The sequence below is a fragment of the Bos javanicus genome, chromosome 5 (genome assembly GCF_032452875.1).
Source record: "Bos javanicus breed banteng chromosome 5, ARS-OSU_banteng_1.0, whole genome shotgun sequence".
Lineage (NCBI taxonomy): Eukaryota > Metazoa > Chordata > Mammalia > Artiodactyla > Bovidae > Bos > Bos javanicus.
Window position 1 is genome coordinate 32,764,062 of NC_083872.1, and position 68,420 is coordinate 32,832,481.

At 53.1% G+C, this 68,420-nt stretch overlaps 2 protein-coding genes across 6 annotated transcripts; one reads left to right on the forward strand and one right to left on the reverse strand.

The window, feature by feature from the left end:
- Positions 1 to 3,939: 3,939 nt before the first annotated feature.
- COL2A1 (collagen type II alpha 1 chain) lies at positions 3,940 to 34,081 on the forward strand. Of its 2 annotated transcripts, XM_061416321.1 has the most exons (54): positions 3,940 to 4,189; positions 8,300 to 8,506; positions 9,981 to 9,997; positions 10,207 to 10,239; positions 10,341 to 10,373; positions 10,474 to 10,527; positions 10,672 to 10,773; positions 11,741 to 11,818; positions 12,450 to 12,494; positions 12,600 to 12,653; positions 13,077 to 13,130; positions 13,870 to 13,923; positions 14,326 to 14,379; positions 14,514 to 14,567; positions 14,855 to 14,899; positions 15,447 to 15,500; positions 17,932 to 17,976; positions 18,459 to 18,512; positions 19,925 to 20,023; positions 20,301 to 20,345; positions 20,439 to 20,537; positions 20,712 to 20,765; positions 21,077 to 21,184; positions 21,748 to 21,801; positions 21,882 to 21,980; positions 22,102 to 22,155; positions 22,583 to 22,681; positions 23,071 to 23,124; positions 23,487 to 23,540; positions 23,846 to 23,899; positions 24,084 to 24,137; positions 24,338 to 24,382; positions 24,578 to 24,676; positions 24,857 to 24,964; positions 25,266 to 25,319; positions 25,619 to 25,672; positions 26,073 to 26,126; positions 26,450 to 26,503; positions 26,750 to 26,857; positions 27,330 to 27,383; positions 27,730 to 27,783; positions 28,417 to 28,578; positions 28,821 to 28,928; positions 29,120 to 29,227; positions 29,457 to 29,510; positions 29,637 to 29,744; positions 29,964 to 30,017; positions 30,180 to 30,287; positions 30,572 to 30,625; positions 31,074 to 31,181; positions 31,542 to 31,830; positions 32,264 to 32,451; positions 32,788 to 33,030; positions 33,501 to 34,081. In XM_061416321.1, exons 1-54 carry the CDS (start codon positions 4,105 to 4,107, stop codon positions 33,645 to 33,647), a joined length of 4,464 nt encoding a protein of 1,487 aa, XP_061272305.1. In that variant the 5' UTR covers positions 3,940 to 4,104; the 3' UTR covers positions 33,648 to 34,081. The 2 variants fall into 2 exon arrangements, with proteins under 2 accessions (XP_061272305.1, XP_061272306.1); XM_061416322.1 differs by lacking the exon at positions 8,300 to 8,506.
- Positions 34,082 to 39,216: 5,135 nt separating this feature from the next.
- Positions 39,217 to 44,751, reverse strand: TMEM106C (transmembrane protein 106C). 4 transcript variants are annotated; one of them, XM_061416326.1, is made up of 8 exons: positions 44,660 to 44,751; positions 43,880 to 44,091; positions 42,710 to 42,773; positions 42,049 to 42,208; positions 41,819 to 41,959; positions 41,336 to 41,385; positions 40,822 to 40,875; positions 39,217 to 39,954 (listed from the first exon to the last, which is right to left on the reverse strand). In XM_061416326.1, exons 2-8 carry the CDS (start codon positions 44,061 to 44,063, stop codon positions 39,858 to 39,860), a joined length of 750 nt encoding a protein of 249 aa, XP_061272310.1. In that variant the 5' UTR covers positions 44,064 to 44,091; positions 44,660 to 44,751; the 3' UTR covers positions 39,217 to 39,857. The 4 variants fall into 4 exon arrangements, with proteins under 4 accessions (XP_061272310.1, XP_061272308.1, XP_061272307.1 ...); XM_061416324.1 differs by having other exon boundaries at positions 44,656 to 44,721; XM_061416323.1 differs by having other exon boundaries at positions 44,581 to 44,669.
- Positions 44,752 to 68,420: the final 23,669 nt, after the last annotated feature.

A 68,420-nucleotide genomic window follows, 5' to 3' on the forward strand; every position in this document is an offset into this window, starting at 1 on the left:
GTCCACTATAGGTCTAAATTTAATATTGCCATAAAAGAGAGAAAAACAGTGAAATGGTTATTTTGTCTACACAACAGAAAATGAGGGGTTGAATCCACCTGCCTCACTGAATGGATGTAATTTGGGGCAGATACACTGATGGTGTCTGTTTAATTTCTAACTGTTCTAATATTAGGCCTGCCCTACTCAAAGATGTAAGTGGACAATGATTGCCACGTGGGACCTTCATTCTTAGCCATCCATGCCCTTCTTCCACTAAGTGGAGGAAACAGCAGCTCTTTGATTCCAACTCTACAGTTATAGACACTTCAGTGCTTCTCATCTATCTAACACTGCCAGGATATAAGATTTTTCACATTAAACGAACAAAGACTTATTTTCATTATGTTTAATGGAGACTTTTCTAAAATGGAATATAGATTTCCCTTTCTCCCCAAAGAGACCATAATAAGCTTGAGTTAACATTTTGTCGGACATTTAAGTTTATTATTATGAACCACAGGGACAGCAGCAGAGGCTGTGAGCCAGGACACTCCCTGGAATCATTAAGGACTAGAGCCCTTAATGGGCTGTTTACCCCTACCCTATCAGGTTGTTTTTTTTTTTTTAATTGGCTCCTTTTCTTTTTTTTCTTGGCATGGGCAAAATTGCACTTTATTTTAAAAAAAAATTTTATTGGAGTATAGCTGCTTTACAGTGTTGTGTTAGTATCTGCTGTACAGCAAAGTGAATCAGCTATATATATATATATATCTCATCTCTTTGAATTTCCTTCCCATTTAGGTCACCAGAGTATGAGTAGAGGTCCCTGTGCTATACAGTAGGTTCTCATTAGTTATCTATTTTATTGGTTCTTTTTCTATCTCCTGTCTTATTGTCCCTTCTTGCTATCTTACTGTGTTTCGTCAACTGCCCTCCTATCTGCCCTCATTTTTTCTGCATCTAATTGGTGAGGTCAGATGACTATCTGTTAACACAATATCTAAACTATGAATAAATACGGACAGAATAAGAGGGACTCTACTACACATAAAAGGCATAAGCTTTCGCACAAAACAAATTCTGGCTGCCCAGAATTCTGCCTGCTGCTTCTCCCCCAGCTCACAGGTTTATTTCTCTTCCTTTTCAGTTTCTTGGCTATGTTCTGGATATTGAGATTACTAAGTAAGTGACCTCCAAATCAATGATTTTTTTTCTCCCCACATAAAGATTCAGTCCCAGTCTGAGTCACAGATTAGAGGTTTTTAAATTGTAGTTGGATTCATGGGTGGGTAGAATATTGGTATTGGTGTTTAGTTGACTTTAGAATTTAAATAATTTCCATAGTCTATTTTGGTTTTGACAATTTAATTTTATTTTGCTTTTGTCAGTTCTCATCTCTGATGAGAAAACCTTTTTCTTTTTTTCTCATGAGGAGCAGAGAACTAAATTTTGTATTCACAAATGAACCATTAATACTGGACAGACTCCAGAGCTCTTATATGTAGATACAGTTTACTGCAAAGATGAATCACACACACAGTTAGAGTATGAAATCAAAAGCAACTAACCAAGAGAAATATGTATCACTTTGTTGCCCACTGAACTAGATCACTTTGAAACAGGCTTCAATTTTTTCATCTATTTGAGTGTCTTCACCCAAACTTTTGTTGTTGTTGTTGTTGTTGTTGAATTTTTATGGCAGATTTTTTAAAAAATCAGTTGTGTAAATGCCTTGCTTTATAGCTAAGGATTGCTTGTATCAGAATATAAATCAGATTTTACATCTAAATGCATTCATCCAGAGGGGTTTACTTAAATACTCCTACATGCTAAAATTGTGCTAGGCAATCTTCTTGTCCCCAAGGAGCATCTAGACTCATCGTTAATATGAGACCAATGAATATGGGGTGGGTGGGAGGGAATGAAAACCACATAAAAAACATATGTAGTTTAGAATATAGGATGTGGATACAGGCTATACCTGCTAGATGGATTCAAAAAGGCAGGGAGCCTTTTCATTCTAGAGTTATCAGAAAAGACTCTCAGAGGGGCTTAAACATAGGGGGTCTTGAGAAATGTGTGAAATTTGGTCTTTCTACCTTCCAGATGGAGAAGATAGAAGCCATGGTTCCAAGGAGGGCATGGGACATATCAGGGGGTAAGACTGGCTTTCTCTGGCCAGAGGCTGGGGCTGGGGAAAGGCTCAGAGCTTAACGCAAGGACTTGAACAGGAAGCTTGAACAGGAAGACGGGATAGCAAGGAGGGCTTACAGCAGGTAGAGAAGTTGGAACCAGTGCTTTAAACCTTCACCCACCTCCATCCATACAAAGTATGGATGTATTTCTTTAAACAATGTAAGCCCCTTCACTTTCCAGCCAGCACACTTGCACGGAAGTTAAATTCTGCACACTTGGAATTCAGGGCTTTATTCTGAGAAGCATCAGAGCATGAGGGGGTGGAGAGAGAGGGAGAAGAAGCCCAGAGCCTCCTGTGAAGACTGAGGCCTGGGTGGGAAAAGCAGCTTCTAAGTGGCTTCAGCTTCAAGGAGGAAAGCGTTGCAGAAACCCCATCGCTGGGGAGGGGAGTACTGGTTAAGTCAAGCTCCAAATTCTGAGTTTTGTGAAAGTTTGCATTTCTGCCTAAAGTTCCTTGGGGGACCTTAAAATCCTCAGGGATAGAAAACCGTTTACTCAAGAGGAAGGAGGTCTGTTAGGGAACTTTTCCTCCCCGGTATTAATGGAGACACCTGGAGCCAAAAGACAGCACAGCTGAGCCCAGGGGAGAAGGCAGCATTTAGGCCAAGGTGAGATGAGGTGGGAAGTGAGGGCCAGGGGGCCAACTAGGAAATTCTGGCTTCTCCCCCGGCTCACAGAACTCGGTCCAGCTGGAGCGGCGTGCTTCCTCCCGGGCCAGGGCTGCAGCAGTGGCCGACCGTCCCTGGCCAGAGCTGCTCAACCCCCGCCGGCAGCGCCCACTCCCCCCAGGGACTACCGGACCCGGGCCAGGGACAGCAGACACCTAGGCTGAGCCTGGAACTAGACAGACAGCCCCCGACCTCGGCAGCGCGCACGCTGTAGTCTCGCCTCACCCCACCCGCCACCCGTCTTCTGTGTCTCCTCGCGCCTTCTCCCCAGGGTCTGCGCCGGGCCTCCACACCTTCACACAGGTCTCGGTCTGTGCTGTAACACCGGCCCCATTCCCGGCGCTCGGCTCGGGTCAACGTCTGCTGAGCTTCCAGAGGAAGCTCATTCACCGCATAGTTGGATAGGGGAGGAGTTGGGGCGGGGGCGGGGGGCTCTGTCGTTCTGAACCTCCAGGTGGGAATCCAGGGGCCAGGTGCTCCAAGAAGGGGCTAAAAAATAGATCGGGACGACCCTCTCCCCCCCCCCCCAAGCTTGGCCCTGCTTGCCAGTCTCCAAGATTTAGGACTCCTGATACTTCGTGGGCTCCCCTTGCGCCCTTCCCCTCGCCCGCAACCCAAGGACCCAATGCGATGCCCCTCTCTCCCTCCCCCTCTGCTTCTTTCTACCGCTTCCCCTCCTCCCTCCCGACTCTTTTCCGTCCACGGTCTAGCGCTCGCGGCCTGAGCCTCTGCAAACACCCCAACCCCTCCAATCCGGGCAGAACTCCGAGGGGAGGGGCCGGAGGCCCCCCTTCCCGCCTGTGGTCGGAGAGGGCAGCGCCGCAGCCCGGGATGGGTGGGGGGTAGGTAGACAGGGGCCGTCTCTGCGCCCCGCCCGATCAGGCCACTCTGCACACTTAGGGTGGGGGGCGGGAAGCAGGGCTAGCGGAGAGGGGGGCTCCGGTCCGGGCAGGTGCGGGCTCTGGCTGGGCCCAGGCGGGCTCCGGGGGCGGGGTCTCAGGTTACAACCCCGCGGGGGGCCGGGGGCGGCCCGCGGTTTGGGCGAGTTCGCCAGCCTCGAGAGGGCCGGGCGCATATAACGGGCGCCTCGGCGGGGAGAAGACGCAGAGCGCTGCTGGGCTGCCGGGTCTCCTGCCTCCTCCTCCTGCTCCGAAGGCCTCCTGCATGAGGGCGCGGTAGAGACCCGGACCCACGCCGTGCTCCTGCCGCCTCGCTGCGCTCCGCCCGGGCCCGGCTCCGCCAGGCCCCGCGGTGAGCTATGATCCGCCTCGGGGCTCCCCAGACGCTGGTGCTGCTGACGCTGCTCGTCGCCGCTGTCCTTCGGTGTCACGGCCAGGATGTCCGTAAGTCGTCCACAGCCCCCGCCTGCCACCCTTCTGTGTCGACCCTCAGTATCCTCTTCCCTGGCCCTCTCGCGCTCTGGAGCCCGCGGGTCTGGGTTAGAGGGGCTCCGGGATCAAGGCGCGCGGAGACGGGTGCAGGATGCACAGAAGCTTATCGAGTGGAATTCTGCAAGTCAGGGGCTCTGTCCTAGCGTCCTCCCTGCGGGTGGTGGTTGGAGGCATTTGCTGGTCCTTGCGTTGCGCAGGAATATTAAAGAAGCAAAGTGTCAGGTCGGAAGTTTGAGCTTAGATTCAAGCGCGCTCTTTCACCAGCTTTGATAATTAAGCGCACAAGCACACTGCTTGCCTCACCCAAGTACTCAGGGTTCAGCAAAACAGGTTGTGGCCCATAGATCTTAGGAAAAGTAGGAGAGAAACAGCACGAGCGAAGAAGCGAGCAAGCGCCAAGGGGTTGAATTCCCAGTCGTGTCCAGGGGTCGGTATCTGGGGTTCAAAGGGAAGTTGGTTAGACAAAGGAGATGCTCTGAAACTAGTAGGCTGAAACCCGAGGCCGCGATGAAGGGCTTCAGAAAGACACCCTGAGATCTTAGCGCCCCTCGTGGGTTTTCTGCCCCTCATGGCTGGCCCAGGAGCAAGGTGCAGCCAGCTTGGCATCTCGGCTTTCCCCTTGCCTCTATAAGATACAGAAACTTCCCGCAGGAGAGGCCATCTGAAAGGCGATAACATTCCAACCAGACCTTGCTTTTGAAACGTCCGGGGAAATAGCGCCCCCTCCCCGCTGTCTTCCCCCCATCCGCCCCTTCCCGCCCGCCCCCCCCCCCCCAGCCAGGTACTACAATGAGTTACTTTTATAAAAGTTTCTGGAACTAGCCGAGGCTCTGCCAGGAGTGAGTGAGCGAGTGTGTGTGTGTGTGTAGCAGAGGAGTGGGACACGGTTGGACGATTGCTATAACAATTTCAACCGTATATAGTTAGAGATGGCAGTTTTACAATCTGGTCCAAAGACAGTTCGAACCGCACCTTTCCATCATCTCCTTTGGTAAAGTCCCACTGTCTGGGATTATATTTAGGACAAATGAAGCCTGGAAAGTGTATTAAGTAGAGAAGATTTTTTTTTCCACGTGTTTGGGCACGTTTCCGACGGCTGGGATTCCAGCCCTGTCTTTGTATGTTACAGATTGTAAATCAATCGCAGGGGAAATTTGGGGGGAAGGTATGGAAATCAAAAGTCCGTCTGCCGACGATTCTGTGCAGTCTCGCCTGCCACCAGGCTCTCTCTGGAGACAGTTTAGAAGGCTGCGGGGCCAGAAGGACTTTCCGTTTGTTAGGGTGGTCGACAGGGGCAGAACTGGAGCCCGGGCGCAGCTGCAAGGAGCCTCAGGCTGAAGATTTTGGCCAGGGGGTCGGGAGGTGCACTAAGCTGGAGGCGCGCTCACGGCACTTGTTGGAATACGGTGTCTCTAAGGGGCCCCAGGTCGGATTGACTATATATTTGTCCTAAATTTGCACGTACACACTCACAAAAGCTGTCTTCTTGACTGATCTCTGCCATAGTGCGCAATGGAATTAGCTAGGTGACTCTCAAAATCCCCAAACTCTCCATCTGGTATTAGAGGCGCTCACTTAAGCGGCAGAGCGTTCTCAGCGCCGCAACTTTCCTAGGAGGGAATGAATTCCACAGCTCTTTGGGCCCAGATCTCCCAGTCGCTCCTCCCCCCAGCCCCCTCCCCAAGGGCAGAGCACTGGAGCCGCTGGCTTTGCGCCCTAGCGCACCCTGGCCGGGTAACCCACTCCCCTGGGTCAGTGGACCCAAAGACGTGACGTGGGGAAGGACGCAGTCTGCGTGGACGTCAGGAATGTCAGTAACCTAGAGCTCGGGCACGCCCCTCCTCCCCATCTTTCCACAAGTTTGAGAAGCTTATTGGCTGCTGCGTTTTTGACCCACATCTGCATTTCACAGCCCTCGTCTCTGAAAAGTGCCCCTCGGCTCGAGGGAGAGACCTCAATCCGTCTTTGTGAGGCTTGTTTGCGTTAGGAGATTGGCAGCGATGGCTTCCAGATGGGGCTGAAACGCTGCCCGTATTTATTTAAACTGATTCCTTGCGGAGACCTGTGAATCGGACTCTGTGTGTGCTCGAGAAAAGCCCCATTCATGAGAGGCAAGGTCCGGTGGGTTCTTCCGTACTCCCGGACCCCCTCTCCCACAATGCCCCCCTGTGCCCGCCCGCCGCCACCTCTCAGGCTCCAGCCCTGCGCGGAGCGGCCGCGAAGCAAAACAGTTCCCCAAAAGAGGTAACTTTTTAATTGGCCTGCTACAAAGAGTCGCTTATACGGCCCTGCGGTAATGAGGGGAACACGATCAGGCGCGCCGGGATGCTATCGGCAGCCGTTTCGAACAGCAATTATGGAGGTGCTGGGCTCCTCCGTCCACACCTAAGGGATCTGGTTACGGAGCTGGCTTCTTTCTGGGGCAGTCATTTAATCGCACTTTTCACCCTCCCAGTGTCCGTGGGCGAGCTGCGTCCAGAGCCGCAGCCACAAAGAGTCACCGTAGGGCTCTCACACCCAGCGCTGCCGGCCCCGCCCCTGCGCCCGCGCATCGCCGGACCGCCCTTCCGAGGGAAATCTGATCTGCCTCCTGGGTGAACCCCTTCGTCCAGCATTTTACTCTTTTCCCCCTACGGCCCCCCTGGCTGAGAGTGGGTTCTTCTTTAGTCCGGACCCCACCCCTCGCTTTCTGCAGCTCCACCTATTTTAGCAGTGGGTGTGGCCCAGCAATTTTGATACTCATGCTAGGATTTCCCGCCCCCCCACCCGCCACCCACCCCACCCCCCGTGATTATCTTGCCTAAAGGCTGAGTGGATTTTTTTTTTCCTAGTGGAAAAAAAAAGGGGGGGGGTATCTTTCAGAGTCTCCTTAAAGACCAGGGGGCAGGCCCGTTTCTTTCTCCGTCCACCTGGTTTGTGGCGCTTTCCTATTATTCATCCCTTGCTGCCAGTGCTTTGACGATTCTAATGAGAAAAACAGCGCTGGGCGCTCCCTAGCACGTGGTGCGGGCTCTGCCGCGCTTGGCCCTCTTCGGAGAGCTCTTGTCAGCACAGGCTTCGTTTGCAGGGTGAATTCCAGACGGCAGGGCGCTTATGGAGGGGGACTACTCCGTGCCTTTCTTTGTCTGCATTCTTGGAGGGGGCCGGGCCTAGACTGGCTACTCTTGGCCGGGACCAGGCATTCAAAGCCTCCTTCCATATCCCCTCCGTCACGTTGAGCCGTTGTCTTCAGATGGAAGCAGGGTCTCTCCAGAGGGGGCTCCAGCTGGAGGTCAGCACCCGCAGAGGGGTCTTTGGCCCTGCTTGCCTCCCAGGGCATTTTATCAGCCCTCGTGCGTTCTATCCAGGTGTATTGTTTGACTGGTCCAAACCCCCTCCCCAAATTGGTCCTAAGACTAATACTATTTAAAGAATGGGACAAGATGCTACCTCTAATAGCTCCTCCTTTCACACACCTCCACCCCCATATATCCACTTCTGGAGCCTGGCTGCTGATACAGTCTAATTTTTGTGGGTAGAATTTTCTCCACGCCTTCTGGATTTTAGCTGTCAGTTGTATTCAGCAGATCCCATAATTCCTAGAGGCAGGCAGAAGAAAGAAGGCCTCTGTCCCTGTGTTGGGGGTGGGGTGGGGTGTGGGCGTCTCTGCATTTTCCCCTCCCCTCTGTCTTTACAGTCCTGAGTACCCCAGTTCAGAGGCTCATCCTCCTGCTCCTACTCTGACTTGCCCATGACCCCCACATCATCATGTCTCCCCAATATGAGATGCATGAAGACAGTACTTCATCCTCAGTGCCCCCCCACCTTCCCTGCTGGGTCAGGATTTTCATTGGTGAATAGAGAGCAGAGTGCAAAGTGGACAATAATATTTGTTGACTACTTGGAAGAATGAATGATGCCTTAGAAAAAGTAACAAGTTCTCTATGTTGGGTGGCAGGAGTCCACACGCTTCAGCATTCGAATGATGTCAAGTTGACCTGCAACCTCTCTCTTTTTCTCTTCTGGCTCCTCATCCCCTCCTTCCCTTGGCTCTCTGCTTCCCCCGCCCCACCCTCGGTGCAGAGAAGGCTGGCAGCTGTGTGCAGGACGGGCAGAGGTATAATGATAAGGATGTGTGGAAGCCCGAGCCCTGCCGGATCTGTGTCTGTGACACTGGGACTGTCCTCTGCGACGACATAATCTGTGAAGACATGAAAGACTGCCTCAGCCCCGAGACCCCCTTCGGAGAGTGCTGCCCCATCTGCTCAGCTGACCTCCCCACTGCCAGTGGTCGTAATTTATTTATTTCCTGTTCCACATAAATAAATTACTTGCAGGGGCAGCAAATGCCCTGCCATGGATGCCAGTCATCTCTGTGAAGCAGAGGGACTGGTTATCCATGGCACCCCAGCAGCTGAGGCTGAAGGGAAAGGCGACTTCTCGCTTGCAGGATGGCACTGAGTGAGCCTGACACACCAGAGGGGTCCTTCCTCACCTGACACCTCCAGAAAATATGCTCCTGAGACCTGGAGGACAGAGGGGACTCCACACAAGCGTCCTCACTGTGAGCACCTCTGCAAAGTCCTTGAGCCACAGTGGAGATCCAGTGCTCCTTCTGGCCAAAACATGGATTCATTCCCCCTCTATTGCCCACACCTTGGCTTCTCCGTAGAAGGCCTCCAAACATATGGTCTTCAATGTGGAGCAAGCTCTGCTGGCCAACGGGGCGACAGAAAGGGCAGGACCGCTTTTGAAAAATACGGAGCATTGGTGGCAGTTTCCTTTTGGTTTTGCCTCTGTTGGTATTGACTGCCAATTAAGAAGCAAGTTCCTAGCAGAAGGAAGAGCGGGGGTCTGGGAGTTCTAGTGGTGAAGAGCGGAGCTGGGCCCGGGACAGAGCCCCAGGTGCCTACACTCTGGAGCCGGGGCTGGTGAATGTGTAGGTGTGCAGGTGACCCCTCCCCAGCTCTGGAACCCATGCCCTATCCCCCTGAAGGGGGATGGGGACACACATCTAAGCCTTTTGGGTGGCCCTAAGTATTTTCTTCCTGATCAAGCAGAGAAGACAGTTGAAAAGGAAGCGAGCAGTTGCCTTTCCTTAACACTTCACCCACCATGGAAAGCTGCTTGGGGAAGCCGCTTTGATAGCCCACTGCCCCAGATCATTTCTGAGGGGGGCCTATGTGAGTGAAGCGTTGATCACCTTTACTATTTCGCTGCTACAAATGGGGGAGGGGTTATTGATTCGGGGGGCACTGGCTCCAATGCCCTCTGTAACTTCTGTGCTCTGCTGTTTTTTTGTGCTTGCTTCATGGAGACCCAGCTTGAATGTAAGACCTTTCTAAATACCTAACTCTTCCTCTGGGGTGGGGGATGTGTTGCGGGGTGCTTGGGCTATGGGAGGGTCTCCTTACCCTCTGGGGAAGAGAAGAAACTGAACTTCTCCGTTTCTCAGTTTTGGGTGCTTTCTCTCCTGGTGGCTGATAGACCTTGAGTTCTTTGTATTCTTTTTGGCCCCTGCACGCTGATTGGCTTTCAATAACAAATTCTGGGTCATCTCTGTTCCTCTTGGGACCTCAGCAACTCCAGACCCCAGTGAAACCTAACACCCCAACAGAAGGCTTCAGTGGAGTAGCAGGAAGCTACCTCCTTGCCTGGTTGTGTCCCTTTCTATGATCCCTTCACGAAAGTTTGAATGACAAGAAGTTGTACTTATCCATTTCATGACTCTTACATTTTCCTTCTCTATTTCTTCCATTTGCAGGGCAACCAGGACCAAAGGTGAGGATTTTTGTTGTTGTTGTTTGCTTTTTTTTTTTCCCACTTTATATTTTCTTCATTAAAAGCAATGCTGTGCTCATTCAGCATGTGGTTTTTAGGCATCAACAAAAGATCTGTTTCAGTGGGCACCTTGATGCAGGGGCTACTGTTTTGTACTGGAGGCTTGGTGAGCTTGCTTGACTCAATCCTGACAATGTTTCATGTTTCAGGGACAGAAAGGAGAACCTGGAGATATCAAGGACGTGAGTACACTTTCTACTCCCATGTTGCATCGACTTTTCTAACTGGGTCATTTCCTTGAGGTCTCTTCTAACTTGCCGTTTTGTGGGTGTCTCTCTCACAGATCGTAGGACCCAAGGGACCTCCTGGACCTCAGGTAAGAAAGAGAGAAACCCCGTTTTCCGTGCTTTTCTTGAGTTATTGATCAGCAGACTCTCCCGGTCTTGCTGTTGTCTCAATATTTTCTTCATTTTCAGGGACCCGCAGGTGAACAAGGACCCAGAGGTGATCGTGGTGACAAAGGTGAAAAAGTGAGTAGAGAAACAATGCTGTGTGACCCTTGTGGACTCCCAGGTTCTCTAAGGACCCCCCAAATGCCTCAAGGGCACCACATAGACAGATGGGTCTTGTATACATGCTGCTTCACACTGGGGCCTCTTTCTCTTTCTGCCAAGGGTGCTCCTGGACCTCGTGGCAGAGATGGAGAGCCTGGGACCCCTGGAAACCCTGGCCCCCCTGGTCCTCCCGGCCCCCCCGGCCCCCCTGGCCTTGGTGGAGTAAGTATCCTTATGTCCCCTTCCTCCAGGCTGTCCCTCCAGAAATGTGGCTTCTAAATTGCTAGTCACGCTCACCTGGCTGGCTCCCAGGGCTGCCAGAAGTGTGTCCACAGCCTGTCTTGAACATGGACTTCTCCCTCAGGCCTGTAATTTAGTGGAATCACACAGTGGGCATGAGACTGTGGCGCTAAGGACTGACTTTGTTCACTCACTGGCTTTCTGTAAAGAAAGTCTTCAGTTACCTGGCTTCCTGGCATCTCTACTGTGTGGCTGGTCCTTGGGAGTGGGTGTAGGGGTTGGAGGAGAGGATGACTGGGCACTTGCGGTTCCCTGGAAGAAGAGTGACCACTGTCCTTGGAAGACATTGAAGCTTCATCTTTGCCAAGTACATTCCAAGCAACTATTTATTCTCATGAAAGAGCCCCACTGAGTAAAGGTGTGTGGCTAAAGTTGTTTTTGGAATCAGACCAGTCAACAAATTATATTATTGCCCGGTTTTTGCAAGTTTGCCATTTTGATGTTTGCTATGATTTAAATTTTTAAGCTTGAATGGCTCATAGATGCCTACTATATTCTCTGCTAAAATATTTCAAGACTGTTGATTTTAGTGTTTTTCTGGGCATTAAGGTCTTAGAAAAGAAAAAAAAAAGAACCTTTAAAAGTGATATTTTAGTTATAGTTTTCAATTTATGTGAAATAACATATTTGATATTTTAGAATTAAAACTTACAAAATGAACTGCAAGTAATGGATACTCTTCCAAGTAACACTTCATCTCCCAGGGAAATGGTTATGCCACTGTCATCTAATAAGCCATTTCCAAAACTTTTTTTAGGAATCATTAGTGTTTCTGATCAATGCTAGATTAGTCTTCAACAGTTTTTTTCTATCCAGATATAGCTTACCTAGCCATGTAGGAAAAGCATGTAGCCTCTCAAGCTTTTAATGTTGTTGGGTTTATTTGCAGAACTTTGCTGCCCAGATGGCTGGTGGATTTGATGAGAAGGCTGGTGGCGCCCAGATGGGAGTAATGCAGGGACCAATGGTAAGAAAAGGCACCAGTTCTTCGCAGCCAAAATGGCAAGAGGTGGCCCTCAGCAGAGCCAGGGACTCTGACAACTTCACTTTAGAGATAATTACTTGGAGCGGCCCTTCCCCATCAGTTACATAACCTCCCATTTAGCTAGCCCAGAGCATTTGGTTTTTAATGGCGATGGATGCCAGTTTTAATGATGCGCTGGACTGACTAAGAAGAATGAGGATGGAGAGAGGCATATAGGCTGATCTGTCAGAAGGCCAGTTGCTATTGCTCTTGGAATGAGAACTGAAGAATGCAGACAGCAGCCACTGTTCTCCAGCATCCACAAGACTTCCAGCAGGAAATCTCAGCCCCGCAGCTCCCACTTGGCACATGCTAAATGAAACTCAGACTTTAGTAAACATGGCTGCTGTCCAGGGGAAAGCAAGGCCAGCTTCTCTGTCCAAATGGTACCTATAAATAAAAATAGAATGTTGCAAGGGGAGAGGGAAATGAGAGGGAGCAGCCCCTGCCGGCCCCCTGCTCACAGAGTAACTCCTTGTCCTTTGTCTGGACTGTTGGCTGGGAGGCGGCAGCACCGTGGAGGCCGAGGGTGAAGCCTTTCCAGTAAAGCTCCTCATTTTCTGTTCCAATGCAGGGCCCCATGGGACCTCGGGGACCCCCAGGCCCTGCTGGTGCTCCCGTAAGTATTGGGTTTTTCCTTTTGGAAAGTGGGGACACAGATGCTTTCAAGCTCTCTGATGTCCGTTCTGGGGGGCCAACCTGGTGTCCTCGCTTTACTTTTTAGGGACCTCAAGGATTTCAAGGCAACCCTGGTGAACCTGGTGAACCCGGTGTTTCTGTGAGTGCTGGTGCTGGCCCTGCCCTCTTGGGGGGACCTTCCCGCGATGTGCCATTCACACCCTAGTCCTGTCGCCTTCCGGGCTCTGCCCAGTGCTTTCTACAGTGGAGGGCTCAAAGGAAGCTCAGATGTCCCGTCTTAGCTCTGGGGGAACTGACAGGGAGCCAGATGAGGCAGGAACCACCCAGGATTCTATCATGTCAGTCCTTTGCCTGGGTCACCCCTGCTGGCCTGTGCTGTCCACTGCCTCCCGCTATGATCTGCTCTGCGCCTGTGCTCTGTCTCGGCACAAACTGGGTTCCTCCATCTTTTTTTCCTTTTAGATGAACTAGCTTCCAAAAGCTATAATCCCTGGGTTTCGCCCACTGATTTGGTGTCTTCCTCCCTCCAACCATCTCTTAAGCTCGCTTATTTTGTTTGTAGGGTCCCATGGGCCCCCGTGGTCCTCCTGGCCCCCCTGGGAAACCTGGTGATGATGTGAGTACACCTGAGTCAATCAAGTGGCTGCCTCACTTGAAAGGGCCTGGAGAGAGGGGGTGCTGGGCGGTGATGGGCGGATGCACCCTCGACTGGGCCCAGGGAGCGGGGCTCGTCAGGCAGAGACTCAGACACTGCACTGTCTACATTTCCACTGCCAACTTAGCTTGCAAGTGCCTTTGGGGACAACTTTGGACCCACTGGGAAGGGAAATAATTAAAACATCATTAGCTCCAGGAAGGGAAATTGAGAAGTGAGAGAAGGGAGAGGGAAAACACAAGGGGAAAGATGCAGAGAAGGGAAAACAAAAGAGAAACACTCAACAGCCCAAGATTATCTTAATTGTAAATGAGTTGGGGAAAGCTCAGGCTGAGTCAGGATGTCTGCAAGGGACGTAAACGAAGGGGAGAGAGGAGAACTGGCGCTGAAGCTGCTCGTGAGAATCCCATTAGGCAGTGAACATCTCTGAGGTTAGGGAACACAGGCTGGTCAGCAGCGCCTGTGAGAGGAGACAGTGAGCCCACCAGGGGAGGCTGGAGGCTGTGGGGGGCAGAGGAGCTTGCCCAGGGCACAGGCAGGGAAGACATTCAGGGAAGTCTGGGACCTACAGGGGTGGGGGGAGATGAGGAAGCCAGTGGGCAAAGGCACAGCAGGCTGGGAGGAGTGATGACATGCTGGAGTGCCCCAGTGATGCTAACGTGTCTTCTGAGGAAGCTGAGGTACATCTCTCTCCCTTCAGGGTGAAGCTGGAAAGCCTGGAAAATCTGGCGAGAGAGGCCCTCCTGGCCCTCAGGTAAAACCCACCTTTCCCAGTCGCTAGTCTCGTTCCCAGCGTCTCTGTCCTTGAAACAAACGCAGTGGCCTCCCACCCAGCTCATCCAGCTCTGATAGCTCGCTCCTGAAGTTCCAGCGGTCCCCACATACATCACGCTTTCATGCTGACGACCATGTCTCTGATCCTAGCACAGGCTAGGGGCATCCGAGGGGGCTGGCAAATGTTCACACCCACTTTGCCTAAGCCGGGGTGACGCACAGAGAGGGGGATTCTGGGAGTGACCGAAAGATGTTCCTGGTGCCGGGCTTCCCCTGCTTCCTGGCCACCCAGGGACCTGGCTCCAAGGCCTCTCCCATCAGCCCAAGGCCGCCTTTACCTGGTTCTGCTCAGTGCTCTGAACATCTCTGCTTTGGATTGCAGGGTGCTCGTGGTTTCCCAGGAACCCCAGGCCTTCCTGGTGTCAAAGGTCACAGAGTAAGTATCACAGGGGGAGAGTGCTGGAAGAAAAAAGATTGACCAAGGGAGAAAAAAGTCTTGGTGGGGCGGACATGAATCATCCTCTTCAGCTTCCCCAGAAGTGTGATTGAAAGTCTTCTCTTGTTCCGTAGGGTTACCCAGGTCTAGATGGTGCTAAGGGAGAAGCTGGTGCTCCAGGTGTGAAGGTAAGGACCAAGCAGCACGTGGGCATGGGGGACGGACGATGAGGAGATGCTGCTGAGCTCAGTGGAGTTAGGACGTCTGAACAGCTTGGGTTAGGAACACCCAGCACTACAACCTAATGAATGAGCAGCAGGTCTGGAGAGCTCCGGGAATTGTCCCTCATGGAACTAAAGCTTGGAGGTGTCGGCGCTAGCTGAGATGACCAGAGCGTCCGGCTTCCTCCATGGGAATTGTCTTGCGGGCTGGCAGAGGGGGCCCTGCTCGCTGACCCTCCGCATCTTTTTTCCAGGGTGAGAGTGGTTCCCCAGGTGAGAACGGTTCTCCAGGCCCAATGGTGAGTATGAGCACCACCCCCTGGAGGGCCTCCAGACATTCTTGAGACACCTTCTAAAGCCCAGCAGATGGCGCCACTGTAGATGCCACCGCTCCCTTTGGGCAAAGTAGATACTCAGTTTTGTAGATTGATTCGATTATGAGCAAAAAGTAAAGTGTGTCAAGTGGATGGTTTGTGCAAGGGCTCACCAGCATTTCTTTGAAATAACCCTGGTAACACACTGAAGCTGTGCTTCAATTTTTACAAATTCTGTTTATTTTCAACATTTGGGGGAGTTCGTCTATTGCAAGGAACAAGATGTGCCTATAACAGGGCTCCTAATAGGTAACAATGGGAGCACCTGTGTGTCCTGCCACGGCAGAGAAACCTTTGGTGTGATAGGAGGGTCCTGAATCAGGAAGGCGGGACCAGGGGCGTCCACACCTTTGCCTCCTGGGGGCTACTGGCTCCCTCCCTTCCAGTGTCCATGAAGGGCCTGCAGGTTAAGTGATGGGGCCGAGCGGTCCTTAAACCAACTCATGCTTGTGCCTCTTGGTGTGTGTTCCAGGGTCCCCGCGGCTTGCCTGGTGAGAGAGGACGGACTGGCCCTGCCGGCGCTGCAGTGAGTAACTGACAAGACCCAGAGCTACCATTTGCCCAGCTCTTTGGAGTTCACAAGGCACTTGTATTCAGGGTTATTTCACCTGACCCTCAAAGCAACCCCACGATGTGTAGACAGTATCATCCTCCTGTGAGGATTCACTCTGAGTGTGCCCGTCACAGATCCTCAGGCTGGGTCTGCACAGTCAGAGGACTGGGGCTGGGGGGAGGCCATGGGAGAGCTGGCGTGTGAGGACAAGAGTCTCTTTAACCAGTCTCTATTATTCAGGTAATCCCTCGACAGTCTCACCCACTCCCCAGTCAATCCTGTTTGAATTTATGGACAGACTTTAGTTGGCTATAGTACTGTGTTCCTTTTAGTTCTTTCTGCTCGCTTAGATGCTGCTCTAGAAAAGTGTATCAGTCTAGGGTCAACTCACATACTTTACATTACTGCACTGTTGGTGACACTGTGATACACCAGTGGCCACCGCTTCACAGGCACATCCTCTGTTTGATACCCAGATGCATTGTCTTATCCAGCCTTCCCTCGAATCCTGCCAGGCGGATTCTGTTGTCCTCCCCCTTTTAGAGGAGAAGAAACTGAGGCACTGAATAGCTAACTAGCCTAAGACAAGCCATGATCTGCAGCCTCGGACTCTGGTGGCCTCGCGTTAATGGGGGAGTTAAGAGCATGGGGATTTGTAGCAGTGGAGGGTGTAGGTGTTTAGCTCTGATCCCTTAGCAATAGAGAGCCCTTGTGGGCGCCTGCTCAGGCGAGTGATGCGATGAAAGCTGTGTTTAAGAAAGATTATGCTCTCTGTTGATTTCACACCCCAGCCACCCAGGCTCTGAGGCCCCTCCTCGTGGGTCCTTGCAGGACCGGCCAAAGTAAATCAGCTTCCCTCCGTTGTGCTGCTGTCCAGATAATGTATCTGTTTTGGCAGCAATTTCCCTCAGAAGCAGATCAGTGAAATAGCATGCAGTCTCAACCCCCATTTGTCAGCCAAAGCAGTTGAAGTGGCTTGTCCCCAGGTCACTTTGTGTGAGGGGATTAGAGAGCCCCGGGCCTGCCAAGAAGCACCGTGATTGCTACAGATTGTCCAGACCTGGCTTGTGCCTTTTTGGCCAGGCTTGGAGTCATGGGGGCCACACTCCATGAGGGGCACAGATGCCCTGCACCCCTGTTCTCCTTCCTCCTCCCTCGGCCCCGTTTCTTACTTCTCCTTGCTGACTCCTGTCCCTGCGGTAGTCAGACTGGCAGGGTGTGCATAGGATTTGGCATGGAGGAGTGACAGCGTCACACAGCTCCCGGTGCAGGCCTGGTGTCCAGGCCTGACCAGGGGCTGGGCTGGGCTGTGGTCACGTGCCTCCCACCGTGGGCCAGATGGTGCCCACTCCCCAGTTTCCTGCAGGCAGGGGGAGCCCTTGATGCCTGTCCAACTTTGGCCTCTTGGGCAGCACCACACTCCCCTTGCTCACAAGCAGCCCAGGCCTCTCCTCTGGCTGACCCCTGGAGGGAGGGTGCTTTGCGAAGCAGCCAGCCCAGAAGGGGCTCTGGCCAGTGCTGAGGGTTTATGTTCCCTGTGACATTTTCTTCTGTTAAATCTTCTCCTGCTTCCCTGGTTAATGCCAACCGGGAGAGTCTCAGTCATGAGAAATGGACCACAGCCAGGAGAAAGACTTGAGTCTTATTTAAAACAGGAGCTCCCCCTAAAGCATCCTTCTTCAGCTTCCCAGGAGAGGCAGAGGCAGGCAGGCGGGGCTCAGCTGAGGTCTTCCAGGACCCGGTGCCCTGCCCAGCTCCACCCGGCCTAATGATTCCCGGGACCCGGAGGGGCCTCGAGAAAGAGACCCTGGAGGTGCTCACCCTCAAAGTGCATGGCCTATAGAGGAAGAGCCGGCAGCCTTGCTGTCTGTGAAAGAAGTCTCAGGACAAATTCGGTCCTCAGGCTGTGCCCGGCGCCCTGTCCCCATCGCCAAGCTTCTTCCTGGGCTGGTAGCAGATGCACTGCAGCTTCTCTGTGTTCCATGGAAGCAGGCTGTTCTGTGGGTTGGGGATGGGGACACAGATCCAAGAGTTGACCAAGGAGATTAACCGAGTCCTGAAAGAGCTTTCTGCTGCAACAGGCAGGAAGAACTGAGTCAGAATCGATGCTTGGCTGTTTCATTTTCACTGAGTCTTTCAATGATAACATGGCCTTGAATTTGGGGATATTTGGGGTCTAAGTGGAAATTTAAGAAATGATGGAGTAGCTGGAAAATTACCCAAGTTCTCTGAGGTTGAGAGCAAGCCCACTGCAGGCCCAGTTCTCAAAGCCACCACGGAGGGTCCTGGGGCTGCTTCCCCCTGCAGCGCACGCCTGCCAGCCTCCTGCTCAGCCCTGGGGCACCGTGAGAGGGACTGGACATGTGGGTGGCTCCCATAACGGCTGCTTCCTTCTCGCTCACAGGGTGCTCGAGGCAATGACGGTCAGCCAGGCCCTGCAGGGCCTCCGGTAAGTGCACTTCACCCCCGGCAGGTCTACCTGAGTCCCAGTCAGCCACCCAGCGAAGTGGCAGTGTTTACTCAGTATCCAGGCCACGTTCTGGATTCTCCCAGAAAAAGAGGAACAACTTTTCATTACTAAGGGGGTATGTTGGTAACAAGCTTTGAAGCAGTGGTTCATTTTTCTCAGCTACACTTTTGGTAGTTTTTCTGGGGATGGGTAGAGAGGGAGGTGAAAGAACGACTTGCTTCTCACCATGTATATAGTCAGAAACTATATACTGCATCAGAAATGCAGTTTCCCCAAGCCAGGCTTGGGGACACTGGCAGTGGGGACAATTTTCATCCAGGGACTTTCGGCCACAGTGGGTATAGAGCAATATCAGTACAAAGGTGGGAAGGCAGGGGAGGTGAGGGGGTGGCTTGCTTTGGAGGCTAGAGATAGTCTGCCCAGACTGGGCCTTCACCTCTGCATCTGCTTGCTTCCTCCAGGGTCCTGTGGGTCCTGCTGGCGGTCCTGGCTTTCCTGGTGCTCCTGGTGCCAAGGTGCGTGTCCTGCTTGTCGAGTCAGGACCCCCCCTTTCCCCATAACCCTTGCTGACTGCCCCCACCAGATGATCCACCTTCCCTTTGGAGGAGTGTCCCCCACCCCTTGCCCCACCCCTTGCCCCACTGCTGCTCTCCGTGGAAGCAAGGAAATAGCCAGGCATTTTGCAGAGTCACCAGCTGGAAGAGAAAGTAAGATAGAATGATAAAAAGCTGGAGATACAGCTACAGCTTCAGAGTGGGACAAGGCAGAAAAAGATGGGGGGACCCCTGAGACCTGGGAGGGGACCGAAGATCAGGAAACTGAAGAAAAAAGGCAAAGCTCAGCTGACTTAGATCCGGAAGAGAGTTGGAGGGAAGTGAGAGCAGAGATGGTTCCATCCTTCCCTCTCATCCCTGCTTCATCTTGGGGGGGCAGAGCTTGTCTCTCCCAAACCGTGTTAATAGAGTTCTTCCAAGGATTAATAGAGGCCAGTGGGAGGCCAGCCAGTTCAGGCAAAGGCCCCTGTGGCCCAGGAGGGATTCCAACACACGTGCGTCCCTGGGAATTCTCTCCTGGTGCGGCCAGGAGATGAATAAGGAGCCTCCATGTGGTCACTGGCATCAGGTTGCTTTTCCCCTTCGGGGGGTTTCCATGGCAACCAGACAGTGTCTGAGGCCCCAGGAGCTGGGTGAAGGAGACCCATTGTGAAGAGGGACAGCGGAAGGTGAGGGGGCCTGACCTTTAGAAAATAATAATTACAAAAGTAAAACAAGAATGTTCTGAGAAGAAACCTGAGGAGGCCGTGCCCTCCCTCCAGGTCAGCAGTCCTCCCCAGGGACTCCGCCGTCCAGAGAGCCCAGCTCACAGCCAGCTGTATCTTTCAGGAAAAAATGAAAGTAAAAGCAAAGGCCATTTGGGAAAAGTAGTGTTGGGGTGCTGGTCCCCCAGCTTGCCTTTTTCCCTGGCTTGCTGGCTTCCTTCAAACAGGCTTGACTCAGAGCCTGGTTCACATTAGCCAGATACAAGCCCAGTGGCGCCCCAAGCTGAGATGTTCAAGAGCCTCAATAAAAGACAAAATAGGTGGGGAAGGGGAGGTAAAGGTGCCTACCCATCTCAGCCATCTGTCCATCATCCCACAAAGCTGGACTGGCAGGCTGCCCAGCTCAGGCTTTTCTGATGAGTGCTTAGGGAACCAGCACAAAGCCCAGCCTGTAACATGAACCTGTGTGCCTGCTCGTGGTGGCCACCAAGGAGGGGGGAGATGGAGAGTAGAGTAGGGCAGGTAGAAAGTCATCAGGTCAGCGGGCCCAGCCAGGTAGCCTGCATGGGAACCCTTTTTGGAATGTGCACAGCTTGTCCTGAACTGTTGCCCACGGGGTCTGTGTCCCCCTGACCTGTCCTCACCGCATCCTTCCCTGCCTCTTTCCAGGGTGAAGCTGGCCCCACCGGTGCTCGAGGTCCCGAAGGCGCCCAGGGTCCTCGCGGTGAACCGGGTACTCCTGGGTCCCCTGGGCCAGCTGGTGCTGCTGTGAGTGTCTTTTGCCTGAAGGGTCTGGGGTCTGAGGCCTTGGCACACTTGACTCTCTGCTGAGGCCCCTGGCGCCTCAATCATCACACCTTCCTTCTGGCTCAATGCCTGCCACCCCCCACCAGTCTCTAGAGACACATCTCCCTCCATCACCCATCCTCCCTTGAAGTGTCTCGCAGGGCCCCACCTGGGACGGACCAGGGGCCTAGGAGCACGATGTGGGGTGGAGATGTATTCTTCACTGCTTATCTTATAACGACACTGTCTCCTTTTTCAGGGCAACCCTGGAACTGATGGAATCCCTGGAGCCAAGGGATCTGCTGTGAGTGCTGCCCTCGGACTCAGCTCCTCCAGGTGGGGTCAGTCCCTCCTCGCGCCCCCCTCCTAATGCCCTTCTCTCTGCTCATGCTGACAGGGTGCCCCTGGCATTGCTGGTGCTCCCGGCTTCCCTGGACCCCGTGGTCCACCCGGCCCTCAAGGTGCAACTGGTCCTCTGGGCCCAAAAGGTCAAACGGTAAGATCCAGTGAACCCCGAGTCCCACCCACAGCCCCAGAGTCAAACCTGCCACCCCTACCTCCTGTGCCCACAGAGTCCTCTAGTGGGCTGCCTTTAAGGTGGGGGTGGCGGAGGACTTCTAGGGCCGTGGGGAGAACGGAGTGTAAGAACCTGCTTTTCTCCTTTGTTAAGGGTGAGCCTGGTATTGCTGGCTTCAAAGGCGAACAAGGCCCCAAGGGAGAACCGGTGAGTACCTGGCTGCCACCCCTGGCCCACTGCCCACCTCCGCAGCAGGCGTGTCCCCTACCCTGGGCCCTCTGAGGGTGTACCCAGAGATGAGATGTGACAGAGAAGCTGATGCAGTCTCAGCTGCCATCTTCGGCTTGACCAGCTTGACTGCCACTTCTCCTCACCCAGCTGATCCTTAGTGACCTCACTTCCCCAGGTCCCCCAGCCCTGAAACAGCAGTCATAGCCACCTCCTCCTCATGTCAGGCCTGTGCTTGCTCCAGGGGCAGGCAAAGACTCACCCTGTTTCTCTGCTATGCTGGTTCTCAGGGCCCTGCTGGTCCCCAAGGAGCCCCTGGTCCTGCTGGTGAAGAAGGGAAAAGAGGTGCCCGTGGAGAACCTGGTGGTGCTGGGCCCGCCGGTCCCCCTGGAGAAAGAGTAAGTGGGCCAGGAGTCTTTCCCCACGCTCATTGGGGTGTGCCCTGGAGATACAAGTTGAGTTCCTGTGGCTCTGGGTCTTTGCCAAGTCTGTGGACCTCATGTACCTTTTCTCCACCCACCTCCACACTCCTTAGTTCCCTCACCCCTGGGTGACATGAAGCAGTGGGAGTTCCTTTCCAAAAGATGGGGGCAGGCCCAAGAAGTTAATCTCTCAGAATCTTGCGCCTGGAGCTTCCCAGGTGGCGCGAGTGGTAAAGACACGGGTTCGATCCCTGGGTCAGGAAGATCCCCTGCAGGAGGGCATGGCAACCCACTCCAGTATTCTTGCCTGGAGAATCTCCACGGACAGAGAAGCCTGGCAGGCTACAGTCCATAGGGTTGCAGAGTCAGATACGACTGAAGTGACTTAGTAGGCATGCATGCACATAGCTTCTGCTTTGCAGAGACTGCGGTAGGAGGGTTGGTGGGATGGACACCTGGATCCTGACTAGGCTCTCTGCAGCCACAATTGGGTCAAGGGCCTCTTTAACTCATTGCCTCTCCCCTCTACTTCTTCCTAGGGTGCTCCTGGAAACCGTGGTTTCCCAGGTCAGGATGGTCTGGCAGGTCCCAAGGTGAGCAGGGGAACAGGGACTGGGCCCACCCATCACCAGTCAAATGGCTTTCTGCTGACCCGCTGCCTCCTCTTGTATAGGGAGCCCCTGGAGAGCGAGGACCCAGTGGCCTCGCTGGTCCCAAAGGCGCCAACGGTGACCCTGGCCGTCCCGGAGAGCCTGGCCTTCCTGGAGCCCGGGTAGGTAGCAGGGATGCTTCTGTTTTTAGCTTCCAACTCTGAGAAGACTCCTCACGCCCTACCTGACCTGGTCTCTCCAACCCTGTGCTGACACCCATCCCCTTCTCTCTCCTAAACAAAGGGTCTCACTGGTCGCCCTGGTGATGCTGGTCCTCAAGGCAAAGTTGGTCCTTCCGTAAGTCCATCTTCTGGGGTCACTGGGAGAGGTTGGGGGGTACTCCTGGGGAGGCAGGTAGGAAGAGAGACAGGGTGGGGGCAGCCTGTGAATTTTGAGAATTGGGGAGGGGAATGGATGGGATGGTAGGCCTGTGGCCAGGTGTGGCCTATGCAGTGGCTGCAAGTTCTAAAAATGCCACCTCTGGTGCATTCGGGCCTTCTTTTGGGGAAGACAAAGCCTGATGTGCGCTTTCAGGAACAAAACTTCTAAGCTAAGCAGTGCCTTGTCACTGATGAGTCCCGTGTGTGATGTGGGCAGCCGGTTGCGACCTTGGTCAATCCTACATGCTGTTTGTCTGGCCGGTGACCTGCCCTGAGCCTGCGCTCAGTAGATGGACAAATGTGGTCTCATGTCCATGTGCTGAGAATGGTGTCCTCTCTTTCAGGGAGCCCCTGGTGAAGACGGTCGCCCTGGACCCCCAGGTCCTCAGGGGGCTCGTGGGCAGCCTGGTGTCATGGGTTTCCCTGGCCCCAAAGGTGCCAATGTAAGTAATCACCTGTCCTTCCGTTTCCTTCCACATGGTGCCGCTACCTCCCTGCCCCTGGGGAAAGGGCTGGTTCCCAGAGTTAACCCAAGGGCTGTGATGAGCGAGATCCATGGTGTTCTGGGTGGCTTGGACCTCCACACCCCAAGGAGTGCCTGTGATCAGGGGAATCCCAGGGCTCTTTAGAGCCCTCAGAACATCTCAGCCATGACACCGATCCCCGGGTCAGCGCTATCAGCTCACACCTCTGAGCATAAGAGAGGCGCTGATCCTCGACTTTAGCCTTTGCTGTCCATCAGGCAGTGGCCCCACGCCCCGATCTCCCCCCCGGCCATACCCCTACTCCCACCAAAGCCCTCCACCTCATGGCCCTGCCCTCTTTCTTCCAGGGTGAGCCTGGCAAAGCTGGTGAGAAAGGACTGCCTGGTGCTCCTGGTCTGAGAGTAAGTGCCTCCCCACTGCCCACCCCTGGGTGTTTGTTGCTCCCTGTGGGGAGGGAGCATCCCTGTGGCATGCTCCTGGGACCCCTGGTTGCAGCATGATGCCCGTGGCTGAGCCTGTGCTGCTCTGGGCCTGTGGGAGTCCACCCCAGGAGACTTTGGTGGCTGACAGCATCCAGGGAGGTAGAGAAGGCTCTTACGCTGAGGACTGAGGGAAAAGAGGGGGTGGGAAGGGAGGGTGGAGAAATGGAGTTCAGGCAGAGGATTGGCTGGAAACTCTGGGCCACGTAGTGCACCCGCCCGGTGCTGGGGTCTGCAGAACTGGAGGAGTGTATCATGATAGCGCCCCTCTCTCTCCCCACTAGGGTCTTCCTGGCAAAGATGGTGAGACAGGTGCTGCAGGCCCCCCTGGACCCGCTGTAAGTACCCGCCCAGCCTCTCCAGGTAGCCTGTGGGCAGGGGCTTGGGGCGGCGGAGGTGGGTGGGGGGTGATGGAGCTGACAGATGTGGATCTGGGCTGATCCAGCACCCCGACCCAGCCTGAGCAGAGGCAGTGTGGACCCCGCCCTGGTGGTCTGGGGTGCGGGTCACTCACTGGTGGGAGAACAGTGGGCAGTGAGGGTGGTGTTGCCTGCCGTGGGTGGCCCCCCGGCCCCTCTAACCCTGGATGTGGCATCCAGGCTCTCCAGAAGCTGGCTCAGCTCACCATTGTCTTCCTCTGCAGGGACCAGCTGGTGAACGAGGCGAGCAGGGTGCTCCTGGGCCATCTGGGTTCCAGGTAGGCGGCTGGACCAGCTTCCTATTTATTCTCTGTCCAGGTGTTCTGGGGTGGCAGCAGCGCCCCCTCAGTGGGGGCCAGGGGATGGGTCTTCCTGCACCCCAGCTTTTGCCCTGTGCTGGCCTCCCCAGAGGGTAGGGCAGCAACCTAACTCCTTTCCTAACTAAGTCACCTTGGCTTCTAGGGACTTCCTGGCCCTCCCGGCCCCCCAGGTGAAGGTGGAAAACCAGGTGACCAGGTGAGTATGGGGTCCTGTGAATCTGCAGCGTGTTTAGGTGGGAAGGTCTATTCTGATGCCCAGGAGGCAAGGGCGGGAGGGGGAACAAGGAGCTCAGTGAGGCAGAGAGTGTCTGGGTCCCGCAGCCCAGCTCGCCACAGTCTGAGCTCCGCTCCGGGGCAGAAAAACCTTGCTCTCTTACATTCTTCTTTAATCTTCAGGGTGTTCCTGGTGAAGCTGGAGCTCCCGGCCTCGTGGGTCCCAGGGTGAGTGTCCTGTTGGCCATTCCCAAGTGGCTTCTCTGAGCGGTTCTGCCTGCCTGTCCCAGCAGAACCGCAGCCCCAGGTCCTGCCCCACCACCGTGCCCCCCAAGCCAGCTCCGCTTCTATCTCCCTGCTTCTCCCTGGCTCTCTGTCCTCTTCCGGCCTCTGCCTGACTGTTCCGTGGTGTCTCCACTCCAGGGTGAACGAGGTTTCCCAGGAGAACGTGGCTCCCCCGGTTCCCAGGGCCTCCAGGGGGCCCGCGGTCTCCCCGGCACTCCTGGCACTGATGGTCCCAAAGTAAGTGAGATGGGTGTGGTCCTCTGGGTGGAAGGGGACAGGGCTTGGGGGATGAAGGTGGAAGGCGGGAGGGATGGAGGGTGAGACCCAAAGGGGTCTAGGCAGAGGAAGAAGGGGAGGAAAGGGGGCTTGGGGCGCCCAGAGGAGGAGCTGCCCATCACAGAGGCCTCTCCCCAACAGGGCGCAGCTGGCCCAGCTGGCCCCCCTGGGGCTCAGGGCCCTCCAGGTCTGCAGGGCATGCCCGGTGAGAGGGGAGCAGCTGGTATCGCCGGACCCAAGGGAGACAGGGTGAGTACCGGGCTGAGCAGGCCTCCCCGCAACTCCCTCCTGCTCCCCACAGTACCCAGTCACCCCCTTGAAGAACTTGGAGGCTCCTCTATGGCTCTCTGTTTGACCTTTAGTGACATCATCCGCTGACACATCCCTCCATCTCACTTCTCTTACTGCTCGTCACCCACCCTGAGACCACAGCAAACCCCTCTTGGCCAGGCTCTGAGCCCCGCCTGGAACCCATTCAGGGAGGACACTGTGCTGGCAAAGCGGATCTTGGAGTGCCTCCCTGAGGTGGCCCGTTTTCTGTATTCCACAGGGTGATGTTGGTGAGAAAGGCCCCGAGGGCGCCCCCGGGAAGGACGGTGGACGAGTAAGTGGATGCTGGTGGCAGGCTCCCTGGGGTTGGGATGGGGACGGATGCAGGGATCCCATGCACTCAGGGACAGAGGGGCCGTGTGTGAGCGTGGTCCCTGGCCCCATGTTCAGTTGTGTGGGTTGGGCATCTGCAGGGACTTCCCTGTCAACACTGGGACCCTGGGGTGAGAGGGCGTTCTGGGGGCCATGGAAGGATACACCAAGGGCCCCTGGATGTGGGCGCCCCAGGCTCCCTGCTGGGCACCGCGTCCCTGGCTGCCTCTCCCGGCCCCTCACTCGGCCTTCTCTTCCCAGGGTCTGACTGGCCCCATTGGCCCCCCTGGCCCAGCCGGAGCCAACGGTGAGAAGGTGAGTCATGGACCCCTTTCTTCACTCTGCCCCCATCAGATCTCCTTCTCACCTCCTACCAAAGACTGCTCTCTCTCCTCCCCTCGATCAACAGCTGTCACCCTCCTCCTCTCCAACTGCTGTAAGGAGTGAGGGTGGGGGCCTTCTTAGCAGCAGAGTCCTGGCGGTGCGCGCCATTGAGGGAAGCAGAGGGGTGGGGCACGGGTGTCTTTCTCGATGCCCTGAGGAGGATGCAGGTGTGGCTGAAGCAATGAGAAAACAGGCTTTGGGTCGCTGGGGAGACCGGAGCCCCCACCTGCCGTCAGGGCTGCTTCCTGGGTGCACTTTGCTCTGGAGGGGCCCCCTCTGAACCCACACCCCTCATCTCTGGCTTTTGTCCCCACCCCCTCCCCAACCTTAGGGAGAAGTTGGACCCCCTGGTCCTGCTGGAACTGCTGGTGCTCGAGGTGCCCCGGTGAGTATCTGCCCGGAGCCTGGCCCTGCAGGGGCGTGGCTCCCTCCCTGCAGTTCGGGCCTGGGGATGGGAGGAGAGATGAGAAAGGAAAGGGAGAAGGGACGCACCCCTGTCCATGATGTGATCATGGTGGAGGGCCTTCAGGTCCCCAGACCCTCTGGCCACAGGAGGCCTTCTGGCCTGGCTCGGTTTGTTTAGGATGGAGCTCCCTGACCCCTTTTCTCGGGGGTTACTGTGCAGTAGGCTGGGCCAGGGTGGGCTCTGGGCCCCCAGGAGGAGCTGAACGGGCAGGCAGCTGAGCCTCCGCGCCCCTTTCCTCACAGGGTGAACGTGGAGAGACAGGCCCCCCTGGACCTGCTGGATTCGCCGGTCCCCCTGTGAGTATCTCTGTCCACCTCCCTGCCACACCTTCTACTCTGGTCAGCTTGCGGGGGAGGGAGGAGAGGAGGGAGGGACAGGGCTTAAAGAGGAGGGGAATCGCTCCTTTCCCTCCACACCAGTGTGACAGTCCCAACCTCAGAGCAGGCGCTCAGACCCGGGGTGGACACACACACACACACAGTCTCCGGCCCTTTGGGAGGAGCTGTTCCCCCCACTCACTGGCTTCCTCCTTCCCGAGCCAGGGTGCTGATGGCCAGCCTGGTGCCAAAGGTGAACAAGGAGAAGCTGGCCAGAAAGGTGACGCTGGTGCCCCCGGTCCTCAGGGCCCCTCTGGAGCTCCTGGGCCTCAGGTGGGTAAAACTGAGCTCCCCTGGGAGCTGACCCCACAGGACAGGGAGGCTGGGCGCAGGGGGAGGGGCCTGGGCAGGCCAAGGGCGGCGGGGCGGCCTGGGGAGGCTGCAGGAAGGAGGAGTTTGTACTCAGGGATGAAGGTTCAAGGAGCTACGCTACCCTGGCTTTTGTTGTCACGGGTGTGGGTGCGTGGTGGGGGCTGGGGGAGGGAACGCAGGTACCGCTTGTGGCTCAGGACAGAGCAGCCAGCCTCCTGGGAGACCCTGGTTGGGCTCTGAGGACGCCTAATGGGCTTCTCCTCCCAAGGTCTACTGGAACATGAGTCTTCTATTGGTCGGGGTAGCAGGCCCGCCTGTGATAGCTTCCCAGGCTGGGATGTTCATGCTGACAAAGCTCCATCTTTGTGGTCCCGGCTCTCAGGAGTCTGTGGTCAGGACGACTGGGCCTCACTGTCTCTCTCTTCCTCCTCAGGGTCCTACTGGTGTGACCGGTCCTAAAGGAGCCCGAGGTGCTCAAGGCCCCCCGGTGAGTGAGGCAGGAGGAGCGTGGTAGCTTCTCTCACACCCATCCTGGCCTCACAGAGGCTGCACCCCACCTCCTTCCTTCTCACCCACTTTTGCCCCCACCCATCCCATAGCCATGTGGGAGAGAGGACGCCCCTAAAGTCTGAATGCCCCAGTCCAATCCTCCCCTGCAGAGGCAGCAAGAGGCAGTGGCCACACCCCAGGGGCCCTGTCTCCCTCTCTAACGCCCCTGGCTGCTCTGCAGCCCCTTGCCCTTTTCCACTCCAGCCTGTGAGACCACCCCCCCACCTTTGATTCTGGGGCCTCCTGAGGGTCCAAAGTGCTGAGTCTCCCCTCTCCTCACATAGGGAGCCACCGGATTCCCCGGAGCAGCTGGCCGCGTCGGACCCCCAGGCTCCAATGTGAGTGTCACCCCGGCTGGTTTCTACCTTACCCCTAGCAGGAGGCACAGGCAGGGGTCACAGAGTCTGGCCCAACCCCATGCACATCTTGTGCCCAGGCCCACACCTGGGAGGAGCAGTTAACTGACCGTGGAGACCTGTTCTCCGCGTGGACAGCTGGAAGCAGGGGCTGTGCCCTTTTGCTGGCCATGGGCTTCTGGCTCTGCTTCACCGTGGACACGCATTTCTTGAACACACTGTGCTTTATGAGATGGTCTGCATCTTGCCCTTGGGGAGCTCACAGCAGAGGGAGGAGAGACGATAAGTCAGCGGGCTCACCAACGCTGTCAAGTGCAGGGCGGTGGGCGCAGAGGCTTAGGGCTGGGGGGATCGAGATTGGAGCAGTTCCTTGAGGATGGGTGGCGGGAGAGAGGCCACAGGGAAGGACGCAGGAGAGTCGGAACAGGGAGAATGTGCAGCGGCTGGGGAAGCCAGGCTGGCTGTCCAGAGCTCACTCGGAGCGAAGATGAAAGAGGCGGACCAAGGGGGCCAAGCTGCCCTTACTGTGGAGGAAGCCCCCAGAGGGTCGTGGCAGCCTGGAGGGACGGGGAAGGGTGAGAGAAATTCTCACTTCCTGTGTTTTGCTTCTCCTAGGGCAACCCTGGACCCCCTGGTCCTCCTGGTCCTTCTGGAAAAGATGGTCCTAAAGGTGCTCGAGGCGACAGTGGGCCCCCTGGCCGAGCTGGTGACCCTGGCCTCCAAGGTCCTGCTGGACCCCCTGGCGAGAAGGGAGAGCCTGGAGATGATGGTCCTTCTGTAAGTCCCACCCCAGGGCCAAGGTCCCTGAGGAAGGGGTGCAAACGGCATGGGCTCCCAGAGCCTAGAGTTGGGGGGAACAGGGCTGTGGGGCTGCCGGGAGCAGGGGTGCTGCAGAAAGTGCCCTGCAGGGCAGGAGAAGCACTGACCTGACCCCCACAGTGGGCAGCTGGCCGCAGCACAGACGGGCAGCGGCTGCGTGTCACTTCTCAAGTTCTCACCTCCTTCCTCTCCCCGCTCAGGGTCCCGATGGTCCTCCAGGTCCTCAGGGTCTGGCTGGTCAGAGGGGCATCGTTGGTCTGCCTGGACAGCGTGGTGAGCGAGGATTCCCCGGCCTCCCCGGCCCCTCGGTAAGTGGGGACGCCCCTTCCTCCTGGCTAGCCGGCCCAGCCTGGCTCAGGTGGAGGGTCTTCACTGGCTGTCCTCGGTGGCCCAGCCACCTGCTCTGCACCCTTGGAACTGACCCATGGTCAGCCGTCTTCCCGGAGGGGCTGAGAGGGACCTTGGAGCGCACACTCACCCTCCTTGTCGCTGCCCCCAGGGTGAGCCTGGCAAGCAGGGAGCCCCTGGAGCATCTGGAGACCGAGGTCCCCCTGGCCCTGTGGGTCCTCCTGGCCTGACTGGTCCTGCTGGTGAGCCTGGACGTGAGGTGAGCAGTGGGTCTCACTGTGGGGACAGGGGAGCCCTGGAGGAGGCGGGTGACAGGGCAGGCCAAGCCCAAGTGCCCAGATGCGATGGGAGGGTCGTGATGGGAGAGAGAAGGCCAGGGAGACTAAGAGCTGGGTGCACGGAAGGGCGGCAGGAAGAAGCTAGCTGGGAAAGCCTTGGCTGGACAGGGGTGGGGGCAGCTCTGATGGCGTCTGCTCCCCTTTGCACAGGGAAGCCCCGGTGCTGACGGCCCCCCTGGCAGAGATGGCGCAGCTGGAGTCAAAGTGAGTGTCTCGTGCGGTGGGGTGGGAAGGACACTTCATCGGCCTGGCAGGGTCAGGGTCAGAGCCACATCCCTCCTTGCCTCCTCTGGAAATTCCTCTCTGAGCCTGGGACCTCTCTCCTGACAGGGTGACCGTGGAGAGACCGGTGCCGTGGGTGCTCCTGGAGCCCCCGGGCCCCCTGGCTCTCCTGGCCCCGCTGGCCCAATTGGCAAGCAGGGAGACCGAGGAGAAGCTGTGAGTACCTTGATTCAGTAAAAGCCATGGTGCAGGAGGGTGGCCGGGTGGGCAGGGAGCTCCTCTCCACCTCCCGCCCTCCCCTGCCCCAGGCCCTGGGAACAACCCTGGGTCTGGGTTATGAAGCAGCTGCCTCGGTGCCCAGCCCGTGGGCAGACGCAGCAGTGGGCCATCCCTGCCTCGACTGCTCTCTGACGCTGCCCGCCACTTACCCCACAGGGCGCACAAGGTCCCATGGGACCTGCAGGACCTGCTGGAGCCCGGGGAATGCCAGTGAGTATCTGAGTGCCCTGTGCTGGGTCCTGACGGGCAGGCTCGGGGGTGGGGAGGGGGTGTCCGCAGGGACCTGGGGCTCCTTGGCTCAGGTGAAGCCGGCAGAGGGCTCTTGCTCTGGGCTGAGCTGACCCAACCTGTGTCTGTGTGTCTCGTTCCCAGGGCCCTCAAGGCCCCCGAGGTGACAAAGGAGAAACTGGAGAGGCTGGCGAGAGGGGACTGAAGGGACACCGTGGCTTCACTGGTCTGCAGGGTCTGCCCGGCCCCCCTGTGAGTGCTGCTATCTGTGCTTGGCTCCCCAGGGCCTCCCTCTCTGCAGGGACCCCTTGAGTTTCCCAGGCTGCTGAAGCGACTTGGGATGATCCTAAGAAATGTCCAGGCCTGGACCGCCTCCAGGTTGGAGGGAGGAGCAAGTGGAAGGGCCATGGGGCTGGGGGTCGGGGAGCAGATACATGTCCCAGCCAGCTCCCAATGTATATACCTATTCGCGAAGGCCTCCCAGCCTGGGGCCTGTCTGTGCTGACCTCTGACCTTGGCCTCTTCCTTCCGCACAGGGTCCTTCTGGAGACCAGGGTGCTTCCGGTCCTGCAGGTCCTTCCGGCCCCAGAGTGAGTGAGAGGGAGTGAACCCTCCCTAGGGGTGGGGCCGGGGCTCTGGGCAGGTGTCTGAGGAGGAGGGGAGTGTGGCTGCTCCCGGGGAAGCCTTGGCCTCAGGGGGCCTCACTGGGCAGTGGAGGTGGGACCAGCTTGGTGAGAATGTGGCCAGAGAAGAACCTGAGGCCCCAGGATGAATATACGAGTGGCTCTCGGCTGTCAAATGGCCCCCCTGGGAACAAGGGTTTACAGAGAGGCTTGTAGAAGGGTAGGAAAGCTGTGAGGCCACCCTGCTGGCTCTTGGCCACACATGGGCCAGCGTGGGGTTCCGTGACTGAGAAGTGAGGAAAATCGGAAACAGTGCGGCTAGTGCTAGGAGGGCCCCTCCCCAACACCAGCTCCTCCCCAGCCTTCCCTTTGCTGAGGCTCTTTCCTCACCGCCTGCCTCTCTCCTGGCCTGCAGGGTCCTCCTGGTCCCGTCGGTCCCTCTGGCAAAGATGGTGCTAACGGAATCCCTGGCCCCATTGGACCTCCTGGGCCCCGTGGACGTTCCGGCGAGACTGGCCCTGCTGTGAGTGTGCAGACCCCGGCCTGCTGCGTGGGGCCTTTCCAGCACCGGGAGGCTGGAGCTTTCTGACGCTAGGGGCTTCTTTCGGGGTGTCCGCCTGCAGCTAATGTGACAGCACCCTTTATCCTGGGAGCCCCCAGAGGTTCAGAGGGTCCACGGGAAACCGAAGAGGGGCTACTGAAAGAATAAGGTGCATTCTGTGGTTTTCTTGGTCCTGTCCCATTGCACGTACACCCACATTCCCAACCTCATGGGACTGGGAAAAAGACATTCTATTGATGGTACATTCTAGAAGGTGCGGATGGACACAGGAAGGGCGGCATCCCTGTCATTCCTGGCTGATTTCTCTGTTTCCTGCTGCAGGGTCCTCCTGGAAACCCTGGACCCCCTGGCCCTCCTGGCCCCCCCGGCCCTGGCATCGACATGTCCGCCTTTGCTGGCCTTGGCCAGAGAGAGAAGGGCCCCGATCCTCTGCAGTACATGCGGGCCGACGAGGCAGCCGGCAACCTGAGACAGCATGATGCCGAGGTGGACGCCACACTCAAGTCCCTCAACAACCAGATCGAGAGCCTCCGCAGCCCCGAGGGCTCCCGCAAGAACCCAGCTCGCACCTGCCGAGACCTGAAACTCTGCCACCCTGAGTGGAAGAGCGGTGAGGACCCCCACCACAGAGAGCAGGCAGTCAGCCCCCTGGGCCCAGCCCCGCTCAGAACACAGGAGCAGAGTCAGACCTGGAAGGGTTTAGCATGGGTGTCCCCCTGCACCCCACATCTCACAGCAGAGAAACTGCAGCCTTGGCCCTGTCCTGCCGTGACCACACGGCGGAAGTGACGTCAGGGTCAAGTTCCATCCACAGGCTGGCCCTAAGCCTGCTCTTCTGCTCGCACCCCTGTTTAGCCTGGATGTTCCCCTCGCCCGCTCCCTCCTTCTCCCCTCCCTTTGGCTGCATGTGGCCCTCACACCCTGCTCCTCTCCCGCTGGGTGTCCCTATAGGCCTGTCAGTCACTCCAGGCAGGCCTGGCCCTCTCGGGGGCGTGGGTCTGTGCCTGTCTGAGCCCCGATGGGGTGTTGCCTCCCCGCTGCAGGAGACTACTGGATCGACCCCAACCAGGGCTGCACCCTGGATGCCATGAAGGTTTTCTGCAACATGGAGACTGGCGAGACCTGCGTCTACCCCAACCCGGCCAGCGTCCCCAAGAAGAACTGGTGGAGCAGCAAGAGCAAGGACAAGAAACACATCTGGTTTGGAGAAACCATCAACGGTGGCTTCCACGTGAGTCCCCCGCTTGCTCTAGGCCATGGGCGGCACCTCAGAACCTCCCTCTGCTTTCTTCTGGGGAGTTTTCAGCACCTTGCTCACATTCCCACCAGTTCTGGGTGAGGGAGGGGGCTTAAGAGGAAGGAAGGAGGAGAGAGAGGATTTTTTCCCCCTCATTTAGAGGTGGAGGTGGAGGTGGAGGAAGAGGTCCTCGGAGGCCTGCTCCATCCACTTCCTGGAAGCAAAAATGTCTTCCCAGTGACCCCTCCCCAACCACCATCAGCTGCTCCTCCCCCGTCCGCTGGCAGCCCCCATCCCCGGGCCTCATGCCACTGCTCTGCATCCTCACAGTTCAGCTATGGAGATGACAACCTGGCTCCCAACACCGCCAACGTCCAGATGACCTTCCTGCGCCTGCTGTCCACTGAGGGCTCTCAGAACATCACCTACCACTGCAAGAACAGCATTGCCTACCTGGACGAAGCTGCTGGCAACCTCAAGAAGGCTCTGCTCATCCAGGGCTCCAACGACGTGGAGATCCGGGCTGAGGGCAACAGCAGGTTCACATATACCGTTCTGAAGGATGGCTGCACGGTGAGTTCGGCGGGCTGGGCCACCAAAGAGAGAGAGAGAGACCTTTCTGGGGCCCAGGGCTCAGGCTGGAGCAGGCTGAGGGCTGGCCCACAGCGGGGTCATGGTCCTAAAGGGGCACACGTGTAAGGAGCTGTGCAGGGACGACACACCAGCGACAGCTGGGGGAGGGGAGCTTGTCGGTTCTGTCTCCTCCCCTCCCTCGGCTCAGTGTGTCCAGTGACTTGTAGGAACAGTCATGCATAGTGTGGGGGCCTCTGCCCTTGCAGGTGGGGTGCTCAGGTAGGGGATGGGAAGGAGAAGGGTGGGGGGCGGGGGAGGCCCTGCTGCTGAGAACTAGAGTCTGGAGTCGAGGTGGAGGTCAATCCAAAAGAGAACTAGAGCCCCCCAGGGTGTTCTGCGCTTGGTGTTCTGTGATGCTTGGCTTTCCTGATCACAAGGCATCCACTGACTCTCCTCTTGCTCTCCCCTAGAAACACACCGGTAAGTGGGGCAAGACTATGATCGAGTACCGGTCACAGAAGACCTCCCGTCTGCCCATCATTGACATTGCACCCATGGACATAGGAGGGCCCGAGCAGGAATTCGGTGTGGACATAGGGCCTGTCTGCTTCTTGTAAAAACCCGAACCCAGAACCAACACAATCCATTGCAAACCCAAAGGACCCAAGTACTTTCCAATCCCAGTCACTCTAGGACTCTGCACTGAATGGCTGACCTGACCTGACGCCCATTCATCCCACCCTCTCACAGTTCGGACTTTGCTCCCCTCTCTAAGAGACCTGAACTGGGCAGACTGCAAAATCAAATCTCGGTGTTCTATTTATTTATTGTCTTCCTGTAAGACCTTTGGGTCAAGGCAGAGACAGGAAACTAACTGGAGTGAGTCAAACGCCCCCTGAGTGACTACCCCCCAGCCCAGGCAAGAGGCCCCTGCAGGTGCCGGGCGCAGGGACTGTGTGTGTCCTACACAATGGTGCTATTCTGTGTCAAACACCTCTGTATTTTTTAAAACGTCAATTGATATTAAAAACAAAAAAATTATTGGAAAGTACATACTGGCTTGTGCTTTGTGCTTTATTCTTTATTTTCCACGAGTCCTGGATTCTGTGGGCAGGACAAAACGGCTGTCCTCAGGCCTTCTCTTGACTGAAGCCACACTGCCTGGTCTAGCCACCTCACACAAACTTGCCTTTTTGTAGCCCCTGGCACCGAGTGGAGCCCAGGGGTGAACAAGAAACAGAGACTCAAAGTTTGGGAAGGGAGGCCCGAGGCAGAGGTGGGGGGGCTTGTTCTTGAGCATAAACCCGGGCACACCTCCAGGGCGGATTAGTGCAAGAGGAGAGATGCGCTCTGAGCTCAGATGGGGATTGTGGGGGACGGGCTGCATCCTGCTACTGGGGAGAGATCAGAGATGCTCCATGGGAGGAGGGGGTGCACGATGTGGGGAGAGGAGTAAATCCACAGAGGCCCATGATAAGTGCACATAATCAGACAATCTTGCTGACCTACTTATCTGTCTTTCCCTAAGACTTTAGTTCAAAGAGAAGTGTTAGGGCTAAACTCTCACCCCTTATTCCTTTTTCCTGGCCCCTATTCTTCACTTCCTGGGCTGGCACTTGAAGCTTCCACAGATGTCTTAACTGTGGGCTTATGAATGGACAGCCTTCTATTTCTTGCTTTTCAGATTTGTGTATGTGGGGCAAAAAATGAGGAAGTGGACACCTTTTCCACTAGAGGGGGCTGGTGGATGACAAACTAAAAGAGTACAATACAAACAGAATTAGAAGAGCTCTCTCATAATTTAAATAACACTTCTAAATACCAAAAGAGCTAATGGGGGCAGTGTGGAGAGGTGCACAGGTGCTTACGAAAACTTCCTCAGACCACAGGTGGAGCTGATAGTTGAGTTTGGTTCCAACCTGTCAGCCACACTCAAAGCCCATCCTGCCCCTTGGCTCACTTCACTGGCCATGGTGGAGTGGCTACTTACTCTACAATGGCTCAGTAGATCCGACCATCAGCTCAGACCCTGGTAAGAGGAGTCCCATGTGCACCAGGATATCAAGCTGATCTCTCGCAGCCCACCCATTTCCCGGGGACCCAGTTAAAACCTAGATAAAACGGCAACTGCTGCATAGGTAACTGATGAATGGCCCAGAAGGGAAGAGAAGCAGCAGGACAGAAAGCCCTGCATCTGTGGTCAGATCAAAGCCACCCTGGGTGGCAGTGCTGCAATGCAGTATAACCACCGCCTTGTCTTAAACGGGGCCAGAGGCTTGCCACCGATTCCCATGACCCCTGATGCCCCCAGGAAAGGTAGGTCTCTCCAGGCACAATAACCTCTGATAACATTTTGACCCCAGCAGGACTGGGTGGACAGACCTGGCTGACTAGCTGTAGTCCTCAGTCAGGTTACTGTCCCTTTCTGGAGCTTCCTCATCTCTAACAAAGTGTCCAGCTTCAAAGGGCTTTAGTTTTTGGCACTGCGTGGAACCCAGGAGACTGACTCCAGTGAAGACTTACTCAAGAGCCAGGGTACATCACAGACAAACTTCTAAAATAGTTTCCTCTTCTAAAGAAGAGAAGAAACAGAATGAAACTTGAGGTGGTGAAGAGTCTTACTTTAAAAGGCAAAGAATTAGGATTATTTTTGCCCAGAGAAATATTTAGGACCCCTAGATTCATGTAGAACTTTTACAAACACACTGATTCTTTCAACAATTTGTTTCACATCTGGGGCTAGAAACCCTAGCAGGACAGTTGACTTAGAGGTCTCAGGGATCCTACTTTGGGGTAACTAGTGTTGCAGAACAGAGAGTGGAGGTATACTGTAGCCTGTAAGGGACCTGGTATTGTTGGCATATAATTGTAAATAGTGTTCTTGTGGTTTGGGACCTAATCAAACCTATAAGCGTTTGCATAGCAAAGGAAACCATAAACAAAACAAAAAGACAACTTATGGACTGAGAGAGAATACTTGCAAATGATGAAACTGACAAGGGCTTAAGTTCCAAAATACACAAACAGCTCATACAATTAAATAACAACAAAAAACAACCCAACTGGAAAAATAGGCAAAAGACCTAAATAGACACTTCTCCAAAGAAGACATACATGTGGCCAATAAACACATGAAAAGATACTAAACATCATATTAGAGAAATATAAATCAAAACTACAAAGAGGTACCACCTCACAGTGGTCAGAATGGCCACCATTAATCAACAAGTCTACAAATAATCAATGTGGAAGAGGGTGTGGAGCAAAGGGAACCCTCCTACACTGTTGGTGGGAATGTAAATTGGTATAGCCACTATGGAAGACATTATGCAAGTTCGTCAAAAAACATGGAAATAGAGTAGCCATGTGATCCAGCAATCCCACTCCTGGGCAAACGGCCAGACGAAACTGTAACTCCAAAAGACACATGCACCCCTGTGTTCACAGCAGCATTATTCACAGCAGCCAGGACATGGAAACAACCTACATGCGCACCAACAGACCAATGGATAAAGAAGGTGTGCGTGTGTATGTGTGTGTGTGTGTGTGTGTGTATATAGCTCACACGGAATACATGGTGATATTACTCAGCCATAAAAAAGAACAAAATCATGCCATTTGCAGCAACACGGAGGGACCCAGAAATTAAATGAAGTCAGTCAGAAAGACAAATACCGTATATCACTTATATGTGGAGTCTAACGTACAACACAAAAGAACATACTTACAAAACAGAAGAAAAGACTCACAGTCGTAGAAAACAGACTTGCTGCTGACAAGGAGGAGGGAAGGAGGGGGAAGGAACAATTGGATTAGGTGCAAACAATTATATACAGGATGGATAAACAATAAGGTTCTATGGCATAGCACAGGAAACTAAAGTCAATATCCTGTGGTAAAACATAATGGGAAAGAATATGAAAAAGAATATATATATATATATGTATGTATAACTGAATCACTTTGCTGCACAGCAGAAATTAACACAAATAGTAAATCAACTATATTTTAACAAAATTTTAAAAAGAAATGCATTCCTCCCAAGTCTCAATCCAGTATAAAGGTGATGGCAATGACAGCTGAGCCAACCACTTCCTCTATTTTGGCGTTGCTGAGAGCAAATTCTACATGCATTTGTTTAAGTATTAACAGAGAGCATGACCCAACTACTCAGAGCATCCTACAGTGCAGGATGGGATACTGAGGATATAAACAGACATGACAGTTTATAGCGTCATTCAGTTCAGTTCAGTTCAGTCACGCAGTCGTGTCCAACTCTTTGCGACCCCATGAATCACAGCATGCCAGGCCTCCCTGTCCATCACCAACTCCCAGAGTTCACCCAAACTCATATCCATCGAGTCGGTGATGCCATCTAGCCATCTCATCCTCTGTCGTTCCCTTTTCCTCCTGCCCCCAATCCCTCCCAGCATCAGAGTCTTTTCCAATGAGTTAACTCTTTGCATCAGGTGGCCAAAGTACTGGAGTTTCAGCTTTAGCATCAGTCCTTCCAATGAACACCCAGGACTGATCTCCTTTAGAATGGACTGGTTGGATCTCCTTGCAGTCCAAGGGACTCTCAAGAGTCTTCTCCAACACCACAGTTCAAAAGCATCAATTCTTCGGCGCTCAGCTTTCTGCACAGTCCAACTCTAGCATCCATACATGACCACTGGAAAAACCATAGCCTTGACTAGACGGACCTTTGTTGGCAAAGTAATGTCTCTGCTTTTCAATATGCTATAACTTTTCTTCCAAGGAGTAAGTGTCTTTTAATTTCATGGCTGCAGTCACCATCTGCAGTGATTTTGGAGCCCAAAAAGATAAAGTCTGACAGTTTCCACTGTTTCCCCATCTATTTCCCATGAAGTGATGGGACCAGATGCTATGATCTTTGTTTTCTGAATGCTGAGCTTTAGGCCAACTTTTTCACTCTCCTCTTTCACTTTCATCAAGAGGCTTTTTAGTTCCTCTTCACTTTCTGCCATAAGGGTGGTGTTATCTGCATATCAGACTTATTCCTTTATGTTTAAAAATGTAACTGCTCTCATTTGAATATTATACCTGCATTTAAAGACAATGTTGAGGTGCAAGAAATGCTACTGAGGCACACAGTCACAAAATGTTACTCAAAACTGAAGTACCAATAGGAGTAGCTTTTTGAGAATCACATGAAAAATATGCTGGAGGCTGTTTGGAAAATGGAAAAAGAAAAAATGAAGCAATATGAACATCTTCAAGTATTTAGGGCATGTTCTCAAAACTGGTGCACTTGTGCCTCCATACAAATCATGTTTCATCATTTACACAGAGAACAGTCATCACCATCATGTACATACAGACCGTTAAAGGATTCAGGTTAACAGGGAAACTCAGCTTTTGGGTTACACAGTCATGGTCGGAATCAGCCAGACAGCCAGGAAATTTAGCCTCAGTCTGAAGACTCAGTAATACTGAAAATCAAGCTACGGGAATGGGGGCAAAAGAAACAGACCCCCAGCCACCACCTACTGCTGTTAGGTATTTCCTGAAGCACCAGAGCACGTGAAGGAGCCGGAATCTATCTTAGCGGAGCTCTGAAATCAACTACTCAAGCTTCCCCCAGATGCCCTGCCATCCTGGGGCTGGAGCCTGCTCTGCAGTGGCCAAGAGCGTGGAGACGTTCAAGACACTTGCAACTTCACACCACGACCTCTTAATCAGCAAGCTACTCCTCCTCAGACGGTAAAGAATCTGCCTGCAGAGCAGGAGACCCAGGTTCGATCCCTGGGTTGGAAGATCCTCTGGAGAAGGAAATGGCAACCACTCCAGTATTCTTGCCTGGAGAATCCCATGGACAGAGGAGCCTGGTGGGGGATGGTCCATGGGGTCGCAAAGAGTGGGACACGACTGAGCGACTAACACTGCTACTGCTATTCCTCCTCAGAGCAGCAGCTTCTCATTTCCCAGGTGCCACTGCGCTACCTCTCCAAACCTGCAGGGGGCACTAAAACAGCACTACGACAGCCTGTCACCACCAGAGGCCGACCGACAGGAGTGAGGCTTCCCTGGCAGGAGGCTGCTTTTCCTTCCCATCAGGGCTTCTCTTCCCTTTCCATCCTGTGCTGATCCACTGCGCAGGCAACTGTTCTACGGTCCCCCAGAGGTGCCCACTTGAGACATCCAGGAAATCAGAGGAGACACAGATCAATCAAAAGCAGGGTTTATTTTTTTTTTTTTACCAAATTCCCCAATCCATGTTCCAGCCAATGGATGGAGGGTAAATTACACCCCACATAGACTCTTAGTAAAAACAATTTTAACTTTCTACAGAAAAAAAAAAAAAGAGTTGTTTTCCTTTTTTTAAATAAAGTTCCTAGGCATTTGGAAACATGAAAAACTTTCACATGTTGAATGTTGTGTGCTTTCTTCAATGTATTCAAATGCTCCCTCCCTGCTGCTGCTTCTGTGAGGAGGCCCTTCTGCAGCTACACTGACAGCCCTAGTTCTGTATCATTGTATCGTCTGATAACCTAGAACCCTGGTAGGATTTCAATGTATCACACCACCCCTGCCCCCAAACAGCTGAAAAGATCTCAAACTCATCAAACCTTCTTCGAGTGCCTACTATTTGCTTGGCGTCGGCTAGGTGCTAGGCAGTGATCCTGCTGGTTCTGAGAAAGGTCATTGGTGCTAGGGAAGGACTTTTCCTCCCAAGTGGCTGGGGATTGAGAGAACCAATTTCTCCTGTGGTTCTACCACTTGGGGCAGGTACAGGGCTCAGGTCCTGGGAAGAGAAGCTGTGTCTCTTCTGACAGGTGCTGCCATGGAAGAACCGAGAGCAGTTTCTAAACTGCTGTGGAATTTACTCCACAATCCACATAGTGATGTGTCTCCAAGGAGCTCTGGGTCACGTGGCCAATGTAGGAAATCTTCACCGAAGTTCTAGGGAAAAGAAAACTGAGGAGAATTAATTCTGTTTCTGAGATATATTAAGTAAGAGAGAGAGATTGCCCAAATAAATTCTTGCAAGCTCAGGCGATAACACACAGGTCTCAGACGCATGTCTTCATGGTTACACAACCAGGAAGTCAGAGGATCTTTTCATATCCCCAGAGACACTGTGCCCTGAGATGACCTTCTAAATAAGTGGTTCTCAGCTGGGGACATTTTTACCCCACAGGGAACTTCTGGCAGTGTCTAGACATCTGGGGTTGTTACAGCTGAGCGGGGGAGGAGGTAAGCCCCTCGCAGGTAAGGGCCGGGGATGCTGTCAAGCATCCTACAATGCACAGAAAGGCCCCTCACAACAAAGAACTGTCTGGCCCAAAATGTCAACAGTGCCAAGGCTAAAAAACCCTGCTCTAAACCCTCATATTTCAAATGTCTGCAGCAGACTCTTGTCACTTGCAAATTTAAATTGTCATGGTTCTAAAAATAACCCTACAGGTCCATGACATGTGGTAATTTGTGTGGTTAGAAAGTAAGTCTGGCTGGATGCCCTGGGCTTAGGCCTTGAGAAAGCTTTTCCCGTCTTTACTAGTCCCATGAGGATTCCAAAGCGATCACACAACTGGACCCCATTTCATGGAGAAAATTCTTTATCTAACTGCTTCCTTTGAGTCTGGTGTCTGGTGACCGGGACTTGGACACCGCATCTCAAGGACAGCAAGGCTCTGCCGTGACTGTGCCTACAGTGCATCCAGCATAACCTCTTTGCCTTGTGGGTCCCACAGGCTCTCGCGAGCAAGGCTGGCCAGCTCACGTGGCCTGCCAGTCCAGGCCCTGGGCACAAGGAAATGAGCAACATACCGAACGAAGACCACTACGTTGTGCACTCCAATATAGGGTAGCGTGCAGAAGAAGCTGCCAAACAACAGAGGGATGGTCAGTTCAGGTGAGTCAGCAGGAATGCTGAGTTGCCCTGTCAAACTGAGGAGCACTCAGCCCCATCTGGGTGCTTCCCCTACCCCACACCCGCCCTCCTGGCCCAAGCACTGTCCCGGTTCACTGGTTCCAGGTCCCCACAGTGTCTTTCTATCCTCCCACATCACTATCTTCTTGGTTTTTGTTTTGTTTTGTGTTTAATGCCCATCACAAAATGCTCGAGTTTGGAAATGTTTCTAGTGGCCTAATGTTCTCTTTTCAGAAATCTGAGCACTTGAGTCACATATCAAATACCATATCCTTCCAAAAAATCTCAAGATAGCAAACCCACAGGCTAAAAGGCTGAAACTTTAGGCAGGACCAGCTCCCCTCAATTGAGCTCAACTCTGAACCCCTTTCATCCCATAAAATGCACACATATAGAGAACACTGTCCTTACTACACATAGGAATATGGTCCTCCCATCTCGGCCTTCGCAGTAAAATTCACCTGAAAACAAGACACCAGAGTCAGTCTGTGGCCAGGCAAGCTTGACACAGAACAGTTCTATTACTAGCAACCCAAGAACCTGAGAGCATTCTTCTATCACATATAAAATATTTCCCCCATGTTGTCACTAATCCTAAGACCATGAGCCTCTAACAAAACTTCCCACCTCCTCCCTTTTGAGAGGTCAATGGGCCCCAGATTATCCTAAGGCCTCTTCTTGATTGTTGGTGAACTGTTTTCTCCTACAAATTCTTGCTTCCGTAACACTTAATTCTTAGCTGATTTTCTCCCCTAATATTTCATAATTACAGAGCTTGTCAGCTCTTCCTCATTGGCTAGTTCCTACCAGTAGAAATGAGGAGAGGGAGAGGAAAGGAGCGAGGCCACGGCGTTTCACAGCCCAGCGGGGCCAGGCTCCTAAAGGCAGGCATACCAAGTGCTCGCTCCGAGGCGGAATGAGGGAGATGTTAGTCGTCGTGTACGACCCAACCACGGTGTTCATGTACTGAACCTCGCTGGACAGGCTGGTCACCGCCACGGAGTAGAAGTTGGAGTTTCTAATTTTCAGGGTGGCCTGCATCAGTGCAAGTGAGTAAACACGATAAGTGTCCTGGGTACAAGACTTGCAGGTGCACGACCCAGGAAGGGCGGCCCTCATCTTACCGTGATGGCGAGGATGACAAGGGACCTCTGCTCATCAAATGTGACTTTCACCACTTTGATGCCATCGTCATCCACGAGGACTGAATGTGGAAACAGGAAGAAAACCACCAAACCAGACGCCAGGAGGCAGAGCAGGATAGAGAGGAGGACATACTGCTTCCTGCAAATGACAAAGCATACAACCAAGCCAAGGAGTCAGATACCAAGGTCCAATAAGTCGAGATAAAACGCAAAACCAGGAATGAGGAAGGGAGAAACAAGCAAGTGCACAGGGCCAGGAATCGCAAACCAAGCAAGAAGGTGTAGAGCGGGAGAAGCCTTTCAAAGCCCTCTGAATGCTGTCTGCAATCTGGGAAAAGAAGCTGATGAGAGGAGCTGTGGACACAAACATCTCTTCCCCTGCCAGGACACCCTCTTCTGCAATTCCTCCCAATTCAGCTCCTTCGCTTGAGCCTCGGCCCTCAGAGTGTTTCTAGCTTCACGTTTCCTTCCCCAGATTGCGAGGAGGGCAGACACATCTTGCTTAAGCAAAAAGTATTAAAGGAAGTGGGGAATTTTACAAGAACAGATAACCGTTTCAAAAAGTGAACTGGCATTCATACACAGAAAAAAGGACTAGGGATGGCTGTAGGCATTAACAGGCGAGACTCAGATGACTCACGTTCTCTGAGGACGCAACCGCTGATCGCTGTGAGGGATCAAAGCCACCAACTCATTAACTTGCTCTAGAAAAGAAACAATTGACAATCTTGGTAAAATAAATCCCACGTGTGACAGTACTTTCCTTCACATACACAGGAGCCTGCCACAACATATACTTGTCCGGGATTATTTGTTTCCAAGATACCAGTTTGGGTCTCATGAACAAGAAACAAATAAATCTGTAGAGAGCGCTACAAATTACGTCTATCAGTGCTGCCAGAGCTCTGACATGGAAGCTGAGAAATCTAGGATCTGGGGACTTCCCTGATGGCTCAGTGACTTAGACTGGGTGCTCCCAATGCAGGGGGCCCGGGTTCTGTCCCTGGTCAGGGAACGAGATTCCACATGCCACAATTAAAGATGCTGCAGGCCGCAACTGAGACCCAGAGCAACCAAACAAATAAATACTAAGAAGAAGAAGAAATCTCGGACCTTGTTCGGGCTTTACTGCATGGCCTTGAGCTGAGGCATGGTTACGAACCGCTGCCTGGCCTTAGGTAAGTCATTACCTCTCTAGGCCATTGTGTCCTCATCTATAATATGAAGGCTTTGGATTGAATGATTTCTAAGGTTTTTATCAGCTTTAAACCTCTGTGACCCTCCATCTAAACTGCTAAGACTTTTTGAGAGCCAACTTAGTGATAGATAATTCTGTACCCAATCCAGGCTCCAGTCCTGGGCATGTTTTTCTCCCCCGACTTGATTTTTTTTTTTTTTAGACCTTAGGTTGTTAATGATTCACTATCTGCTTCCTTGAATAGAAGCTTCCAAGATGGTGTCTGCTCCTCCTCCCTCACAAAGCCATGCCAGGCCCTGAGTGTCAGCAGTGAAGAAATGTACGTCAAACTGCAGAATGTAGAGCAAATCACGTGTTCCAACCCAAGAAAACAACAAATAGAAGAGTGAAAGTGAAGAAAAGTAAGGCTATCAGATATCAGGAAACCCAGAGAAGCTGGGGAACCTGCCCAAGTTATCAATCCAGCTGAGCTGGCTCCTGCTCAGGGCATGGTCTGTGACCGTGGTACTGCTGCAAGGAAAAAAGTTCAGTCTGGGAGAAAGGAGAAGTTTTGTGGGTATCCTGGCATTCTCCTTGGGGAATCATCTTTTACCATGATCACCAAAGACTCACCTGGAATGTAGCCTGTCCCCTGACACGTGAGACAGGTAATGCTATCTCGCCCGGTGAATTCCACATAGGGGAACTGAGCAATAGCCTCCTGCTGCTCCCGTTCGGCCAGAGAATCCTCAGTGTCATCTGCTTTCCTTCTCTTGCTGAAAGGCCGGTGAGCATAGGTGGAATGACGGGACCCCATGGCCAGGATGTGCGCCTTGTGTCATGTCCTAGGATGCAAAGAGGCAAGCGAGTGTGTGTTACTGGCTGTGCATTTCTATGAGAAAAGTGTAACACAAAAATGACCAAATTCCCCTCCCGAGTGTGATCCCCAACACCTGCACAATTTCTACCAGGCCCCTCATTTTCTACCACGGCTCCCTAACCCACCACCGACTCTCGACACACGGCCTGAGGGAACAGGGGCCGCATTCGCCGGTCTGCCCAGCTCCTCATCGCCCTGGGAATCGGGGCACCCCAGCTCCCACAAGGTCCAGGCTCACCCCTCCTGTCTGCTACTTGCAAACTCTGTGTCTTTCTAGAAAAAAAACCTTCCCGGACAAACAACAAGCCCCAAATTAACAACAGGCCTCAGACAGTCCCCACTCTCTTCCGCCCCCAGCTCCAGGAGGCGGGCTCAGTTCACGCCCCTTGTCAAAAAGCGCGCTCCGAGCCCACCAGAGTCGCCCAGGCGGGAGCGAACGCCGAAGACCCCAGACCTGCAGGACACGAACTCCCGGCAGCTCCTCTCCGGGCCGGAACCCCCTGCCACCCGCCGGATACTGCGGGTTTACCTGCCTCTCGAGTGTTTAGAACTGCACGCACTCGGTGCGCATGCACTCGGTGCGCAAGCCGGCTCGGGGACGCCGGGGTGAGCGCGCGTGCGCCCTTCGCAGCCCAGCTGGCGGCGCCGATAGGGGGCAGCAGAGAGAGGAGAGCGGGGCGGGGCGGGGAGCAGCGCCTCTCGGGGCTTGAAGCTGGCGGACCAGTGGAGATGCTCCGCGGTCCCCCAGAAACACGGGGAAAGGTTCCAGTGAAGGTTCCCGATGAGGAGGGAGGCGGAAAGCGCTGGCAGCCAAAACCATTCTCAGCTAGTCTTTGAGTACAGGAGTTGTGAAGATGCTGAGAGTAGAAAGATGCATCACAGAACCTGCCCTCAACCTGCTTCAGGGCGTCCCCAGCCCTAAAGACAGACAGACAGACAGACAGACAGACAGACAGACACACACACACACACACACACACAGCATGCGCATGAGGGGTTAGAGGACACTTTTTAAAGGGCGAGTTTCTCTGTACAGACTGCCTGATTGAGCTTCACCTGCCGCAGAAGCAGACATTGCTGCTGCTGCTGCTAAGCCGCTTCAGTCGTGTCCGACTCTGTGCGACCCCATAGACAGCAGCCCACCACGCTCCTCTGTCCCTGGGATTCTCCAGGCAAGAATACTGGAGTGGGTTGCCATTTCCTTCTCTGAAGCAGACGTTAACCACATGAAATTATAAAGATGATGCTGGGGAGAGGAGAGCTTCTGAACTGGGGGCGTGCCATGCAATGGGGAGTGAAAATAGCGACCTGTGAGCCCCGTGCCACCTCCACCCCTCTAGCCTCCTCTTGTGAGGAAGGCTGATGTCCCTGCTGCTCTCTAGCCACCTGCCAACTGCTGGTCACAGTCAGCCCACAGAACACTTAGAGTGAGAAATGTTAAAGAAGAAAACTGAGGGACACACTGAAGACAGTTAGGCAGACTTTATTCAAGGGGGGATGCAGTGATAGGTGTAGGACTGCTGCTACCAATGGGGTCTTGCCGTGGGGCAGAGAGATTGGCCTCAAGTCTCAATACAGCAGGGCAAGTGGGAACCTAGAGCCAAGAAGCAGGTGAGGGTCAGTGGATGGAAAATTACTAAGAGACAGCATCATGGGTAAGGGGAATCCTGGACAAACAGACCGAACAGGATTCTTGCTAAAGACAGGCCATGGTGATTAGACATCACCTGGGGGTCGGAGGAGGACAAGGAATCCAATCAGATTCCGATGATCATCCGAAGATGATCCGATTTTGAGGGCCTGGGATTCCTGCTAAGGTGATTTATCAGATGGTGGTGGTTTAGTCGCTAAGTCGTGTCTGACTCTTGCAACCCCATGGACTGTAGCCTGCTAGGCTCCTCTGTCCATGGGATTCTCCAGGCAAGAGTACTGGAGTGGGTTGCCATTTCCTTCTTCAGAGGATCTTCCTAACCCGGGAATTGAACCCATGTCTTCTGCATTTCAGGCAGATTCTTAACTGACCAAGCTATGAAGGAAGCCCTGATTTATCAGGGTTCATGTTAAAACTGGATTTTATAATAAGTGCACAGATGGACCTGGAAAAGATTCAGGAACCTAACTAAAGTTTGGTCAAGCAAAGATTATTTGTCAGAAGCAACAAGGAGCCATTGCTCTTTTTCCATTTCTGGCCCATACCTTTCCTTCATGAAATTGTTCTTCACTTCTCTCCTTCCAAGCTCTATACCAGTTTACATTCCTTGTTTACACAATTCTGATTTCGTTGGAGGTAGCAGTATGTTCAGTGAAAAATACATTTCCCCACCTTACTTGCCATGTGACACAGTTTGAGTCAATGAGATGCGTGGGACTTCCAGAAAACGCCTTATAAGGGATGAAGATTCAACTGGTCCTTTGACCTTATTCTTCCTGTTTGGAGTTAGGACTTGATGTTGGAGATGAGGCAGCCATCTTCTGCCCATGAGGGAAGAAGTGTGTGCTAAGGAAGGCTGCGTAGAGGGATTAAAAGAGCTCAGGTGGCTGATGACATTTGGACTACCTTCCTTCTGACTTTTCATTACGTGAGAAAAATAACCACCCCCACCTCTACAAATTGTGGTGTGTGTGTGTGTGTGTGTCTTTCTCATAGTGGGGTTCAGTCTTAATAGATACAGACATGGAGCTAGTTGAGAGGAAAGCCTCGATTTTGATTTTCGCAAGGCAGTCTGACTGCTTTACCCAAACACCACGTAGGCCACCCTTAGGCTTCTATTGTCTTGTAACATCTGCCCTCAGGTCACACGCCTTTAGAGAGAGGGAGCCCCCTTGCCTGTCTGAGGCCCATCTTCCAAGTTCAGTTTTCCTATCTGAAGACCCCCTTTTCACAGGGAATTCACCTGGGGCATCTGGGGAATGCGTCCATCCTTCAATTACACGGGGCCTCACTTCGTGGCTTCGTTGGAAGCCTGCCAAGGGCAAGGGGCAGTGAGCCTAATGTCCGCACTATGGACGGACACTGCAGAGGGAGTCCAGGCTGTCCCAGGAGCAGGGAGGGTGAGGAAGGCAGCAGAAGAGAAGGCCAGAAGAAGACTGAGGGCTGTGGATGCTTCGTAAAGGAAGGGAGACAGGCTTAAGGGCTTGGGCCCATGTGAGGAAAACAGGTGCTCAGGTTGCTGGGGAATAGAAAGGGGGTCTGGGGGTTTAACCAGCAGAACCCCTGAGGCTTTCCGACAGTCTGTTGTCTGGGACAGACTGTACCCTCCTATTCCTCCTTGTCTCCCCAGCACCCAGCTCGAAGCCCAGTGTGTGGTAGGCCCTCAATAAATGCCTGCGGAATGACCTCACCTGGAGCCTGGCCTGCACCACCTGGGGGAGTAGTCTCAGCATCTGCCATGGCCATCCGGGTGGCTGTTTTAATTGGGCAGCACATTCCTGAAGAGCCACCCATCACTTCTCACCTGTGCCTGGCTTCCAAGGTTATCTGAGTATCTGGTTACGAGCAGTGAGGTTACTGCAGACATGAGCTCACTGGGGCTCTTGGTGGTAGGGGGGTGGGGTGGGGAGCGGAGTGGGACCAACCAGAGATCCCTGCCCTCCCAGCTCCTCAGTTTCTCCATGTGCATCACGTACCCCTGGCCCCACAGGCTGAGAGGAGTCATGCATCGAGTGGCTGTGGTCCTGAAAAGCCTTGCACACGAGAAAAGTGAGCTCTTAAAGTTGGCAGAGTTCTTCATGGTCTTTCTTCATCCTGTGCCCTTTGTTAATTCACACAGTGGAGACAACTTACTGTTGTTGTTTAGTCACTAAGTCCTGTTTGACTCTGTGACCCCATAGACTGTAGCCCACCAGGCTTCCCTGTCTATGGGATTTTCCAGGCAAGAATACTGGAGCGGATTGCCATTTCCTTCTCCAGGGGATCTTCCGGACCCAGGGATGGAACACACATCTCCTGCATTGCAGGTGGGTTCTTTACTGCTGAACCACTAAGAAAGTCCAGAAAAAATTTGCTTGATGTTAAAAATACAGACCGGAACCAGATATGCCATTGCCTTGTTCCATATACTTTCCAAAGAGATTTGGGGACTCACTAGAGTGTAGAGAGAGGGTGCTGCAGACACTGGCCACGGGCAGATTTAAGGGGCACACAACCCGTTTAATTTAAGGATTCTGTGTTTATTCTAGCTCAGAGATTTCAGTGTGCAGAGCACTGGTGCGTGTGTTGTTCAGATAAAGAGGAATAATAGGCCCTGCCCTCCAAGATTCCAGATCCAGTTCTAGTGAAACGGAGCAGGACTGTATGGTCTTTGCCCTGTCCGCCATGTCCTCTGCCAGCCTTTTGCCTGCGGAAAACTTTAGTCAAAAAATAAGTTTAATCAGAGAAGTGAGAAATGCTGAAACAAAGGAAAACAATCAAAGGAACCTAAATAATATTAATGTAGTCCTTAAGCATAGTCAAGGACCTTTAGTTCTTTCTCAAGGGCTATAGATAATATTCTGAGCCACATCCTGTGAGCTGTCTTATATATACCAAAACCCCAGGTGGAGAAGGTAACTCCATGATGACCAGACTGTACCCAGGTTATGAGCTGCCATAATTCTAAGAACTGACCGCAAAGACATGGGAACAAACTGACCCCAGAACTGAAGATTAACTGTACCTAAAACAATCAAGATGATGCTGGTCTGCAGACCACTGATGACCAATTTAAAGATGACTCTTAGAGATGACTGTGCTTTTTCTGCACATAGCCCCCCACCCCACCCTGTCTATAAAAGCTCTCACCCCCTGCTTGTTGGGGGCAGTGGCAGGGGGGCAGTCGGCCTTTGGACAGACGTCTACAACCTTCCCCTTTCCCAACCCCCAGTTGCCAGCATCTGAAATAAAGCAAACTGTCCTTTCCACCAACCTGGCCTGTTTATTGGCTCTTGAGCGATGAGCAGCCGGACCCACCCCACAAATTCCTCTCGGTAACGCTAGGAAGGTCTAGAGGGAGAAGGGGTAGACGATGGTCCCTCGCCTTTAAGAACCTCTTCTAGAGTGGAGCAGTCTACCACTTACGTGGCACTTCCCTAGGTGGGAAGCAGCTGTTATTTCCATTTTAGGCTGAGTCTGGGAGGCTGACTGCCCTAGCCATAGTGGTAAGGTCAGAACCGGATCAAGAGTGTTCTGCTCTCAAGCCCCACCTCTTTTTACTTTACTATGCTATACCCTATGAAGAATGGTCACAGGAAGTAGGTCTACAGGCCTATTCTAGGAAGAGAAGTGATCCAGAGGGTGCTTGTATGCAAAAGGGATCTGGGTGGGGGGGCTTCCCTGTGTGCTGCGCCCACAGCAGCTGGAGGCAGGGAGCTCTACCTAGAGAGCTCTTCCCACCTTGATGGAAAGACAGTGGGGATCCAGGGGCTTGTGGGTTCAAGGAACTGATAATCTACTACACACCACTGAAGGTCAGTGAGGCCAGGGACTTCTCGGCTCCATCCCCAAGGGCACAGAGGGGGCTGACTGTGGGGCCTACACTCACCTGACTCAGGGGTGCACCCTGGGACAGCCAATAGTGTTCTGAGTGCTGTCTGCATGGGAGGTATGAGCCTTCCTCCAGGAACTCAGGTGGACAAAAGATATCCTATTGAAGCAGGAGATAAATGGGCCCAGGGTAGGCATTTACAACTAGTTTCCTGTTTACATTTCCTGAGGAAGGAGCAAGTGGGCTCAGGGCTAGATATTTACAATCAGCCTCCTGTTTGCACTTAGAAATAAGCACCAAAAACAGGCCAAATAGCCAGGCTTTGTCTCCTGAGGACACCTGAAGATAACAGCTATGGCAGGGAGGGAGAGGAGCTAAGCCCTACCCGAGCAGAAGATCAAGAGGTCACATATTTCTCATCCTTGGGGCAGTGGAGACACTGCACCTGTGTGGAGAGGCCCCTTGGTGGTCGAGAAGGAGGGGTATCATCTCAGAACCAGTGATGCCAAGGTCCCTCTATAGGGCTCTGTGCTGAAATCCACCTTGGAAAAAAGTTGTGCATGCACGTTGGGGAGGGTCCTAGGGCAGGTCAGGAAAAAGAAACCAGGTAATTGGCCAAAGATAAGCAAAGACTCCCCACATAAATGACTTAACCACCTCTTCACTGGGCTCCTTCTCAAAGAGGGGACACCCAACCTCTCTGGGAGTGTATCTCTGTGTTGCTTCTGTCTTAACTAAACAAGCTGTTTCTCTGTGTACTCTCCCGTTTGTTGTGCTGTGTCTCTAATAATACACTTTTTATCATTTTTACAGTTTTTGCCTCCTTGAGGAATGCACTTTTCATTGAAGGCAAGGGCCAGGGGAATTTTGCGTCTAGTCTCTATCCCCTGCTGTACTAGTGGCTAGGATTCCTGGTTTTCATCCAGGCTGCCCAGGTTCAATTCCTGGGTAGGGAACTAAGATCTCACTTCAAGCTACTGCTCACTGCTGCTGCTTCTCCAAGATCACTATTTTAAAAAAGGGTGGGGGGAACCAACCTAAATCTAACTCAGAGTCCCAGACTGGTGCGGAATTTAATCTCCTTGGTCATCAAGGCTTCTTCTCTTCCCCAAGATGTCTCAAGAGCCCCACAGACTTGCTTCTGAGAGTCAGGAAGCAAGGGCAGGAAGGGCCTTTCACACTCGGCCCACCATGTCATGCTCTCTCCTCCTCATCCAGCACTCCACAGGCCTCTGATTTGGGGGCTGTTAGTGCTTTCTCGGGGTCTGGGAATCTTTGCTCTGGCTGGCACGGCTGATGCCCAGGGTTCAGCATGCCCAGTGCACAGGGCAGACCCAGGGCAGGGGTCTCAGAGCCTCACAGCCTTGCCAATGGGCTTGCCTGCAGGCGGTCCTTTCAAAACCTATTGCTGTCACTTCGGGGGCCCTGAAGAGCTCTGGTACTGTAGTCCTTTATGCCTTGGTGCAGAAAAGAATTCGGCTAGAGCAGTGTGGTAGGCAAGAAGTGATTTATTAGAATAGGGTGTTTGTCAGGCTTACAAGCAGGCAGGTGAGAAATGCTGTGTCCCAAGAACACTCACTGGGCTACAGTTTTATAATCAAAGGAAAAGTGGTGGTGGGCGGCAGGGTGGAGAAGGGCCTTCTTTGTCTTTCTTGAGTAGATGTCACATTTCCATCATCAGTTCCTCCCCCAGGTTGGGCAGGGAAGTTTACTTGTCCCTGTACGGTCAGGCCAGGACTATCATATAGCACTTTGGAAAAATATTTTCAGGTTTCAGTACAATGAGGGTTTTTTATTTTGAAAAGTCACCTTTCCATAAATGATTGCTTTTTGTGTGCACAGAACCTGTCCTAGGGATCATTAACTTATTGAGCTCAGTGGGCAGGATGTGGCTCTCTCGCCACCTTTGTTTTATTGTTTGGGGGCACGTCCCATGCTTCTGTTGTATGGTTTTGTTGCTAAGCAAGCTGCTTGGTTTTGTGGTTAAGCAAACCTGCTTTTTTGAGTAATCATTAACTTATCAGTGTCTCCCATATTTTTCTACTTACAATCCCCTAATGGGATTAACGGACTTCCCAGGTGGCACAGTGGTTAAAAAAAAAAAAAATCCTCCTGCCAGTGCAGGAGACGCAGGAGGCGCGAGTTTGATCCCTGAGTCGGGACAATCCCCTGGAGAAGGAAACGGCAACCCACTCCAGTATTCTTGCCTGGGAAATCCCACGGATAAAGGAGCCCGGTGAGCTACAGTCCGTGGGGTGGCAGACACGTAGCCAGGCAGTGGGGTTAACTAATTACTTCTTTTGTCCCTTCATTCTGCCCCATCACTCTCCCCACTTGATGCAGGCTCCAGCTCTCCCTGCCCTCCCCTTGTTTTTCCTTTCTCTCTTCAACAGCACCTCAGGGACACCTAGTATTCTCTCTCTCAGCTCAATAGCTGAGCCATTGGTGAAAGACTGATTAAGGAATAGTCTTAAAGCAGCCTTTTAAGAAAGCCTCTACCCCACAGAAATCAAAGAGCCCCAAAGGGCTGATATCTAGATGGAACAGGGGACAGAAATACAGGGAAAAGCAAAACACAAACTGACATCTTAAAAGGCACACCAAACTAGATTCTCTGGTAGGGGGACTTGCAGATGAAGGAGATAAATGCCTGCCCCTGAAGCCTATTAACAACTGTCCCCAGGGTCTATGTAATGGCTCTGGGGGCCTTGATCCTTATAACTGCCAAAGTCCCTCCACTGATGATGATCTGAGATGAGCACACTCTAAGTCACATTGATGTGTGAGCTAGCCACACGTAATGTAAACTCCACGGCCCTCCCTCCCCTCTGGGAATTGACACCCCTAAGCAATGCCACCCCCCTAAGAAGGTGAGAGGAGTAAGGGAGCCCCAGAGAGAGCCTGAGGGCAGGAGACAGTGATGGACTCCAAGAGGTTCTTAGAGAAACAAAACCCACATCCAACCCCATCCTGAAAGCCAACTGTCTGAAGAAGCTCTGGTGTCTTCCCTCCTGTCGACTTAAAAAATAGTCACAGCCTAAAAGTTATGACTTTATTATACGCTTTATTTGGTGGGGATTTTTAGGACTTCAAACCCAGGAGACAGCATCTCAAGTAACCCTGAGAGAACTGCTCCAAGGAGGCAAGGGGAGGAGACAGATCATATAGAAGTTTTGCTAAGGACAGGTAGTTTGGACTTCAAAAGATTATTGTTAATTGAAGAAAATCAGATATCCCAAGTTAAGGAAATTAGTGCTTTTCTAAGTATGGGAAGATGCAGGCGTCTGGGCTCACTGAAATTCATTTCATATGCATCCCAGCTATCCTGGGCCAGTATCCTCAGTTTTTTCCCCATCCTGAGCTCCCTTGGGGCTCACCATAGGGAGTGTCTGCAGTCCTGATGGCTGCTGGATCACAGGTATTCTCCTCTTTCCTGAGTGCCCTTAGGGCTCGCCACATTGGAGGGCTGCGATTGCTGATGGCTGTGACATCCTTGTTTACTGATACAGCAGGAAGCGCTCCATTTCTCACTCCTCATCCCTCTGTAGTCAGTGATTGGATGCAGTCCTCCACATCTGTTGCCTAAGCAATTATAATAGCCTGCCTAGTAGGCTTTCTGACTTCAAAATAAATGATCTTTTACTGAGTGTCTATTATGTGCCAGGCACTGGGGTAGGCACTACCTGGTCCGCTCAACAACTCTGCCCATGGGCCATCGTTACCGCCTTTAATGGATGGGGAGTCTGCAGCTTGGAGAAGTGAATCCATGTCACCCAGAGGAGTACAAGGGCTCCACGAGCCCCTGCTGCTTGCTCTTATAGCCCACATTCCATTGGTCTACTGGAACTTTCCTAAATAAAATGCAGGGACTTCTCTGGTGGTCCAGTGACTAAGACTGTACTCCCAATGCAAGGGGCGTGGGTTCAATCCCTAGCCAGGGAACTAGATTCCACATGTAGCAACTAAGAATTTGCATGCTGCAACTAAAAATCCCACATGGTGCAACTAAGATCAAAGATCCTACCTTGCCGCAACCAAGACCTGGCACAGCCTAATTAATTAATTACAATACATAAAATGCAAACGTGGTGGTATCATCTTGTCTCTTAAAACCTTCGGTGGCTCCTCACAGGCTGCAGGAAAAGACCCAAACCCCTTCCACAGCTTGCAAGGACCTTCCACTCTCCTGCTGCCCTCTTCCCTCTAACCACACGCTCTGACCACAGCAGACTATTTGTAGCTCCCTAAACATGCCGGGACTCTATGTGCTCGCTAGTTCTGCCCTCTTTGTGTGGGATATTCTTTCCTCCCTGCCCCACCCAATCCACACCCTTTGTCCTACTCCCAGAGAGATCCTACACAGCCACCCAAGCCCAGCCCAGATGTCACTCTGGAATCTTCTCCTGCCGCCCCTGAGCACACGCTGCCTGGCATCAGCCCTGCTGTCTTCACATCTATCTGTCTCTTCTCTAGCGCCTGTGCTTTCTCCATTATAATCCTCTGTTAACCAGGCTGAATGTCCTGTTAGACTGTCCATTCCGTATGGGCAGAGATGGTGTCTCTGGAGCCTAGAGGATAGCCTGGCAGAGAGTAGAAGCTCCACAGCTGTGTGTAGGATGAGGGAATGAGTTAAGTGAGTACAAGATGAGCACCTCAGCACAAGGACAGTGTCACAGTCACAGGACACGGTCTGCATCCCCATCTCATGGCAGGTGCCCAGCCCCTGGTGGACGTGCAGTCAAGGGTGAGTGAATGAAGGTGAGAAGAGGAGAGAGGATGGAGGGGGGAGAGAAAAGGGAAGGTTGGATTCACAAAGCAGTTGCAGCATGTGCACTACTTTGTTCCTTCCACCAGGGGGCGCAAGAGGCCCAGCAGCCTGGCCCTCAGTTCTTGAGGCTCAGCCTTAACACCGGCAGAGGTTTGGGGTTGTTTGCTTCCACAGAAGAAGGCAATGGCAACCCACTCCAGAAGAAGGAGAAGGCAATGGCACCCTACTCCAGTACTCTTGCCTGGAAAATCCCATGGACGGAGGAGCCTGGTAGGCTGCAGTCCATGGGGTCGCTAGGAGTCGGACACGCCTGAGCGACTTCACTTTCACTTTTCACTTTCATGCATTGGAGAAGGCAATGGCAACCCACTCCGGTGTTCTTGCCTGGAGAATCCCAGGGGCGGCGGAGCCTGGTGGGCTGCCGTCTACGGGGTCACACAGAGTCGGACACTACTGAAGCGACTTAGCAGCAGCAGCAGCAGCAGCTTCCACAGAAGGATTCAGGAGGAGCCAGGATCCCAGGAAAGGAACCCACCCAAAGCTGAGGTACCACAGCAGCAGACCTGGCACTGACCTGGCCTGTCCTGCCTGGTGGGACCAGAAGCAGCCAGCTACCTGTCCTGGGACCTCCATGCACCCAGGCGAGGCCCACCTTGGGACAGGTAGGTCCTTGCAACTGGAGTCGAGCTGGCCCAGAGCTGAGAAAGAACTCAGAGCCCTCCACCTCATGGGCCTGGGGCAGGTGGTTTTCACAGATTTCCTGGACAGGAGGCAGTTGTTTCGAATTCACAGCTTTGTCTTCCCACTTCTCCTGTGCTAGTAAAGGCCAGCCTTGCACGGACTTGGGGCAGAGAGACAATGACGAACAAAACACAGTCATTGCCCTCCGGGTGCTCCCTCCCTCCCTGTGGAAGCCGTGCACCTGAGTGTGACCTTGGGCACCACCTTTAACCCTTTCTGGGCCTCAGCTTCCTCATATATTGTTGTTCAGTCACTAAGTCGTGTCTAGCTGCAGCACGCCAGGCTTCCCTGTCCTTCACCACCCCTGGAGTTTGCTCAGACTCATGTCCACTGAGTCAGTGATGCCATCCAACCATATGTAGCATTGTTAAAATGATGAAATGAGCTAATTCATGAGAAATTTCTAGAATACTGCCCATCAGGCAATAAGCATTCAATAAACGGCAGCTATTATCAGATATTATGGTGATGGTGATTCAGTATCAACAAGCTCTTAGAAGCTTGCATGGAAGGCCCACAGGAGACTGGCCAATGCCACCAGCTTTGAATTAGCCTTGAGCATCCACCCAGCTGGTCTTTCCATGGCAAGCCTTAGGGATGGAGAAGAAAAATGAATACTCTGTGCTCACGAGGACTTCAGACCTGAAACGGAACACACCAAACAGATCCAGAGAGAAAACTGAGGCTCAGACCCCGTGACTGGAAGAGGCCTCAGAGACAAGTGGACTCAAGACAGAGAGAAGTGTCCAGCCCAGGGACCTGCCACCCTATCTCTTGGGGTCTTTAGGCCACATGGCTGCATGGGCACAAGACAGCTTGGTGACTTTGGTCTAAGTTAAATGCCACCAAACATTTGTATTATAGAGAATTTTTAGTAGTTTTGGCCTCTAACCCACCCCTGTGAACAGGTGTGCAAGGGGACCAGTACAAACAGGACGGGTGAGAGGATTGGATGGGAGGTGTCAGAGGGAGGTGAGAAAGCAGCCTGGGATGCTGGAGAGATGGAGGGTGAATCTGGACCGTGGTCGCTGTGGCCGGGCCTGGGTTCAGCTATGCATTCTTTCTCTCTGAGCACTGGGCAGGGGTGGGGGTGGCCTCTTGAGTGGTGGGGGTCACATGCTGGGAGTTGGGTCCCCTGGGTCCTGGTTTTGTCTGCTCCTGCCTCAGCTTTCTCTGCTCTATACCTTCTGCCCCTGCCACTGAGATAGGCCCAAAGTCCCCACTCTCCTTCCAGAAGTGGTGCTTGTGCTGCTTCCTCCACGAAGCCCTCCTTGATTCTGACCCTCTGCCAGGCACCATCTCTGAACTTTCATGTGAACTTGCTTATACTGTCTCATGGGGTTCTTGCCTTGCCTTTGCACGTACAGAGGTAGCAGAGTACAGCACTAAGAGCATGGATTCTGGGCTCCCTGGGCCAAGATTCTGCCTCTAGCCTTTACAGTTGTATGGTGGGGTGAAAGTTTCCTAACTTCTGTGTGCCTTGGTTTTCTCCTCTACAAGATGAGAAGAACAGCAGTACTTTCTGTACAGGGCTGATAGGATTTTAAAATTTTATTTAAATATCTGGCTGTGTTGGGTCTTGGTACCTACACTTGGGTTTTCTCTAGTTGCGGTGAGCAGGCTTCTCCTTGTGGTGGGTTCTCTCGTTGTGGAGCAGGCCTTCAGTGGTTGCAGCACTCGGGCTCAGTAGTTGTGGCTCGTGGGCACTAGGGTGGGCAGGGTTCAGCAGTTGCTGCTCGCAGGCTCAGTAGCTGGGGCGCACGGCTTTGCTGCCTAGTGGCATGTGGAATCTTCCAAGACCAGGAATCGAACCCATGTCCCCTGCATTGGCAGGTGGATTCTCAGTCACTGGACCACCAGGGAAGCCCTGATAGGGCTTTGAGCCACATTTGTAAAAGTACTTAGGCCTGGACCTCGAACGTAGGAAACACTCTCTAAGTGTATGTTCTTGTTGTCACTGGAGGGCCTGTGCCTTACCCTCTCCTGAAGCCTGTCACTCCTTGAGGAGAGGTCTCTTTACTTAACTGATTTGTGTCCCTTCAGGGCCCCAGCCCAAGGCCTGGCCACCACGAGTCTTCACTGACCTTGTGTGGAATGGTGATGGGACCCGAGGGCCCTCTTGCCTGGCCTCCTGTCCCTCTGGGGCCCCCAGAGAGCCGGGCTGCCTCCGTGGCTGAGGCCCTGCCTCCCACAGCCCTGCCTGAGCTCCGGCAATTTTCCCTGGCAGCTCCCACGTTCTGGACTAACTTTAGGGTTGGTTTCCAGCTGTGGTTGGATTTTTCTGTTTGAAAAATATTTTAAGCAGCTGGTGGGGAAGGGGTGGAGAGGTGGGAAAAGAATAATAAATAGGGTCATGAAAGGAAGATTGTCTACATGGCTTGGAGTGGCCTCTGCCTCCAGCATGGTCTCTGGACTGTGCCAAGGACTGGGGAGCTTCAGGTGATTGGGGGTGGGGAGGGGACATCCTGGTGGCTTTACAGGCTGACCAGAAAGACTCTCTCTACTTCGCAAGCACTTCTTGTTCCTGCTTTCACTTTACTCCCTGTACAGGTTCTGACGGTGCAAGAAAGGAACAGATAGGGAAGAGCTAGTTCTGCAGCAGGCAGGCTTGAGGTTAGATCCCGAGAAGAACGTAGTATCAGAATTTATCCCAGAAACCCACTCTTACGTCACTCAAGGCTCTGTTTTCCTCCAGAACTCAACTTCCTTCTTAGCTCTTATTACACAAAACTTCAGACAGCCCCCCACCCCGTTGCTCTTCATTCCCCTAACAACAGAAGTTCCATCTGCCTGCACCCCAGTTTCATCAGCTTCCTCTTCCCTTTCAGCTTGGCTCTACCACTGAGGCCCTCAGGCTCTTTTCACCTGGGGGGGTGCGGTGAGGTGGGGAGACCTCCCAGAGGAGCCGGCAAAGGCTCAGGCTGGGGGCAAGGGTCAGAAGCCCAGGGGCTGCCCCACCCTGCAATGCAGTTAGAAGGTTCCTGCTGCCCCTGTGCTGTCTGGGCAGGATGGAGGAGACTGAGGCCCACAGAAAATCAGGGAGGCGAGACAGACTAAATCACAGAGTTGAACAGAAGCCGAGTCAGGAAGAGTCAGGGAGCAAGTCAGATGGGGGGTAGGGAGCTGACGGTCACCAGGCAGAAGCCTGGCCAGGCCCCACAGAAATTCCTGTGGCCTCTGATGGCAGGGTGGGCTCAGGCCTGAGGACCATTGGGGTACTGTGGCCCAGCATGGTGTCTCTGGCCTGGGATGGCAGCGGGGGCCCTGCCTCCATGCCCAGTTCTCCCAAGGGAGCCCTCCACTGGAGTCAGAGCCAGCACAGGGGGGACACTGTGGTGCAGACTGGGCCTTGGAGCCCTGGGGTGCTGTGGGGTGGCAGAGAATGCCTCACTGTCTAGGAGAGCTAGGAGCAGGGCCAGGAAAGGCTGGGAAGTCGGGGGGGCAGACATTCCAGGCATGAGGAAGGACCCCAGTGAAGCAGGAAGTGGTGGGCCTGGGGACCAAGAACGGGGCCATGCTGCTGAAGAATGCGGAGTGGCAGCTGGGTGCAGAAAGGAGGCTGTCTGGGGTTCAGGGAACTTTGCAGGGGTGAGAATAATGCCAGCCCGGAAGTTGGGTGGGCAGCTGTGCGCATAGCTCTCAGCCCCCTGTGGTGGGGAGGAGCTGTGGGGAAGAACAGGCTAGTTTTGAGTGGACCTACAGCAACCCACACCTCTTAGGCACCTCTGCCCTCCCAGGCCTCCCCTAGCAAAGAAAACAACACTGGTCTAGGTTTATAAATGAAATCTCTACTTGTTAGGTCACCCTTGCTGCACAGCTAACCCTGACCTCAGAGAGTATGAATGAGAATGGGAACTTATACTTGCTCATATTATTTTACATTTATGCTGAATATGAAACTTTTCAAAACATTTTTTATGAAACATCTCATACATCTGTTAAATATATACGTATATGAACAGTTTAATAAATAATTATAAATTAAACATCCTTGTTCCCATAGCCCAGAATTAGAACCCTGCCAGGACCTCAGAGGTCCTTGTGTCCTGCCCTGATCACAGCCCTATTCTCTGCCCTGGAGGGAGCCAGATCCTGACACCTGATTGTCATTTCCTTGTTTGTCTTCCGAAGCATTTCGTCTCATAGATATTATCATCTTTGAGTTTCACAATAACTTTATTAATCCCATGTTACAGATGAGGAAACTGAGGCTCAGATGGTTTTAATAACCTTAGTCCAAGATCACCCAACATGTAAGCGGCAGAATCAGGATCACATTTGGACTGGCTGAGGCCCAGGTGATTTCTTAATCAAACCGGGATCCAAAGGAAACCCTGGGACAAGCCCGGTTTTGGAGATGGGTGCCCCAGTGCCCCAGAGGAGGGGGAGGCCATCTTCATGACCAGGCCAAGCACTCCTCTCCTGGATTTGTTGACTCCCTTGACTGGGCAGGGTCCTGCTGTGTGAATACCTGGCAGGAAATGCTGGAGGCCTGGGGGGCTTGGGAGGGGAGGGGAGGGGAGGGGAAGCGGAGTAAATAGAGGCTGGGGAAGCAAGAGGATGGGATCCGTGCCTAGAGAGAGCTTCGGGCCCTGCCGGATACAAGCCAGGGGAGCCCAGGTCTGTGGGGATGTGCCTGAGCCAGGTGTGCACCCAGGTTTTTGCCAGATTTACCAGATGTGCCCTCCTTGGTGGGCTAGATGTGCTTGGTGTGAGCATGCACACAGGAGTGTGTGTGTGTGAGTGCGTGCACACACCTGGCATGTCTATGCACATGCCCAACTCTATCTACATACTTAGACTGCTCTAAACCACCTCCCCAACCCTCATCTTTTTTTTTAATTATAAAATTATACACGCTTAGGGGCTTCCCTGGTGGCTCTGGTGGGTTAAGTGTCTGCCTGCAATGCAGGAGACCCGGGTTTGATCCCTGGGTTGGGAAGATCCCCTGGAAGAGGGCATGGCAACCCACTCCAGTGTTCTTGCCTGGAGAATCCCAAGGACAGAGGAGGCTCTCAGGCTACAGTCCATGGGGTCAGAAAGTGTCAGACACGTCTGAGCAACTAAGCACGCATGCACTTGCTTAGTATAAAAATGCAAATAAGAAATTCTTTCCTTTAATTCTAATCCAAATGACCCCGGGCATAAGTTTGGACATTTATTTTTCTGTGCTTCCTTCTAAGCACATTCAAAGTGAAAGTGAAGTCGTTCAGTTGTGTCCGACTCTTTGCAACCCCATGGATTATAGCCCGCCAGGCTCCTCCATCCATGGGATTTTCCAGGCAAGAGTACTTGAGTGGGTTGCCATTTCCTTCTCCAGGGGATCTTCCCGACCTAGGGATTGAAAGTGGGTCTCCCGCATTGTAGGCAGATGCTTTACCGTCTGAGTCACTATAGTTATTTAAATACAGATATCCAAGTACAGTGGTTTGAAGTCTAATTATTTTTTGTAAAATGGTTTCATAATCTACTCATTGTTTTCCCACTTACTGTACTTTGGTACAGGGAGGATGCTCCCTGTCTGGATACATGGGTTTGTCTGACATTTTTAAAAAGTTGAAGAGGGCTCCATGACATACCATCATGTGTTTAACTGGGTGGGCCTCTCCCAGTCCCAGATTGCTCATAAGCTGAGAGTCAGGTATCAGTGGAGGTGGGGGCCACAGAGACGGGCCCCACCACGGGAGGCGGCCCAGTTCCAACTGCACTCTGTGTGCTTAGTCGCTTCAGCCGTGTCTGACTCTCTGCAACCCCATGGACTGTTGCCTGCCAGGCCCCTCTGTCCATGGGATTCTCCAGACAAGAATACTGGAGTAGGTTGCCATGCCCTCCTCCAGGGGATCTCCCCAACCCAGGGACTGAACCCAGGTCTCCCGCAGTGTGGGCGGATTCTTTACCAGCTGAGCCACCAGGGAAGCCCAACTGCCCTTTAGCCTCCTACCAATGAGGCCACCCACCCAAAGTCCACACCTCCTATGCTCTGTCATTGGCCTCTGCACAGGGGCGCAGGTTTAGGGGGCCGCTAGGTGCGGTGAGCTCCTGAGCTCTGAGGCGGTCTGATCTTAGAGAGCTGGGAGGACTTGGGATTGAGGACCCAGAGGTCAGGAGGCTCTGCCCCACCCTGCAGAGCAGTGAGTGTGCCTCCTACCCAGACGGCCCCAGCAGAGGGCGCCATGCTGGTGGTGAGCCTGGCACTGCCCTAGGCCCAGGTGGCAGCTTCCAGCTTCCCAGAGGGCACGGTGATGGGAACTGAGCCAGACAGTTCAGCAAGCTTGGTGCCCCCGCCCCTGCACGAGTGTCATGGAAAATCCGAAGCCTTGATCTTTGTTCTTGATCGCTCCTCCCCAGCTTTTACAACTGGAAACTTGCAGCCTCTTTGTTCCCATCAGCTTGGGAGGGAGGTGTGTGAGGGGGGTGGGGGCGGTGGCTGAATCAGCAGAGTGGGGTACAGAGCCTGCTGCTTCTGGGGATCAACCACGACCCCTTCTCTCTCTCACCCACACTCATAGTTTGTCTGTAACCAGAGGGCACTGCTGTGCTGGGAGGCAGAAGGAGAGGGGATGGGCCTGGCCTTGGGTTCCTTCTTGGGTAAACCGTCTCCCCTTGCTGAGACCAATCCCCCAGGGGACCAGGGCCTGAGTCCCTTGCTACCAGCACCCCAAATTCCTCTAAAGTCCTGGTGGCATGTGGCTCCCAGCCCTGCTCATTCCTCAGGCAGGTCCTGTGTGTCTGTTTGTACCCCTGGATCCAGATCCAATTAGAAATTTATGGTAAGGAAACCACGAGGAGAGGTTACTGCCTTCCCCTGTGCCTTGCCCGCTTGTGCGGGCCTCTCCCCCTTCTCCAGCATGGCCAGAGTTCATGGAAACTTCTCAGGTCAGTGATTCTCACCTTCCTTTCCTTCCCTGGGAGAGAGGGGCTCAACCCTTGTGCTCTGGAGTCTAGCACCTTCCGCTCCTCAAAGCCCTGCTTTCCTGGGGATGGTGTGCTATGAAGGAAGAGGGGCAGGCCTGGGGGCCTCACTCCATCTTCCGGCACCATCTGCTCGATGAGAAGTTGTGTCTCTTGCTTCCTGCGATCTTAGAAGTGAGCCTGGCAATAGGAAGTGAAGCAGAGAGATGGAGGCGTCCTTGTTCCTAAGGTGAGCGAGGACAGGGGTGCTGAAAGAGGGAGAAGGACCAGATCCTTATTCAGCAGGTTCTGCACCCAAAAGCCACCCATCACCCAGCAAGTCATAGATGCTGTTAGATCAGCCTTCCCTCTGAGGACCTTGTCATCTGCTGTGTGTGCGAGCATGTGTTAGGGGCAGTGTGTGCATAACCTTTTGGACCTTGGGCAAGGAGATCTGAGGGAGGCTGGGGTGGTCGAGGCCTGCCTCCTGAAGTAGGGTGGGAGGCCACCCCTCCCTGACCACAGGCAACTGGGGCTGCCCAGGCCACAGCTGCCTGGCTGGGCCTCAGCGGGGCTCTGCCTGCTTGTCTGTCTGGGTGATGTTCTCATCTGGGGTCCAGAACAGGCAGTGCTGTGAGGCAGAGGGGACCGAGCTTGCTGGCCTGGGCACTGGTGCATGGCCATTAATCGAGGAGGCTCTGCCTGCCAGGACCCATTGCTTCTGGCCGGGCCGGAGCAAGACTGAAGAGCAGAGCCCACCCCTGCAGGCCAGGGAGGGCTGCTGGGGGCTGAGGGACCGCAGGCCAGGTCTATCCGGGCCCCACATCCGATGTGCCTCACCGCCCAAGCGGCACAGATTATTTTTGCTCCTTCAGGCTCTGCCAGGGCCTTTGCCCCATCTCCAGGAGTTACTTAGTTACCAGCATTGGTTTTCTATTTCCAGAGCGAGGCAGGCCCTCCCCTCCCAGCTGCGTTCACCCGGGTCCTGGCACTTCCTCTCCATGCAGCCCAAAATGGGGCCCGAGAGGCTGAGGTCCAGGTTCAAGGGTAGGTGGTGATAGTCACTAAATCGTGTCTGACTCTTGCGACCCCATTCACTGGGGCCTGCCAGGCTCCTCTGTCCATGAGATTCTATAGGCAAGAATACTGGAGTGGGTTGACATTTCCTTCTCCAGGGGATCTTCCCGACCCAGGCCTCAAACTGGGGTCTCCTGCATTGCAGGCAGATTCTTTATCAACTGAGCTACGAGAGAAGCCCTGTTTGGGGGTAGAGATTTCCTCAACTCTATTGGAAGAGGTAGGGGCGCCTGAGGGAGGCCTAACCCCGTCTCGTTCACACTTTCATTCTCTGGCTTCCACCCAGAATGCAGAACAGGTCTTTTAAAAATCCCTCTACCAGATCCACACCGCCTCCCCTAGAGCCATAAGTTGAGGGGATATGACACTTGCCTCTACTTCCTCCTCAGCCATCCCCTCTTCACCATGCCCTCCAGCCTGACTTCTCCCTGCCACCATTCATAATAAATCCACCAGACTCTCACCTCACAGGCTTCCTCTCTCTCTGCTGCTTTAACTTAGCTGACCGCACCCTGAAACCCTTCCCTCTCCGGGCTTCCCCACAGGCGCTCTCCTGGTTTTCTTCCTGCCCCGGTGGTGACTTCAAAGCGACTCTAAAGCCAGTGCCCTTGGACTTGGTCTGGGGCTCCTCTCTATACGTTTCCATGGCTGTACACACCACCCACAAGATGGCAAGTCCACATTTCTGACTGGCCCTTTCCTCCCCTTTGAGGCCCAATTTCCAGAGGCAAGTCCCACGTGACATCTCTACCTGAGGTGCCCGGTCATTTTGAGCTTAACCTGTCTTGAAAAGAACTCGGGATTCTCACCCGCTACCTACTCCCCCAGGCTTGCCTATGTCACCTCCGCCTTCCTCATTGCTAAGGACTGTGGTCCTTGATTCCTCCTCACCTTCCACATCTGTATTATCATCAGGTCCAGCAAACCCTGCCTCCAAAGTGTACTGCTAATCCCACCATTTCTCTCAATTGCCATGACCATGCCAACGTCTTCAAATTATCCTCCTCTCCTCACCTGGACTCTACCCTCGTAACCAGTCGCCTGCTCTCAGCTTGGGACTCCTCCATTTCAGTCCCCATGAGCATTAAGAATCATCATTCAGACCATAGTAGCGTTTCCCCGCAAACCGTTCAGAGTGTCTGTGTGTGTGTGTGTGTGTGTGTGTGTGTGTGTGTGTGTGTACTGTAGACTGTAAGGCAGGTCCTGAGTAATTCTGGACTTCCCCATGTCCCCAGCTTCATATTCTGCCCTCCTTACTGACCAGGCACTTGGCTCTTTCAGTTCCTAAAGGTTGAAGTTCTTTTTCTGCCTCAGGGCCTAGAACTTCCACTCCCCCTGCCTGCCCCTCCCTCTCCAACAGCCAGCCCCACTCTCATCCTGTCTGTTGGCCTGAGTGTCATCTCCTCAGAGAGGCTTTCCACACTGCCCTGTTCACACTACCCCTCTAGGTCTCAGCTGGCAAAGCCAAGTTAGCCTGTGGGGCTGGAGGAGACGGGAGGAGGGGGCACTCCCTGGGACAATGCTGCCTGCCGCAAGCGGTGGAGCACAAACTTCCAGCAGTTTCTTTACACCCAAGCCTAGGGGATCTGCTGGGACACAGGATGGAACCAGCCACCAGCATATGTCCAGGGGTGTCCTGGCCTCACCAGCCTCTCCCAGTGACATTAAACATATTGTCCTCAGTCCCTCAGAGGATTCCAAGGTCTGGGGAATATGAGCAGTATGGGAGAAGAGGCTGGTGAAATGCGAGCCCTACCCTGATCCCGTTCCATCCCAAGGGTCTCAGATCCTTCCAACTCTGGGGCTATAGGCAGGCTCACATTGCTTTGCTTGGAAACCCCAGGTCTCAGCCCCAGTCAGGTTGGGCTCTGAGAAGGTATCCTTGCCCTCCTCCTCCTCCTCCAGAAGAGCCAGGCCCTCCCCCACTTAGGCTCCTGTGGCATCAGAGATCTGTGCAGCTCACCCTCCCCAGGGTCTTCTATGCCTAAGAATTAGAAGCGTCTTCCCGGCTTTGTCTCTTCCAGTGGCATTTGTGGTATATGGAGCCCAGGTCTCTGAGAACCAAGATGATCTTGTTTTAGCTAACTCTTTTTCTGTCTTTCCAATTCCCCATGGCTCTGTCTATTTCCTTTGTGTCTCTCTGTGTGTGCTGTCTTTAGTTGCTCAGTCATGTCTGACTCTTTGTGAGCCCTGTGGACTGTAGCCCACCAGGCTTCCCTGTCCATGGGGATTCTCCATACAAGAATACTGTAGTGGGTTGCCATGCCCTCCAACAGGGAATCTTCCTCACCCAGGGATCAAACCCAAGATCTCCCGCATTGCAGGCAGATTCTTTACCAGCTGAGCTACCAGGGAAGCCCTGTGTCTCTCTGTTGCTTCCCAATTAATTGATAATTTTCAAGGAGATGTAGCTTGGGTATGGGGAATCCCTTCCTTGAGTCCTCGTGGGACTGACATGTGGGATTTCCCAGCGTCGGGTCCAGCACCTAAAGAATGAGTCTAGACACATGCTTTACACATTTCCCTCGTCACATTCGATCTGATTCCTAGGGCTGCTCTCTACCTGTGCAAACACACACATAGTCACATGTATGCACACTTGCATATATATATTCTCTCAGCCATGCTTGCATATACATTGACACACGTACACAGCACCTGGATGCCATCCATCTATCTATCCTGTAACAGAAGGCATTGGTGTGTGTGTCAGGAAGGGGCCCACTGTTGCTGATATCCACGGGAGAATTCATCCTCTGGCCCTTTGTTGAACAAACCTCACGATGTGCTGTTTGAGTCTTAGAAGGCACTCCTTGCACGAGATGGCTTATTGCTGTTGTTCAGTCACTCAGCCATGTCTGACTCTTTGCAGCACACCAGGCTTCCCTGTCCTTCACTGTCTCCCCCAGTTTGCTCAAACTCTTGTCCATTGAGTCAGTGATGCCATCCAACCATCTCATCTTCTGTCGCCCCCGTCTCCTCTTGTCTTCAGTCTTTCCCAGCATCAGGGTCTTTTCCAATGAGTTGGCTCTTTGCATCAAGTGGCCAAAGTATTGGCACTTCAACTTCAGCATTGGTCCTTCCAAAGAATATTCAGGGTTGATTTCCTTTAGGATTGACTGGTTTGATTTCCTTGCAGTCCAAGGGACTCTCAAGAGTCTTCTACAACATCACAGTTCAAAAGCATCACTTCTTCAATGCTCAGCCTTCTTTATGGTCCAACTCTCACATCCATACATGACTACTAGAAAAACCATAGCTTTGACCATTGGACCTTTGTAGCATATTGGACACCGGGGAGAGATAGGTTTGTTTGTGGGTGAGGGCTATTTAGCTTAGAGGGCAGTTGGATAAAGAAGGAGCCACAACATGATAGGAGGCTTGAGCCCAAGTAGAAGACAATTCCCCATGGCAGGAATGTAGGGAAAGAGAATACTGGAAGACTTTTAAGGATACAGATGCTAGTGATCAGCATTAAGAGCTATTCTGTTGTGCGGCAAAGAACAGCCCTTCTGTTTTTTTTCCATTCACAGGGCAAGTTAGCTACATCCACTGACCTTGGTGAGTGATGTTTTGGAGAAATCAAGCAAAATGGAGTGAATCTGATACTCTAATCCATGCAAGTACAGAGTGGAAATGTCCACAGGAGGCAAGACATGAGAGAGAAAATCCCACAGAAGCACAAACTTAGAGCCAGAAGTGAGCGAAGTGGCTGGGGTCAGGGTAGGGGGACCTAAGGCCAATGTCCACTCCTAGACATACTGGGAGGGACCCTGGATTTCCTGCCTCCTATGGGATGAATGTTTGAGTTTATATCTCAAAGAACAAATGACCCAAGCCGAGCTTCATGTAAATCACATGTTAAAACGTGTGTGCTCCCACTCACATGAGAATTTCTTTCCCCTTAACAGAGCATGAATGAAGCAGCGATTTGGCAAGTAACAGGTTAACTTTATAATGAAGACAGCCAAACCAGAATATATAGGTTCAAAAATCTACCACTGGCCTGAAGGATCTCGTTTGGCCTTCCTGACTTAGCAAATTAACCAGGAAATTGCCAAAGCCCTGAACTTGTGCTGGACACACACTCTTTTAGCATGGCCTGCATCCTTGTAGATACATAGATATCTCTCCACACATCATTATTAACATCTCTCCACATGTTATTACATCTAATTTATATTTGTAACCGACTCAGTGATTGTCCCAGATTATCCAAAACCAAACTTTCTTAGCAGGCTGGTTTTCTACAGCTGCCTAGCATGCAACTAAACCATAGGTAGAAAACACTGAAAAAATTGGACATGCCAAACAAAGAAAAAGCCGTGATTGCCTCTGTTCTTGTCATTGGGATGACATTTACTATTAGCCTAAATTGCACATAAATTGGCGAAGAAAACCTGCTTTTCTTTTAACAGAACCCTGAGTAATAAGCACCAAATAGGAAACAAATTTAAAGTAAAGAAATAGGGGGCTTCCCTAGTAGTCCAGTGGCTAAGATTCCACAATCCCGATGCAGGGGGCCTGGAATCAATCCCTGGTCAGGATACTGACATCCTGCATACTACAACTGAGACTTGGTGCAGCCAAATTAATATTAAGAAAAGAAAGAAAGAAAGAAATAGGAAGATGGCAGGTTTAATGGAAGCCTTTTGAGTCAAAAGAGATTTTTTTTGCATTTTCACCTTAGTTTTGTTAGAGACTTGCTTTCAGAATGTGTCAGCGTCATCTGTACCACGACGAAGTAGGTATTAGGTGCTTTAGAGAAGTCCTTCCGGCTCTAAAATACTGAAACTCCCCCAGAGTGGGAGCCTTAGTACTCAAGCGGGTTGTCTGGTGTTTACAAGAATGGGCTGATATGGTGGACATGTGTGCTAAGTCACTTTAGTCGTGTCCAACCCCATGGACTGCAGCCCACCAGGCTCCTCTGTCCACGGGATTCTCCAGGCAAGAATACTGGAATGGGTTGCCATTTCCTCCTCTAGGGGCTCTTCCCCACCCAGGGATCGAACCCACGTCTCTTACATCTCCTGCATCAGCAGGGGTGTTCTTTACTGCTAATGCCACCTAGGAAGCTCATTGGTAAACATAGTATGCCTCAAACTTTAATGTGAATATTAAAATGTGAATCACTTAAGGATCTTGTTCAAATGCTGATTCTGATTCACCAAGTCTGGGTTTGAAATTTCTTATTTCTAACAAGCTTCCTGAGTAGGCTGATGCTGCTGGTCCATGGACCACACTTTGAGAAGAAAAGGCATTAAACCTCCAGGGTCTGGAGTGAGAAGTCCCAGCTCTGTCCCTAGTTTCTTATCTTTGCTGAGCCTCAGTTTCCTCTTTTGCAAAATAAAAGCA

Excerpts from the sequence above, each read along its gene's own strand:
- COL2A1 (XM_061416321.1), top strand. The coding sequence starts at position 4,105 with ATGATCCGCCTCGGGGCTCCCCAGACGCTGGTGCTGCTGACGCTGCTC. Across the intron at positions 10,774-11,740 it reads GCCCCCCTGGCCTTGGTGGA|AACTTTGCTGCCCAGATGGC; the intron begins GTAAGTATCCTT and ends GTTTATTTGCAG. Across the intron at positions 27,384-27,729 it reads GAGGTGCTCAAGGCCCCCCG|GGAGCCACCGGATTCCCCGG; the intron begins GTGAGTGAGGCA and ends CTCCTCACATAG.
- TMEM106C (XM_061416326.1), bottom strand. The coding sequence starts at position 44,063 with ATGGGGTCCCGTCATTCCACCTATGCTCACCGGCCTTTCAGCAAGAGA. Across the intron at positions 42,774-43,879 it reads GGGGACAGGCTACATTCCAG|AGCAAGTTAATGAGTTGGTG; the intron begins GTGAGTCTTTGG and ends TTTCTTTTCTAG. Across the intron at positions 41,960-42,048 it reads TTGTCATCCTCGCCATCACG|GCCACCCTGAAAATTAGAAA; the intron begins GTAAGATGAGGG and ends GCACTGATGCAG.